This window comes from Antechinus flavipes, chromosome 5, assembly GCF_016432865.1.
Source record: "Antechinus flavipes isolate AdamAnt ecotype Samford, QLD, Australia chromosome 5, AdamAnt_v2, whole genome shotgun sequence".
Classification (NCBI taxonomy): domain Eukaryota; kingdom Metazoa; phylum Chordata; class Mammalia; order Dasyuromorphia; family Dasyuridae; genus Antechinus; species Antechinus flavipes.
In genome coordinates, this window is record NC_067402.1 from 164,133,864 (window position 1) to 164,205,952 (window position 72,089).

Here is a 72,089-nt window from a genome sequence, read left to right on the forward strand (position 1 = left end):
CGAGCCACGGAAAACGCACGCGGCAAAGAGGCTCGGGTTTTGGATCCCCGCCAAGAAAACCCCGGGACAGTGTCGGTGAGCTGTGGGTCGTGAACAACAGCAACGCATGTCGTGACGATGCAGAACAGAAATCCAGCCCCCCAAACACAAAAGCAGCTTCTGGCTCCCTGGGAACTCTAGTCTTGCATCACCCACTCCCGCGGGGCGTTTCGAACTGCGCGTCCCGTTGGCATCTCAAACTTCGTGCGCTCAAAGCAGAACTCCTCAATTTCTCCCCGAACCTGCCCTCCTCCTGGTTTCCCAATTTCTGTCCAAGGCAATGCATCCTGCCAGTCTCCTAAGTACTCGCTCTGGGGCTTATGTTTGACTTCCCTCTCCCCTTTAGATCACATATTCAACCAGTTGTCCTTTCTTATCTTTCCTTTCTCCAAAATTTCTCTCCTCTCAGACCCTTCTAACTGCTTGTGTAGCCATTGCCTTAGTTCAGGCTCCCATCTGGGATTGTTGCAATGGTGTGCTCATTAGTCTTCCCTTCTCAGCTGCCTTAAACCTGCCAAAGCAATCTATCTCAAGCGGTGTCTGGCTGTATCATGCTCTTACTCCATAACCTCAAGTGGCTCCCTATTGCCTCTAGAATAAAAACTAAGCCCTTCAGCAAGCTGACTTCAACCTACCTTTCCATCCTTATTAAACATGATCCTCTTTCTCATTTGATGTCCAATCAAATTCACCTCCTTGCTGTTCCTCATACACATAGCATTGTTTTCTGTCCCTTTGCCTTGCTACTAGGCAGTTTCTCATGCTTGAAATATTTCCCTCCTTATCTACCTCTGGAAATCCTTTGTTCCCTTTAGGACTCAATTTAGGACTTATACATGAAGCCTTCCCTGATCTCTCTTGAAGTTGCTCTTCCTTCCAGAACCTATGTATGTATATCTGTTTGTGTGTATATGTATTTATATACACATATAAAACCATGCACATATTTTTGTTAACATGTCTATTATATATGTATAATCTGGATCTGTGGATCTGTGTATATTTCTATCCCATATATATGTGTGTGCATTTATATACAAGCTATTTCCCCTGATAAAATATCAGCTCCTTGATGATTTTATTTTTGTTTTTGTAGTCCTAGTATCTATCACAGTGCCTTGTATAGAGGAGGTGTATAATTAGTGTTTATTGAATAATTCATTGATATAAGTTAAATTGTTCATATCAGAAAAATACTAGTTCTGGACCAAAAGTAAAATTCCTAACATAGTATAGACACATGGACATATTTTCATTTGTTGATGATAATCCAAGAGTTTTCATTTTCTTCTAGAGAAATAGAACTAACTTGATGTTTGCTTAAATGTTCAAATGGATATGTGAACTTTGCAATCTGAATGTTCCTGTAGCATTAACAAGACACGAGAACTGTATGCCACAGCATAAAGTAGTGGGGGGATTATACTACATGATGGTATCTTTTTGGCCCCATTTCTCAGGTATCAGGATTTGAGCCAAGGAAGATACCACTAGCAGACCAAATCAAATTATTTATTAGGTGAAGGACCCAGGAAGAATACTAGGCAGGAATACATGTTTATTCAACATCAGCCATGTAGTCATTCTCCATACACACCCAGATTCCAGGTTGTAGGGTGTGCAGTTCCACAGATGTCAGCGTGGTATTTACCAACCTGGAAGCTGCCAAGCATAGATTTGGGATAGACTCTCCAGGCTAAAGAGATCCAATGGGAGTGATTAGGAATGCAGACAGATAGTTTCAAACAACATGAATCTGTGAAAAAATCACAAATATTGTAAGAATCAGTTCCAGACCTAAGAATGGTCCAATTGGGAATAAACTTACATCATGACCAACCGGGGATAAAAATTACAGCTAAACCAATCCCATCAAGGGAATTGGGCAAATTGGGAAAGTGGTTTTGGAAAACACAGAGAGGGTAGAATGTCCAAGAAGAGGTCAAGTGCCAAAAGCTTGCATAAAGGTCAGGAAAAGCAAATAATGACAAAAGGCCATTGGATTTAGTAATCAGGAGATCATTTGGTTACTATGAAATTAGCTGTTTTAATCTAGTGGTAGAGTCAGAAATCAGATTTCAAGATGTTGAGATGTGAGTAGGATAAGAAGTGGATTGTTGATCATTTTTCTCTCCCCTCTCCCCACTTCCATCTCAGATATATGAGGAGGGAGATATCGGAGAAGGCTTGAATGGAATCCAGGCTCAAGTCATGATTTTTTAAGGATGAACAAGATCTTTGTTAAGACTGCAGATAGCGGAGGGGGCCAAAAAAAGAATGAAGATTAAAAAGAAGTAGGAAGTGATTGAAGAGGTAACCTTTGAGAGAAGATGGGTGTAAGGGGAAGAAAACAAGGACACAAACAGAGGGATTACTATTTGCAAGCAGAAGAGCCACTTCACCTTCATAAACTGGAATAAAGGAAGAGCGAATGGAGGACGATGTTGAAGATATCTAAGTTGTGTAATTGGGGAGACGAGGGAGCTCATGACAGGTGCTTTGTTTCTAAAGTATGAGGACAGGTTCTCGGATGATGCTGGAGGGCTAGTGGTATAGGAGCCTTTAGGAGAAAAAGCATTTCTAATATATGATGAAGAGAGGGGGAAAGAGAGTCACTCTGAAGAAGATATTAACATGCACCCATGAAGACCCAGTTGAGATGAAATAATATAAATTTGTAGTAGTTTCAATCTTCTTGGTTATGAGATTTTGTACATCAACAATCAGCAATAACAAATTATGGAGAAAGTGAATGGTGGGAAGTAATCCAGTGCTGGAGAATAGAAAGGGAGTAGCTCTGAGAAGACAAAGGGGAAAGAGATTCAAGGGCAGAAGACATCATAAAATTGAACTGTTTAACTATAGTGCCAAGGTTGTAAAGGAAGGTTCATGAGGAGTGATAAATTGAAAAAGCCTAGATTAGAGTCACAGGAACTTGCAGTGAGGATGAAGAAGAGATTTAGAAGGACTGAGGCATATGGAGGGAAGAAGGATAAGAGATTATGAAGAGAGAAATTTCAGAGTTCTGGATTGTAGAAATCATGGAGGTGAATGATGAGACCATCAAGGCTATGACCATCTTGGCAGTGGCTGAAGTATGTTGAAGGTACAAGTCATGGGAATTGAGAAGGCTGATGATCCAGGAAGCTAGAAAATTTGAGAGCATATCAAAAAGTATATTGAACTCCTTAAGTGTAAGGATAGGGGTTGGTAAGGAGAGAATGTCTATGAGTCAGGTACTGAGAATGATCTCAGGGATAAGAGATAACTACCCTAGATCTGGATGAGGTGATAATTGACCTGAATTGAGTGAACTTCAGAGAATGATGAATTACTGAATGTTGGTGGCAGGGGGATGTTCTGGAATAGGTTACAGTGTGTACATTGCCATTGGAAAAGGTGTATCCAGTATAGCAGAGGGGGCCTAGAAATGCCATTTTTAGTGTGGGGAGCTAGGTTACTATGGTCGCAGGAAGATGAAAAGAGTATGAGAGGAAGAAATCGAATATACAAGGTCATTTTTCAAAAGTGGAATGGAATTTCAGAAGGAAGAGGAAAAAAAAAACATTTCTTACATATCTACTAATTGTCAGGCACTGTGTTAACTGCTTTACAATTATCTCATTTGATCTTTACAACAACCTTTGGAGCTAGGTGTCATTACTTATTTTATGATTGAGGAAATTGGGGTATACAGAAGGTAAATGACTTGCCTAAATGTCTGAGACTGTGTTTGAGGGAGCATGAGTATTGGCCCTGGAGTCAAAAGGACCAGAATTAAAATCTGGCCTCAGATACTTACTAGTTGTGTGACCCTAAACAAGCCACTTAATCCTATTTGCCTCAGTTTCCTCACCTGTAAAATGAATTGGAGAAGGAAATGACAAGCCACTTTAGTGTCTTTGTCAAGAAAACCCCAAGGGGTCATGAAGAGTTGTACACAACTCAACAACTCTGATTCCAAAACCAGTGCTCTATGTACTGCATCTCTTAGATGCCTTGAAAGCAGAGCAGACTTGAAATCCAGAAGAGAGAGGACAAAACTGGCTACTGATAAGAAATACAAAGTGGTAACAGAGGAGTTTCTTCTTGGGCAGACTCCAGATTGATTAGTCATTGCACATGTCTCAATAAGCCTATCCAGAAAGCTCTCAGCTAAAAGCCTTGTCCTGCCCTTCTCTAAAGTATTGAGCTTTACACAGAGTATTTAATAGTCTATGCATATCTTGATACAACTGTGACTGGTTATAAATAATTTATTATTTTTCCCACTTAATAATTTTTTTCCCAATTACATGTAAAAGTTTTCAACATTCTTTTTTTTAAGTTTTTGAGTTCAAATTTTTTCTTCTTCCCCCCTTTCCTCCTCCCCAAGACAGCAAGTAATCTGATATAGCTTACACAAGTACAATCATATTAAACATTTCTACATTAGTCATGTTGTGAAAGAAAAATCAGAACAAAAGAGAAAAACTACAAGAAAGAAAAAATTATGAAAATAATATGCTCTGCATCTAGTCTCCATAATTCTTTCTCAGAATGTGGATAGCATTTTCCATCCCCAGTCTCCTGGAATTGTCTTGGATCACTCTTACTGAGAAGAGCTAAGTCTATCATAGTTGATCATGACATCATAATTGTCATATAGACAATTGATGATGGACTGTGTTTAGTTTTAGAATCATATATTCTTAGTTTTAGATCTGGAAGAAATCTTAGGAAGCTCATAGTATGATCCTCTCATTTTACAGATGAGAAAATTGAGATTCGGAAAACTCCAAATCACACAGTAGTAAACGAGAGAACAGATTTGAAGCCAGTTCCTTTGCCTTCAAATCCAGGGATTTTCCCACTGTATCTCAATGCATGCTTTGTAGTATCTGAGTCATCACAGAATGTACTTGGAATGGATTTTTTGGTTTAATGGAGAACTATCTAGTTAATATACATAGATGATTCACCTAGTTATTGATTGAGAGGGGCAGTCCCACTTGTCACACATCCTGGCTGTGTGACTCTGGGTCAGTCACTTAAACTGTCAGGGCCAAAGGCAACTCTAACACAATAAAGTGCAGAGCCAGTGCTGAGTTGCTTTGGGGAGACAGTCTCCTCTCTGGCACTTCCCCATACTATGAAATCCATTAAAAATGGATGTTCAAGGGGCAACTAGATAGTATAGTGGATAGAGCACTGGTCTTGAAGTAAGGAGATCTGAGTTCAAATCTGGCCTCAGACACTTAACACTTCCTAGTTGGGCAAGTAACTTAACCCCAATCATGAAGGAAAGAAGGGATAACTTACTTTAGCTGTGGGACCCTGGACAAGTCATTTAATCCCAATTTCCTCACACACAAAAATGGATGTTCAAACAAAGGATATAGTAAAGCCACATATCATTCTATGACAAAGCCCTCCTGTTCTGATCCAACATATTAGGGCCACTCAGTTGCTGATCTACTCTGTCAGACTGCCCTGAATAACTCTTACATTTCTGAGCTCATAGGAGGTTAAAGGAAACTAGAGCCTTAGACAAATGTAATCCTGAATAAGTGGGTCCCAAATATCTGGAAAAAGACCAATCACGAACGGATGCCTGCAAGGGGTGATGCATTTTGTATTTACACTTTTAATTTGATCAGTCATTCTCGTTGTAAGGGTGTAAGGGAAGTAACTTAGTATGACCAGGAAATAGGATTGAGTCTCTTGACAGTTACTAGTATACAGTAGCTATAGATATAGTAAAACTGGAGCATAAAACTAGACACTCATTCTACTATTCCATAATGCCTCTCAATGATGACTACTAGTTATGGCCCAAATATGAACTGACTCCCTCAAATGAGATCAGGAAAAACATATTTGTTAACATAAGAAAAAAATCATTACTTAAAATACTGTTAAATCTATGCACAATTAATGTATTAAGTTGTAAGCTCCTTGACAGTAGGGATTTTTTTTGGGGGGAGGGAAGGAGGTGATACTTTCTTTGTATCAGCAATGTCTAATTCATCATAGGTTACATCATAAATGCTAGTTGACTGACTTCAATAGACTTTTTCTGTTTTTTTCAATTAAAATAGAAAAAATTTAATGATTTTTAAAATCATCTCTATACAAAATAAAACTAAGAGCATGATCATAAGGTATATACTTAGTTTTGGGAGAGCAAGATGTGTTTGTTTTGCCTATTTAGGTTGTATGTCCACATGGCTCTGTTTAGATATGGCTCACAGGTAGCTAAGAATAGATATTCTCTAGTCTTTTCTCTCTACCTTTCTCCAAGAGAGATTTTAACACCAGTAAGGGAAGCAGGAGCTGGCCTCTTGCTCTCTTCAGAGTATGGGGCTAGGATTATATCTATCTGTTCCTTTAAAAATTATAGCCTAGGGGAATTAAATTTTAGATTTGAGGTTGAATTTCTGATAATTTCCTAATGAAAAAAGAGATTCCCAAATTATATATCCATTGCATGGATATATAGATGCCAGAATACATAGCACAAACATTGAGTAAACTAATTTATCAAAACAAATAGCAAATAGAAATGAGAGAAATCATATAGAGGAGAATATATGTCATATAAGAAAGTTTCACTGAATTCTCCCACGGGGAATGAGATGACTTAATGATAGAAAGAAATATACAGAAAGACAGACAGACAAACAGAGAGAGACATAGAGATACAGAGAGAAAAAGAGAGAGACAGAAAGAGACAAAGACAGAGAGAGAGAGTTGGAGAAAGAGAGAAAAAAAAGAGAGACAGGGGCAGAGAGAGAGATGGAGAGAGACAGAGACAGAGTTGGAGAAACAGAGACAGAGAGATCTAATCAAAGGGAAACCCCCTGAAAGCTCTGGTGTAATACACTGGGGATGGAGACATGAGAATGATTCCCAACTCATCTATATATCAGTGTCTTTCCAGTCTTTATCTCCTTTCAGGGAGATGAAGAGAGAATGAAATAGCACATCTTCTCTCTCAAAAACGAAAACCAGAAGACTCTGTTTTATTTTGTCTCTTAACCAGCTCCACCTCTCACACAGATAAGAGTTCTGAGAATTCAATCTCTACCAATGAAAATCATCTTACGCCTTTTGAACCAAGAGTTAAGTTTTAAATATGTCAGATAGTGGGGATAGTGGGAATGTCTGATCTATATTTCGCAGGGTGATCGATTTAGAATTGAAAAAAATCTTAGATATCAAGTCCAACTCCTTCACTGTATATCTCAAGGAACTAAATGGAACTCAAGTTTTCTTGGTTTCAAATCCAAGGCTTCATCCACTACACCATGCTGCTCTCCATAGAGCAGTTTATAGTTGGCAGGATTTGAACCAATTCTCATTGAGAACCATCCCTTTTCCATTTTGTTCTTCTTTCCATTTTTCCATTTTGAACTTCTTTCTATTGACTCTGCTGGGAGGTTTTCATAAGGGTATATCATAGGAAAACAATAAAATCCTTGTGGATCTTAGCAATAAAGTTTGACTCAGCAAAACATAACTCCATTAATACATTCTATAAGTCATTTATTCAAATATTAGTCTTCTCTCACTTAATGTATGTGCTCCTTTTAAATCTTTAATTTTTATCTTTCAGCATAAAGCAGGAGGAGAAAAATATCAACCTTGAGCTTAATCTTAAAAGCTCAGTGGAAAAAAGCTCAATAAGTTTCCTCTCAATGCCTTTCCTAGATCCTAATTGTTTTAAGATGGTAGATTTAGAGTAGGAAACAAACAGTCCATTAAGGAGGCCTTATACCTTAATTTCTGGCTTGTCATCCCAAGCCTTCTTCATGCTAGACTTATCATTCTTATATATTATCTGTCCTCAAAAAGCAAGCCCTAGTGATTATTTCACCAAGTTCTCTATAACTGATTTAAAAAAAAAAAGAATTGAAACCAAAATCTATTTATAAGAGAATGACAGAGATGGGATACAGAAAGATGAGCTATTCATTAAAGAGCAACCATTTGTCTAAATTCTGTGTTAGTGCTCCAAGGCAGCTGTCAGCATGTTAGGGGGAGTATTTAAGCAGGATTATTGAACTTTATGCAGCTGTAGAGATGGATAGTCTCTATGTAGAATCTCTCCTATTTGCAGTGACCAAATGTGATACTGAATAAAATAATGGTCAGAAAGAACATCACCGGGCTCCTAATGAGAAGTTGTTGACAGAAAAATTGCTCTCACATTCATCAAAAAGGCAATAAATGTCAAGAAAGGGACAGACTGGAGATACAGTAGCTCATAAATCCCTTCTTTCAGACTGCCCTAGGAGAATTTAAGGACAATATACCTGCCATATTCTTCTCATAAATGGAGAACTTTCAGAAATCCTAGGAAAATTAGACAGAGAAAAAGTCACTTATTCATTTGTGAAGCATTTTTCGAGCACCTACTATGTGCAAATGCTAGGTTCAAGTCTCACTCATGACACATATTGGTTGTATGACTTAACCTGTGATGTGGTCCAGGCAATTCTCTGCAATTACAAGTTGCAGAGCAGATGGACACTGGTAGAGAGTTTCCTTGACGGGAGGTTCTTTTAACCAGTGAGATCACAGATCTGGATCAAAAAAATTTTGCTAAATTTCTGGAGATATAAAAACAGAACAAGAAAAGTCCCTCTCCTATAGAAGGCTATTACATAATATAATTTGAAGAAAGAAAGAGTAATAACAAGAAGGAATAATCAGGAAAATCCCCTTCCCCATTCCCATGTGAATTGAGGACTGAAGGAATTTAAGGCTTTTGGGGTGGTGTGGGGGTGGGGGAGCTTATTGATTAGGATTAAGCAACTTGGCAAGAGTCACACAGCTAGTGAATGTCAAATGTCTGAGGCTCTATTTGACCTGAGATTCTTATAACTCCAGGGCTGGTAGGCTATCTGTGCCACCTTGTGCCTCTTTGGAATCTAAGGCTTTTAAGAAAAATTGTATTTGACATCCAAAGACTTAGAGGAGGCAGATGAAGAACCAAGCTTGGGAAACAATCGCTTGCCTAGAACCTAGAGTCTGAAGGGGGATAATGTGAACTGTCTGGAAAGAGAGGCTGTAGTTAGTTTGAAGGGCTTATGTCCCAATGAGTTTTTAAAGGCAATAGGGAATGTGACAAACCCCTAAAGCAGGGCCTCTGTCAGCATAATTTCAACCTGGAGTTGGCTGTGGGACCTATGTCAAAGGCTTATGAGTCAGAATTCCATACTGACTGGATCTGTATTTTAAAAAATGACTTGTCATACACTTTAGAGTACAGCATATCCATAGCATGTTATCATTTGTCAGTGAACTAAAAGCTTTGATCCTAAAAAGTCATTTTTTTCTTTTTGATTTTTTTTTTGAGAGGCAATTGGAATTAAGTGACTTGCCCAGCATCATACAGCTAGTAAGTGTTAAGAGTCTGAGGTTGGATCTGAACTCAGGTAATGGTCATTTCTAATCAAGGAATATGAGGGTTATGTAACATCTTATAAAGTCAAACTAAAATCATTGAAAAAAAATCTGCTTATCTTTTCCTTCTCTGAACTTTAAACTCTTGTGCCAATTTATTGTCATCAATTAATTATATATTATAGATCATCAATCATGTATATATTATTAATATATGATTAATTATAAGTAGGTATGAAAGTTCTATTTTTGCCTAGAATTGTGACATCCATCTTACATTATTTACTATCAAATGAGATAGTACATGTAAAATGTTTTACAAACCTTAAAGTACTATATAAAATGTCAAACATTTTTGGTTTGTTTGCCAAACTTGCTTGCAAACACTTTGAAGGCAAAATTGTCTTTATATGTCTTCATTCCTATCCTATTCTTCTCAGCTTATGTTACCTTGCACATAAGGTTTGTTTGCTGGGGGTCTAATACCTGGGTCAGAAAAGGGAAGCTATTATTGAAGAAGAGAGAGTGTAATGGAAGAGTGTTGGGGAATTAGAGAAGGTATGGTTGTATTGGAGATAAGTTCCCAAGTGATGAGCATCATAGGATTGAAAGAGCATAGACTTAAGAACTGACAAGAAACAACAAAATCCTACTCTCTCATTTTACAGAAAAGAAAACTGAGGCTGAGAGAAATGAAATGACTTGCCCGGTATCTTTGTAATTCGAGAAAGAATTTGAAGTCATATCTTTCCACCTTCAAGCCCAACACTAGCTATTATGCTGTCAAGAGATCTAAGATGTAATCCCTTTTCAAATTCTTCAAATGATTAGTCACACTGTTTGGCTTTATCCCATGGTCACCTTTTCACTTTTTAACTATTATGTCATATCCTCAATTTTGGAAATCATTGATGAGGGGTAGTGGTTAGAGCTCTGATCCTGGAGTCAGGAAGATCTTAATTTAAACCTGAACTCAGACACTTGCTAGCTGTGTGACCTCAGGCAAGTCACTTAACCCTGTTTGTCCCCCCCCCCCCTTCCCCCATGATGGAAACCATTGGTGTAGACAATTTTTCATCTTTTAGATTTTTTTTCCTATGGAAGGATGTGTAAGTAAGTAAAATTGCAAGTCATAAGGGTTAAAGATTGAGTCAATATGATATAAAGGTGAAGTCTTATTCCCTTATAGGAATTCAGAGACTTTGAGATCAATTATAAATGAAAAGACAAACAGAGACTCATGAATTTGTCCCCCAAATAGAGATTGTCTTGAAGGTACAATTATCCATTGGTCTGAATGAAAAGAAAAATCATTCAGTTCATTCACTGGAGATTTGGGATTGAATTCCAAATATTCTCAGTATAATCATAAGATGCTCAACTGCAAATCGCTTTTATTTTCACTTTCATCAACTCCAAGGCTTTCTGGTGCCTCAGTGGCTCTACTCAGGTACTTTGATATTCTCAGATATGACACAAGATATAAAGATAAAATGATTGGACTCGATGCCACTGTAATGGAGCAGTGACTTCTGGGCACTGATGAAATGAAATCCTGAATATTATTTTAGACCTAGAGAAACTAAAGAATTGATTCTTGAGGCAAGCAGGCAAAAGGTTCTAGTAAGAGATCAGTTTAGCTCCATGGTCCCTTTGGGGGAGGTGGTCCAGTCTGAAATCCAAGACCTCTGTGGAGGTTTCGAGTGGTCTCACTTTGTCATGCCCTGTCAGTAATTCCAGTTGTGACCCTGAGGTTAAATTTCCCCTATAAAACCTACTTGGGGCCATCCCATGGCTGCTACCTTGCTATGGGTCAGCCAGCCATGGGACTCTGCATTGTGGTGTCTTTTCCCTTCCCCCAGGCCATGTTGTATCTCCCCTAATTCCACTATTCTTCTCAACCCCAGTTTTCCTCCTTACAGTTAGCTAACTTTTTTAGGGTGCTAAGTCCCTTTCAGGACACCAGCTAAGGGCTTGCCCCAGCCTCATGGGGTACTCCCTTTCTGCTGGGTAACTGTGAGTTCCACTGAGGAACTTGTCTTCCATGTGCTCCCCCAATTCTATTTCATATTTACCATTTCCAGTGTCTCTTGCATCCCTTCATTTTGTCTGTAACCTATTCCCCTAAATAAATTTACCTTTTGCCAAAGAGAATGGCCATTGTGAATTCTTCACGACTGAACCCCACCTTTTGGTGACTATCATTTGGTGGTAAACCTCTTACCATAGATCACATCAGGAACTATATAGTCTATCAATCTGGTTCTTTACACACATGATACATTTACTTACTTTGCTGGAGGAATCAAGAAAAACTTTCACTTTATTAATTTTTCTTCTTTAGCTATATGACCTCTACAGAAATGATTTGGGGGGAAATTATAAAACTGTGAGCTGAGGGAATTTTAACATTTATATGAGATATAATTTGTGTGAAGGGAATTCCACATATACAAGAAAACCGATCATCCAAGCCTCATTAATTCAATAGTGGTAAGAGTTGTCCTGATTTAGTGCCGGAAAGCAGGGAGGGGTGGTTAGGATAGTGTTTCATTCATATTACCAGCCTTACTATTCCTACTTCTCTTTTGTTCAATCATTTTTGGCCATTTGGGGTTTTCTTGGCAAAGCAATTGGTGTCATTTTCTATCTCCTTTTTTGAACTCATTTTACTGATGAGGAAGTAAGGCCACAAGGATTAAGTGCCTTGCCTAGGGTCACATAGCTGAGTGTCTGAAGTTACATTTGAATTTAGGTTATCCTGTCTCCAAGCTCTATCCATCTGCCACCTACTTGCCCCCCTTTTTTTAAATAGGTAGTCCTGATTAATACTATATATGCTAGGAGGTACCTAGCCTCAGGTGAACAGGACTGGCCCTTTAAAGAGACAGAAGGGGCGTTTCTGCCATTTGAAGTACAAAAAGCTTAGCTTAGGGGATTTTGTGTTAGAAATTCCAGTCCTGGATCCCTAACCATTGAGGACATCCTTTCTCTATTTTTTGCTATAGGATCTTAGGAAAGGAACATCTTACATTTTTTTTTAATTTTAAAGAAATCTTGTTATTTTTATTAGTAAAGTTGATTTTTGTTGGATTTTAAAGCTCAAGTGCCTGTTGCATTTTAAATCTGAGAGATGGGAGAGATATACTGGGAGAAAAGGGAAAGATCAAGTCTTGTTCTCAATGGAATAAAAGAAACTTTCAGAATAAAGATTTCCAGTACCTCTGGTATTTTATCTCAGGGACACTGTCAACCTGTTTCATTTTATTTCATATCTAAAGATGACTAGTCAACTCAATCTTATATAATTACAACAGGACTGTGCATCTTTCTTTAAAAAAAAAAAAAGACTTTCATCCTTTCCTTAGATTATTGCCTTTCTTTGCTCATCCAAATTCCTTTGAACTATATCAAATACCATACTTTGCAGAAGAACTAGCAGGTATTCAATAACCTTTCATCACATTTTGCTATTCCGAATAATATTTCACTTTTATTATCTCTTTGTATGTTGTATCTTGTGGAATTAGAATCTTTAAGATGAAATAAATTGAAGTCAGGCTAATTTCAACTTGGAAATTTCAAATTTCACCTTTTTCCAATAAGGTCCTTGATCTCCTAAGACAATGAATGAATCTTTGTGCTTGGGGACTTGAGGCAGATGTGGGGTGGGGAAGGCAGGAACTTCACAGTGAAACTTCTACAGCTCCAGCTCTAAAATCAAACCCATAAGCTTATATACAAGGCACTGCAGATAATGAGAAAAAAATTTCCCCACAAAGCTATCATTATGGAATCATTTAGAGAGGTTTGGGCTTTGCTGGGCTGGCTTTGTTTCTTCTGGACACCTCTAACCTAAGAGTGTGACCATACAGGTTTGCGCTTCTGGATAAAGGCTGCGATTCCCTCTTTTCCATCCTGAGTGGCCAAATTGTCCACCATGGCTTGGGATGTGAGATGGTAGGCAATCTTCAGGTCTTGCGTCAGCTGCCTGTAGAAGGTAGCCTTGCCCATTGCCACAACAGACCTGCTCATTGTACAGATCTTTTGGGCTATTTTCATGGTCTCCTCCTCCAGTTTCTCTTCTGGAACCACTTTGCTGAGTAGCCCATGAAGTAACGCTTCCTGGGCTGTGATGGGCTCTCCAGTAAACAGCATTTCTAAGGCAACCTAAGGAGGAAATCAAGTCAGGTTATTAAGGCACTTGGAAGTCTCATGCTTCAGTCACCAAGCTTTCTGTTATGGACCTGTACTAGAAGAGTTTTTTCATTCTAATTCCTTCTGCCAGTAAAATCCCTGCTCTATTTCCTGTCTCTATTACTACCCTCACTGTTCATTTTTTCAGTTGTATCAGATTCTTCATGACCCCATTTTGAGGTTATCTTGATAGATACTTGGTAGATGGTAGTCTGCCATTTCCTTCTTTAGGTTATTTTACATATGAGGAAACTGAGGAAATAGGGTTAAGTGATTTGCCCAGAGTCAAAGTGTCTGAGGCCAGATTTAACAATGGGGTGTTCCTGACTCTAAGGCCAGCACTCTATCCACTGAATCACCCAGCTATCCTTGTCACAATATCACTAACTCCAAGCCAGGGCAGGCCAGGTCTTTTCAAGAGAAATGAAAACTCACAATAGTTCTTTTTTTTTTTTTTAATAATAACTTTTTATTGACAGAACCCATGCCTGGGTAATTTTTTTACAACATTATCCCTTGCACTCGCTTCTATTCCGATTTTTTTCCCCTCCTTCCCTCCACTCCCTCCCCTAGATGGCAAGCAGTCCTATATATGTTAGATATGTTGCAATAGATCCTAGATACAATGTATGTGTGCAGAACCCAACAGTTCTCTTATTGCACAGGGAGAATTGGATTCAGAAGGTAAAAATAACTCGGGAAGAAAAACAAAAATGCAAATAGTTCACATTCATTTCCCAGTGTTCTTTCTCTGGGTGTAGCTGCTTCTGTCCATCATTTATCAATTGAAACTGAAACTCACAATAGTTCAAGAAAATCATCCTATTCTCTTAGTTTCTTTCACTTTCTCAACTTTTTCCTACTGAAAATAGATCTGATCTGCTAAGCTCATGTCTTTAGCCATATCTGATTGGATAAACCCCCTAAATTGTAGCCGAGAAACCAATTACCACACACTTGTGTACTAGACATTTTCTACAGAAAAAAATGTTCATTTCTCTTGACATCAAAACTCGTATCACACCCTGATATCACACTCATTCAACCCAGTTCATATGTAGATAGATAGACAGATAGATATATAGATATAGATAGTATATAATGTATATACCCACCTGAATAGTGGGTATGGTAAGCAGAGAGAAACTAAAAACTGATAAAAATTACTCCCTGGCAGGAAGAAGGAGCCACTGTTGGTAATCCAGTAAGAAATCCAAGTTATGTCACGTTCTTGAGACTAAATTCTCCCTATAAGACAACATATAGCCCATATTATAATTACTGTCCTCCTTTGGGTCTGTCCATCATCGCACTCTGCCTTGTGGTGTCTTTCCCATTTCCTTTCCCCCATGCCATGTGGTATCTCCCCCTAACTCCACTATGCTTCCCAACCCCATTTCTCCTTCTTATATCTAACTCTTTTAGGGTTCTAAGTCCCTTTCAGAACACCAGCTAAGGGTGTGCCCCAGCCTCATGGGGTGCTTCCTTTCTGCTGGATAATTGTGAGTTCTACTGAGGAACTTGTCTTTCCCACGCTTTCCCACTCTATTTCATATTCTATTGTCTATTGTATCCTTTCATTTCGTCTGTAGCCTATCCCCTAAATCTACCTTTTGCAAAGAGAATGACTACTGAATTCTTCACATGACTGAACCCCAGCTTTTGGTGTCTGCCATCATTGGGTGCCAAACCCCACATCATAGATCACATCAGTTTTGTGTTCCATTCCATTTCTACCTAAAGAATATGAAATTTCTAAAACCTTCAGGGATGATACTAAGTAGAGGCAACATAACAGAATAAAAGTCCATTGAATTTGGGAATTAGGAGATGTGGGTTCCAATCCTTTTTCTTCCATTATTTAGCCATATGACCTTAGCTTAGTCACACCCCTGTGTAGGTCTTAATTTCTTTATCAATAACATGAAGGATTAGAATAATTGACTTCTAAGAACTTTTCCTGCTCTACAATGAGACCCTGTAAAAGGAAAACCACATCTCCTGTGGAACACTTTAGTGAATTCATAAATAGGTCTCTTGTTCTTGTGGAGCTCATGATTCTCACTGATTAATAACAGAGAGGCAGGTCATATGGCACCGCAGATAGAGCTGACCTTGGAGCCAGATGCTTCAAGTGCCATCTCTGATATATCTGTGTCTATATTAGAGCATTCTTCTTACCTGCCCCAGGGAATAATTTTTATCAGTTTTTAGTTTCTCTCTTTCTACCACATCCACCATTCAGGACCTCAGCACATAAATACACACACACACACACATACACACACACACGTATATAAATATATCTTCATCTACTCAAGGAAACTTTTTTTTCTCTTTTTTCCCTGAGGCAATTGGGGTTAAGTGACTTTCCCAGGGTCATACAGCCAGGAAATGCTAAGTGACTGAATCAGATTTGAACTCGGGTTCTCCTGACTTCAGGGCTGGTGCCCTATCCACTGAGCCATTTAGCAGCCCCCAAAGAAAATTTTTTTTTAAATTTCTTCCTCCAAGCCTGTTAGAACTGGGCTCCTCTCTGATATGTCTGTGTGACCTTGAGCAAATCAGTTAACTTCTCAGTTCCTAGGAAGCTCTCCAAGATTATCAATTCCAGAGAAAATGCAAAACCTCTTTGGTAGAGGTCCAATCCCTATTCCCTAATGACAAACAGAAATGAGAAACAGCACTTCTCTAAGCATAATAGGCAGAGAACTAGTGTGCAGCTAGGGTAACCTGGGTTCAGATTCTACTTCTGACAAGTATTGTTGCTGTACACCTCTGAGCAAGCTTGTATGCACTCGGTCTCTGCCAGACAGATGCCTAACATTTGAAACGGCACTGAAGATTCTGATTCATGTTGACAGAGAGAGTTTTCTCACTGGCGATTTGAATTCACAGGTCCAGAGAGTCCAAAAATAACAAAAGGACCAGAGAAGAATTTCTGGACAGATGGACCATATTCAAAATGTGAGGATCCACCCAAATCAGAAACCAAAATGAAAAAAATAAAAGGTATTCTTTATGATGCCATATGCCAGTGTTATCCTATTAATACATATGATTCTCAAGAGAATTAGGAGGATTATACCAACATGAAATTGCCAATTCTGAGAAATATGATTCAAAATGAAAATGCTAAGTGGAAAGTGCTCTCTCTTTTATAGTTCTGAATGACAAAAGGCCCAAATATGTTACATTGGAGGAAAGATGCCAAAGTCCTAGGAGGAATAGGCAGATATTAAAATCCTAAGTAAGGGCTCATTTCAGGGCTTCTTCCAACGGATAAAAGAAATTGTTTATTCCCATGTTGTAGTAGGTAGCTGCAGGTTGGTCTCATGATTTTTCCATAAGTACATTTCCCTTTTATCAAATACCTTCTTTCTGCCTCACACTCAGCTTTCTGACTTTCCTTTTTATGTCTCTCTCTCTCTTCCTCCCCTGTGTCTCTTTGTCTGTGTTCTCCCTTTTTATAGTCCCCATTATAGATTTATAAAGAGCTCCCCTGCTTGTCTCTTTAGGCATTATAGTTGCATCAGATCCCAGATGCCACAAGTAGCTTTCAACAAGAGCCCTTTAGGTTTTAAAGCTGCAGTATCCCATAGCAGGCAGAGCTTGAGACAGACACAGGGGCTGTGGATTCTATTCCAGTCTCTGCCACTGATTCAGTGACCCCTGAACACGTTATTAGGCTTTTTCAGTTTCTTCATGTATAAGACCGACTTCCTCCCAGGATTCTGGGAGAGATAAGTAACCCATGACCAGAAAGCAGTTAGTCCACATAAAGTTTGATGGAAAGGTTAAAAAATGGCACATTTCAGAAAGATATAAACTGGCAGAGACCATTTTGATTGTTTTGTCTTGAGAAGTGAAAATCTGAAGACTCAATAATAATAATCTTCAATCTTAACAATCTTAAGTTTATCAAAGGTAATGACCAGACAGATGTTCTCTCTCACCACTAAAAAGAAAACATGAGAATTGGCCTCAAAGTGTATGAGGAAAGCTTCAAATTAGACAATAACAGCATACCAACCCAGAGGATTTATACCATGTCTTTCTTCTGAAGAGCCCTGAAGAACTTCCTGAGATTCCATATTACTAAATGATAGAAATCTGATAATGTTTATGCTAGGACAGAAACATAACTTTCTAAGTGATTCTCCCTAAAGGGGGGAGAGGTAAATATTTAATAATGGGCTCTCTGAAAAAACATAACTTGTTTTTAAGTTTAACATGCATGATTAACATCAATCTTCATTACTTTCTTAAGTCAAGAAAGTTAACAAAGCAATATATGAAGCCCTGATTGGTAGCTTGTGTGAATTTCCAAGGTGTAAATGCTCCCACATAAACATTCACTAATTAGTTGTCTCCCATCGGTAAGGGCTGCCTACAGCTGGTAAGAGCTGGCTCCAGCACCTCTCGGTGTGGTGTACCTCTTAGTGGGAACACTTCCGCACTACTAAATGTTTCAGAGGAACAGATCTTCTGGCCTAGGCAGAAGTAAATAAAAGAGGAGCAGTGGGTTTAATAGCTGGTAGAAAAGCCTCATAAAAGCTGCTGTAGGGGTATAGAAGTTGGTTTCCTTGATTCCTTAATCTAGATTTTGGTTTCATTGGCATGTACATCAGCGAGGAGATTGAGAGTGGGGTCCATATCATTGTTTGTGGGTTAGGACTTCATCCTGGCCAGAGCAATTGCATCCCAATATATCAAGTGCTCAACAAAAGTCTCTGACTGAATGCTAACCTGTTAACTCGATCCCAATGCAGAGTTTAGAGTAGTAGTCTCAAAGTCTGCTTTAGGTCCCTGAGGCTCCTGGGTCTCTGAGACATTTGTAAAGGTTTTTTGAGTCAAAATAGTCAAAACTATTTTCATACTAACAAGAAGACATTTAATTTCTACTAAATGTATATCCATAATAGTAATATCCAATAAATAAAAAAAATAAATATCCATAGATATAAGCCACATAAACAAAAGCTCTTTTGAATCCTCAATAATATTTAAGGATGTAAAGAGGTCCTGAGATCAAACAGTCTGGGAATCACTGGTTTAGAGGCTAGAACCTAGCCCACAGGAATTCAGTTAAATAAGAAATTCAGGTCATGAACAAACTTTGACACCTTTGCCCTTTATTCAAAGTCTAACCATCTGAGCAGGAAAAGTTTTTCAGAAACAGAAGAACTGGCCCCCTATCTCTATTAGAAGACGCCTAAAGTCAGCCAGAGGATAAATTAGATTCTCTTCTCTCCCTCCTTTTCTCACTTCTCTGCCCCATCAAAGTTCCCGAATCCCAAAGCAGAGATCTGGCAGGGAAGGAAATAAGCAGTTATTAAGCAGCCACTATGTGCCAGGCTCTGTGATAAGTGTTTTACAAATATCATCTCATTCAATCCTCACAACAACAATCTTGGCAGAGATCATTTTAATTATTTTTGCCTTGAGAGGTGAAGGTCAGGAGACCTAATAATAATCTTCAAGTTTATTAAAGATACCGATCAGGTGTTCTCTCTCATCATTGAAGAGAAAATTGCATAGGGAAAGCTTCAAGTTAGATATACCATATCTTTCCTTTTGAAGAGCCCCAAGGAACTTCCTGAGACACTACATTACTAAGTGATGGAATCATGTAGAGATACTGTTTTAATTCCCATTTTCCAAAAGAAAAAAACTGAGGCAGAGATTAAATGTTTTGCCTAGCATCACACAGCTTTTAAGTGCCTGAAGCTGGTTTTGAACTTGAGCTTTCCTGATTCCAGAGCCAGCACTCAATTCACTTGCCTACGTATAAGAAAGTCTAAGTGACAGGTGACACATTGCTTCTCTACCAATCACTACCATAGAAACTCTGAAAATGAAACATCCTAAACATATGTCAGAAATGGATCTTGTACTGTTCAGTGACAGAAAGCTAGGAAGTTTGAAGGACCCCATCATGTCTCTAGCTCTCCTTAGAAACAAGGATTGGGACTGGACCTATGATTTCATTCACATGGGAACCTTCAGGGAAGGAAAATCTCAGCACCAAAGCAGACTAGTGCCTTTTCTGCAAATTAGGGTCTTAGACAGTCGTCCTAAAGCCTGAGAAGTTCTCGTACTGGGATGTATCTGTATGGATCAGTATTTATCAGTGTATACAGCCAGGATGTATCACTTGAACCCAGATCTTCTTGGCTTTGCCATATCCTTTAATAAAATCTTGGTAAGAGACATAAATCTTGTGAGTGGATTTTTCTCATTTTCTCTTCCCAAGTTCAAGAAGTTGATTTGATGATTGTTGTTGTTCAATTGTTCCCATTAGGAGTTTTCTTGTCATTGATACTGGAGCGGGTTTGCCATTTCCTTCTCCTTCTCTTCTTTAAATAATAATAAGTAGGATTTATTTAGCAAATAGATGGCACACTGGATGAATCTGGAATCAACAAAACTTGAGTTCGAATTTGACCTGAGGCACTTCATAGGTGTTCTTGGATAAGCCACTTCACCCATTTGTCTCAGTTTCCTCAACTCGAAAATGGGCATCATAATAGCCACAGAGTTGTCATGGGATCAGCTGAGATAATGTCTATAAAGTGCTTAGCCCCTTGCTTGGCCCTATATAAAATCCTATCTGCGGCTATCATTATTCTAATCACTTTAAGGTTTGCAAATTTTCAATCCTACGAATGTAGGAACTGAAATGGGTAGGAGAAGCTGACCCAGTCTTTTATTTAAAATCCACACAAAAAGCCCTCTTTCAAATGAGTGCAGTGAGGAGCTCTAGCTCACTCAGTCACCATGCAATTCCTATGGTGTTTTTCCAACAGCTTCCCCACAGTAGATTCACGATCAGGGGTATCATGGGAGTTATAAAGAAACACCTTTACCTTCAGTTACATAATGTATGAGGCTACAGCTTCTGAATCAGGATTAGCCGCAGTTAAAAGGATAAGCTTGGGGCAGCCAGGTGGCAGAGTGAATATTAGACTCCGGAGTCAGGAGGATCCGAGTTCAAATCCAGCTTCACACACTTGACACTAACTGGATGAACCCAAGCAATCACTTAAGCCTGATTACTCCCACTCTCCCCCAATAAAAACAAGAACGGCCTTAGCTTGAGGCATCCTGCTGGCTTCTGCGGACTGCCCGGATGGAGGAGGCGGCTGAGCCCTCAGCTTCAAAACTTTATTATCATCAGGGAGAGATTTTCAGCTATTGCATCCTAGCCCCAAGAAGCGGAAGATCCAAAGAGAGGATGTGAGGAAGAACACATGCGTGACACGCAGCTCTCTGACAGCACCGACAATCCGCGGCCACTTCAGAGGTGTGGGTTATCCCAGCATTGCCGGGGCCCCGGCCGCCGGGACCCTGTGTGTATCCTCCCAGAACGTGTCCGAGCCCCAGAGGCTCTGGTGGGTGCATCCTCTGTGTCACGGGTGTTTTCGGCCTCACTTGCCCTGCCTTGCTGGGGAGGTACCTGTGGCAGAATGTTGCCTACTTGCAGAAGGAGAGGAAGGCGAGGAGGAATCTTTTATTACCACTTTAATTGCTGTCCTTAAGTGATTTCTGATTTGATTTTTTTTTTTTTTCACTTAGCTGGTGAAAGGTTGGGTGCTGACTCATGGAGTAACTGAGACCTGTAGTAGGTTTTTTTTTTTTTTTTTTCAGGCCCACATATGAAGAAATTCCCCAAGTAATAAGATCAGATAGACTAGACCTGTAATTTCCTTAATACCTGGAACTCCTGGATGAGGTTACTCTCTTTGCCAATCTAGGCTGCCACCTCTGCAATTTAGTTGTAGTTGCTTAGAGTCCTGAGAGGTTTGTGGTTTACCTAGTATGTATGAGTCAGAAGGGATCCAAATCCAGATAGGTGTTTCTGGTTCTGAGGTCAGCTCTCTACCCATTACTCCATCCTGTTTCTAAATAAAAGATCTCTGGATGGGAGGCAACTAGGTGGGCATAGTCTCTTAGACCTGCAAAATTTATATACTGCCTCAGACTTATTAACTGTGTGACCCTGGGCAAGTACCTAATCATTTCCTTCCTAACTGCTCCCCTGAAACTTCATGATGTCCAAAAATTCATTATTCTGAAAAATGAAATCAACTCTAAAACTCTTACCTCCTCGGCACTCCCTGCCCCTGGCATTCCTCCATCCCTCTGACTGGAGTGAATGGAAGGTGAATATTAAAGATCCCCCTGATCCTTCACCCTATAAGGAAGGTTCTCTGACATTCACCCCTCAATTCCCACCTACCTGCTTTCCTGGACTTCATGATCTCCAGAAATACATACTTCTGTAAGATGAAATTAAGTCTGAAATTCTTACTCCTCTTTATCCCCCTCACCCCCCCCCCACCACCATGTCCCCTGCCCCTAATCATCTCCCTCTCTGGCTACAGGATTTCATCATGCCTTTTTAATACTTTTTATGTGGTGCCTTTCCCCTTAGATTGTGAGATCCTTGAGGGCAGTGCTTTTCTTTGAATCCACATTTCTTAGGACTGTTCCTGACAGAAAATAGTGGGCACTTAATAAACATTTGTTGATTCTGATTCTATGTCAACCTGTTTCTTCAAATGAAAAACTGGGACCACAATAGGAACTACTTCATCAAGTTATGAAGATCAGAGAAGGTGATATTTATAAAGTGCTTAGCACAGTATCTGGCACATAGTAGCTGGTACCTAACAAATAATAAATGCTTCCTACACATCTCTTTCCTTCTCTTCTTCCTCCCTCAGAATAAGAGACAATGGGATTAACTACTGAGTGATGAATTTGGATTGGACAGAAGCAAAATTTCCTAATGACAAGGGCTGAATAACATTATCACAGGACCATAGGATCATAGTTCTAGAACTGGAAGGAAGCTTAGAAGCCATCTGGTTCAAGCCTTTGCGTCTATCAATTCCCTTTGAAGGCTATATGCTCCAATCTTGTGACTTTCTAAATCAAAACTTCCTTCCTTAGCTGCCAATGCCCTTATATGCTATGTCTCTTCCATTGCCAAGCAGGTTTCTTAAGGACAGAGGAGGTTTTTGCCCCATTTTCATTCATACTTAGTGCCTCACACTTAGCAATTGCTTATTAAATGCTTATTGAGTCATTGATTGATTTATGTTTAGCTACCAGATTTTATTGGCTCCCCTTTTTGTAATCTGTCTATATGTACCCTTGGGTATTTCAAAAATCAACATATCGAAAGGACCACCAATTTAAAAAAAAAAAAACAGGAACTAGTTAGGGAGGGAAAAGTAAGGGAGAAGCTAAGACAGGAAAAAGCTGGTTGAATGGTTTCCTTATTAGCAACTAATGAGCACATTTTAATCAATAGCAGTCCCAGAATAGGTTTATCGGGGGAATTGTGGCCATATCCCCGTGTTAGAAAGTCAGTTTATATATGTTCTCTGCCAAATTGGAAAAAAAAAAATGGACAGACTGGAGAGAGCTGAGCTGTACACAGTTCCTTCTATCCTGGCACATCTCCATCTCCCCTTCAGGCTGGAAGACTAAGAAAAGTTCTCTAATGGGATTAACAGTTTTTAATCTGAGGCTGAGAAGTAGCATTGACTAAGCCTGGACTCAGTTCCGAAGGCTGCCTCCGCCTTTCAGTATTTCTGTCTCTAAATCTCTAGATCTTCCTTTCTTCAACTAGCATCATATCTAATTAGCACAATACTTTGCATATGTTGTTTGTTGTTTAGCTTTTTCAGTCATGCCCCCATTTGGAGTTTTCTTGTCAAAGATACTGGAATGGTTTGCTATTTTCTTCTTAAGCTCATCTTTCAAACAAGAAAATTAGACAAACAGGGTAAAGGGACTTGTCCAGTATTATACAGCCAGTAAATGTAAGGCCAGATTTGAACTCGGGAAGATGAATCTTCTTAACTCCATGTATATGGTACTCTATCTACTTCACCACCCAGCTTCCCACTTAAGAGATGTGACTAAGGCAAAAATGACAGGTGTTGGCAAAAATAATTAGATATGGGGGGTGAGAGAGAGAATAAGGAATGGAAGGTAATACCTATGCTGTTCATTTTGCATTTAGTAAATTTAAAAAATACTTTATTCATTCATTCATCATCTAAATAGGTTAAGTAGAGAATGGCAGTCCACCCCAGAACACTAGAACCCATAAATACCTAGAGGTAATGTTACTTATAATCAAGGTTGTCCTTAACCACTGTTTAAGTTATCAGTTACTTATCACCTTAAAAATCAGAATTTAAGAAAAAAAGGGGAGAGATTTACCCACTTCATTCTGTCCTATAAGATCAAGTTTAAATTAAATTTATATTTTGCTTCTCTTTGGTATCATGAGAAACTTAGCAAACTGACCTGAAGCTCAGTTGACCTTGACTTGTCTATTCTTGATATACTTTCTTTTGCTTCCTCTTCCTTCCCTCCACTAAAGGCACTATTATGAAATTCAATAATATGGCCATTGACTCATCAATCACAAGTAGTATCAATATTGAAGAATGAATAGACTAGGAAGAACAGTTATGGGTGGAGTCAAGATGGCTTGAGTATAGCTAAACTCTCTCTTAATGTTTCCCTCCAAACAACTTTTTAAAAATGCCTCAAATCAAATTTTGGATTGGCAGAGCCAAGAAAAGATCAGAGGGAGACATTTGTCCAGCCTGAAACAATTTAGGAGGTCAGCAGGAGAGGTCTGTAACACCAGGCAGGAGCAGCAGGAGTGTTTGGGGAGTATGTTCTGATAACTTCCAAAATGAAATTCAAATAGGGAAATTCCTAGGAATAGCATAGTCAAAATCCAGAGCTTCTCTTTCAAAGAAAAAAAATACCGAAAGCATTCAAAAAGGAGGAGTTCAAGTATCAAGGAACCATAGTCAGAATTACCTAAATTCTGGCAGCTTCCATTATAATCAAGAACTCCTCTTAGGATACAGTATTCCAAAAGGCAAAATATAAAGGTTTACAATCTGAATAATTTATCCTGGAAAGCTAAATATAATTTTACATTAAAAAAATGAATTTTCAACGGAATAGAGGACTTTCAAGTATTTTTCATGACAAATCTCAGAGATGAATAGGAACTTGAGAAATTGAAAGTAACTGTATGAAGATTAAGGGCTAACATTCTAATAGGGAGAGAAGAATCAAATGTTCCTTCATATTCTTCTTGTTTGATTATATGAGACTCTTGAGGACCCCTTTTGAGGTTTTCTTGGCAAAGATTCTGGAAAGGGCTTGCAATTTCCTTCTCCAGCTCATTTTACAAAAGAGGAAACTTAGAGTCAAGTGACTTGCCCAGGGTCACACAGCTAATAAGTGTCTGAGGCCAGAGTTGAACTCAAGAAAATGAGTCTTCCTGATTCCAGGATAGGTACTTTATTCCCATATCACTTTATACCCCAGAAGCATAATGTCTTCAAAAGGTATCAAGGAATTTAAATCAGAAAAATAGAAGACCTAGAGAGTAGATTAGTTCTGTTCTGTGGGTTTTAAGAGGGAAGAGAGAAAGGAGAGTAAAAATAATGTAATAATACAAAAAGGAAGTGAAAGGGAGTAGAACTTGCTATTTTTATTACTAGGATATGTCAAAAGGAATATATAATTATGGGAGAAGGAGTGGAAGAGAGTTGAATACACACATACACACACACAGTTTGATATAAAAATATATTAAACTTAATAGGAAAACAAGACACTATAGGAAAATACCCAGAAGGGAAGATTTTTGTTTTGAAAGCAAAACAAAATTTTTGATCCTAGAGAGAGGATTAAAAAGGAAGGGGGAAAAATAAAAAACAAAGTGTTGGAATTTGAATCTATTATGGAATGATCAAAACAAATTTTGGTATATGAATGCAATCTTCACTTTATAACTGCTGTTCTGCCTGGTATTTATTCCTTAGAATAAGGTACCTTACCCAGGATAAACTTACCACTTCTAATTGCATCAGCATGCTGCTAACTCAAGCCTTGACAGACATTATCTCTTTCAGCCTCTTTTCCCCCTCAGATTGGAGGGCTAAAGGATAAAGTAGTAAATTCCTTTAAATGTCTTCCTTTCTAGAAGGCAGTTCACTTTATTCTGCACTTGCTGCTCTTTCAGGTTTCAATTCCACAGAACAAGGTAGTCTGCTTTTTTACTGCCCCTTTCTGGTCTCCTTTTATGTTATCTTCTCCCATCAGATTGCAAACTTCTTGAGGGTAGAGACTATCCTTTTTATTAATTGTATTCTCAGTGCTTATCCCAGTTCTTGTCATATTGTAGATGTTTAGTAAATGTTTGCTAGATTAGATTGGATTTATTGGACGTTATTATTGAATAATACAAAATGAGACAGAATAAAGTGAATAGAAACAGATCACTTAATACAAGGACAACAACACTATAAAGAAACATAACTTTGAAAGATTCAGGAACTGATCACATAATGACCAATCATGTCTCAAGAGGAAGCATGTTATCTACCTTCTGACAAAGAGTTGATGGAATTGGGGTATAGACAGAAATGCGTTTTGGAATATGGCCACTATAAGGATTTGTTTTGTTTGTGCTTGTTTGTTAAAATTCAGAATTTTAAAAATATAAAAAAACAAATAGAATATATTCTAAGGCCAGGTCTTGTGCTGTAATGCCTGGGGGACTCTTCATTGTTTTGTGTTTTTTGATATATGGAGTGTCCACATCAATGAGAAAACTAGCTAATGCCAGTTTTGATGGAACCTATGAGTAAGACAATTATAGTTTAGAAGCTTGGGATTTAGGTAGGAGGTATAAGTTCCTTCTTTTATGATATTGTCTATATTTCCCCCCTCATTATTCTTGCTTTTTTTTTCCTTTTGCTAACTCTTGTATTAGCTCTAATAAGTCCAAGGGCTGACTGTACAAAGCTAGTGGAGTCAGGAAAAATGAACTCATTTTTCAGACTGTTATTTGATGCTTGTCATGTCTAGCGTCTCCCAATTCTTTTATTAAATAAAGTGTTCACCACATAAAAAAGTGTGAGACTTCTGTTTAACCCACAAGTTTACATCTACCATTTAAACAAGACAACCAAAAATGGGAAATGGACAATAGAAATGACCTTGACACTGATTATGATAATTTTATCTAGAAGTTTAACCAATGTAAATTAATTACCACAAACAAGGATACTTTCTTCCCAGAAAGTGCCTTAGTCAATAAAATGTTTGATTTACTTGCCAAACAGAGAGGGATGGCTGCCAAAGGCAACACTGGGTTAGAATATAAACTTGTTTGTAAAATCTTGTGAAGAATGATGGATGATTATGAGCAGCATTGTCTCCCAAAGCTGAGAGAAACAGTGGACAGTAAAATAAGTTTAAAGAAAGCTTGGCAAGCAGATCTAAGTTAGCAAAGTCATCCCAAGGGCATTTAAGGATGAAAATGGCAGGAAGATAACAGAAGAAAAATGGAAAATCTTTTATAAAACTCATTATAATGGATTTTTCTCTATCAAGAACAGAGGAACAACTACCCTTGGACCCTAACATCATAGTACCGGATGTGCTTATAGAGGGGATAGAAATTGTGCTATAGAGAATAAATAGAAGAAAAAGCATACCAAGGACATATAGAGGAGATTCTTGTGAGAGGAAGAATAATTGTGAGGGGTCAAAAGACTGAAATATAAGATATCAAGAGCATGGAGAGGGAAATACTTAAGGAATTTGGCCTAACTACTCCCACAGAAAAAGAACAAGTACATAATTAATGTCTTTTGCCAAGACTACATTGTATGCTTGGATGGACAATGTATATAGCTTTTCCAATAGGGTATTATCTCTATCCACACATATGTCTGGGACAGATGGTATAGATTCCCAGTCAATAAGTATTTATTAAGTGCTAAGTACTGTACTAAGTGCTAGAGATACCAAAACAAACAAACAAAAAAAAAGACAAAAAGACAGTCTCTTCTCTCAAAGAGCTCACAATCCATTGTGGGAAAGAATATGCAAACAAATTTTGTACAAACAAGATATATACAGGATAGATTGGAGATAATCAACTGAGGGAAGATGGTAGTACTAGAGAAAAGGGAAAGGATTAAATATTTATTAAGAACATACTATGTGCCAGACAGGGTGCTAACTTCTATAAAAATATTATTTCACTTGATTATCCAGCATTAGCTGGGTCTAGAGTTGAATAGGACTCAGTTCTCTTCAAGAAACTGCAAAATTGTATTCATGTAAAGGTCCATCTTGTAATGATGTTCCTATATAACAAAAAAAAAAAAAACATGAAATATACCATCCTTTGAAGAATTAAAAATGAGTATCACTCAAAAACTCATGATAGGTTATAATATATAATCAAGGAGAAACTCTGGAAAAGAGAAGGAATAAAAGATCTCATCGAGGAATTATAATATAGAAAGATAAGATGGACTATTAACATGAGGACAAGAAATGACCAAGTCTTCCCTTGGTACCCCCTTTATATTAGAAGTAAGGAAGCCGTAGACCCCCAAGGTAAAATGTTAAGAAATGGATAATATTCCCACAGGTTAAGAAGTTATGGATGGATTGAAATCTGTACCAATGAAGGGACCCTCTTAAATAATAAAATCTGATCCATTTAAGCTATTGAGAATGACTCTGGCACATTAAAAGTATGAGAAACAGCAAGGCAGAGTAGATAGAGAGCTGGCCTTGGAGCCAGGAAAACTTGACTTCAAGTATTTCCTCTGATACACACTGGCTATGTGACTCCGGGCAAATCATTTAGCCTGGAGCTGATAGGAAGCTACCAAATGTTTTGGAATGGAGGAATGATGTGTGCCTTAGGAAGGTCATTGTGACAGCAGGTTGCTAGTGGTATGGTATGGCCTAGAGTCAGGATAGACTAGAATTTAAATATAACAGTAGACATTTATTAGCTGTTTGACCCTGATGATGAACAAGTCACTTAACCTCTGTTTGCCTCAGTTTCCTCAACTAGGAAGTGGAAATAATAATAGTACCCACCTTTCAGGGTTGTTATATTTATCAAATGAGATAATATTTATATGTGTATAACACAGTGCCTGGCACATTGTAGGCATTTAACAAATGCATGTTTCCTTCCCTCCCAAAACCCCAGGCTACTATAAAACTATTACAGAAACAGTAACTAGTATATATTTATATGTGGAGCTATCTCTCTGAAATTTTTTTGCAATTTCAAAGAAATCAAAGGCAGGTAGGTGATACAGTGGATAGAAAGACCTGGAGTCAGAAACATTTTTAAGAAATTCTTTTTTAAAAAATTAGTGTTATTTTTCCTCAATTGCCTGTAAAAACAATTTTCAACATTTATTTTTAAAACTGAGTTCCAAATTGTCATTCTCCATCTAGGGATGGAGATGGTGGTAGGCCACCCTCATTGAGAAGGCAAGTAATTTGAAGTAGTTATACATGTGTAGTCATGCAAAACATTTCCATATTAGTCATACTGTAAAAGAAAAGGAAGACCAAATAAAACTCTAAGGAAAATAAAGTTTAAAAAAAAAAAACAAACATGCTTCAATTTGTATTCAAACTCTGGGCATGGATAGCATTTTTCATCATAAATCCTTCAAAGTTGTCTTGGCTCATTGTATTGCTGAGAGTAGCAAAGTCATTCACAGTTGATCATCTTACAATATTATTGTTATTGTGGACAATGTTCTACTTATTTCACTTTTCATCAGTCTTTGCTGGTTTTTCTAAGAGTATCTAGTTTATCATTTCTTAAAACACAACAGTATTCCATCAAAACCATATATCATAAATTGTCCAACCATTTCCCAATTAATAGACAGCCTCTCACTTTCTAGTTCTTTGCCACTAGGTAAATATTTGAGCATAGTTCCAAATTGTTCTACATAATAGTTGAATCAGTTCACAACTCTACCAACAGTGCTTTAGTTTTTCAATTTTCTCACTTTCCCTACAACATTTGTCATTAGGAATACATCTTGAGTTCAAATCTGGCCTCAGATACTTATCAACTGTGTGATCCTAGGTAAGTAACTTATATACAGTTTCTTCATCTGAAAAATGATCTGGAGAAGGAAATGACAACTACTCTGGGACCTTGCCAGGAAAACTCCAAATGGAGTCATGAAGAATAGCCACATTACTTAAAATGACTAAAACAAAATAGAAGAACTGGACCTAAAAAAATTAATTTTGACAATTTTGAAGATTTAAATTATTTAAAATCACATTATGTTGGCAGTTAGATGGTATAGTAATCAGAATATCAGATTTGAAAACAGGAAGAACTAAATAGGGAAAGTACTCTTAATTGTCTTAGCCTCAGTTTCTTCATCTGTGAAATGGAGATGATAATAGCACCTACCTAACAGGGTGGATGTGAGGATCAATGAGATAAGATTAAATTGTAAATCTTAAAGTACTCTATAGATGTTAGTTATTATTTTTATTTTTTCAAATATGTATTTATTTATTTTAAAGCTTTTTTATTTTCAAAACATATGCATGGATAATTTTTTAACATTGACCCTTACATAGCCTTATGTTTCAGATTTTCTCCTTCCCCCCACCCTCTCCCCAGAGGGCAAATAATCCAATATATGTTATACATGTTAAACTATATGTATAAATATGTGAAGACATATTTATACAATTTTCTTATTGTACTAGAAAGATCAGACAAAAAAGGAAAGAAAACGAGTAAAAAAACAAAATGCAAGGAAACAGCATCAAAAAGAGTGAGAGAATGTTATGTTTAAATACTATATGATTTTAAAGAAACAGGCCTTACAGATAAAAAGTTCAGAAAGATGGAAGAAAATAACTTTTGTCCCCGCTCAATGAATGGCTTGAGAAAGGAGATTCTGCAATATTCTCACTGTTTTTTCTGCTGCCAATTTAGGCCCAAGCAGGGATCAGGTCTGAAGGGGAGATCCAAAAGGCTTTCTCTCATTCCTTGAACAAAGGAATTAACTGCTAACGACTCACCCCTATTTTTGTGTGGGTTATAGTTGAGGCCAGCATGGTCACTTTATCCAAAAAGCTATAAAAATGAATTACTGAACAAAATAAAAAATAAAAATAAACACTTTGTAAATGCTTAATATCACCAAGAAGGATCAGTCTGAACTTGAACTTGAATGCCAGCTGTCTAAGCTTCCAGCATTTAAACTACATCCCTGTACAGCTCAGTGGGTTTGTCTTTCTGGGCAGCAGAGGGCACTGGTGACTTGCTTATGTTGTACTGAACACAATGAAGGAAGCAGCAAGCTTCCAGTGCTGAGTATTGATGAATGTTGGGTGTGTGTTCCCCTGAAGAATAAATACTGAGAGATGTTTTCTGATCGGTTATGATTTTTTGGTAGATCCATTTGATGGAAAAAGTGGACTGTGGGAAAATGAATCCAGCTGACAGACAGACAGATAATTCAGAAAAAGGGGAAAGAGACCTTACATTCTAATATTCTTTGTTTCAATCAATTAATCAATAAACACCCACTATTAAGTACCCACTATGTGAGTGGCACTGTGCTAAACTATGGGGATACAAGAAGAGGCACAAGACCTTCCTTCCCTCAAAGAGCTCACAATCTAATGGAAGAGACAACATGTAAACAAACATATATGAAGCAAGCTATATCTGAGATAACTAGGAAATAACAGAGAAGACACTACAGTTAAGAGGGTCATTGAGAAAGGCCTTTACTCTATTTCCTTTAATCAATATCTTTATTTTGGCTCTTTTATATTGACCCATTATTGTGAGTTAAGCTTTCTATTCCTGGTAGAAAAGAAAGCAATGCAGAATTAAATGCTCAATGAAATCACTCTACTTTCACTTTGAAATACTGTTTAGATCAGAGGTATCTCACAGCTTAGGCAAGATATGACCCTACACTACCTCTGAGTGTGACCCAAATCAGATTAAAATGTCATTGGAAGGGCAGCTAGATGTGAATAGAGCATCAGCCCTGAAGTCAGGAGGACCTGAGTTCAAATTTGGCCTCAGACACTTAACACTTCCTAGCTCTGTGACCCGGGGCAAGTCACTTAACCCCAATTACCTCAGCCAAAAAATAAAAAAATAAATATATACACACACACACACACACACACACATATATATACATATACATATACATATATATATATATATATATATATATATATATATATATATATATAATTGGGAAATACTTAAAAACAACAAGAAATACAATAAAACATAGATAATGCTAATTTGTGATTTTGAAAAGTCAATATGAAGCCTAATAGTTTGATATCACAGGTCTGGACCATTGATTAGAATATACATATAATTTTATATATATATATAAAATATTGTAGTTACCCTAATAAAATATTGTAGTTACCCTAAATGGCATGAGGACCTAGAAAGAGTCAGATCATTATTGACACATGTAGGACTTTGTGAAAGGCAATATAATTATTACCCTTGTCCTAAATTCCATTTTAAGAAACAACTGGACAAAGTGAGTACAATAAAGGCTCCTGTTATATCCCTTTTATTTTATGGTCTCACTGCAAAATAATGCAGAGCGAATGTGGGTGGGTTTGTTGTTTAAAGCTTCAGATCTGCTGGCTTCTTTGGAATGAGAAGCCTATTTTATTTTTTCACATTGAGGTTTGTTATTTTTTTCTCATTTCTGTTTTCTTTTCCTTTCAAGAAACAATTTATAAGTTAACAAAGGTAAAGCAGTTCTCAAGTGTCTGACAGATATTTCAGTAAAAGAAGTTTTGATTTCAAATTTTAGCACAAAGAATGGAACAAAAAAATAAAAATTGTGGGAGGTATTTTAGTAAGGATTTAAAGTGAATGATCTTGATACTACTTTCAGGGACAGAGACTATGGGATTAATAACCAACTCCTAAATGGATTGTATTATATATGTCTTTTATTGTATGTAGGTGTCATGATTTTATCCTCAGCCTAAGTAAGAATGAATAATATTTTATACTCAACTTCTGATGCATTTTAATATATACTTCATAGCAAACTAAATGTACAGAGTATAGAATATCTAATTTATTCTTGCAGACAGAATTCATTCAATATACATTTGTTAAACATCAATTAATATAAGGACCAATAGAAATATTAAGGCAAAATTAAAATTGTCCCTGATCTCAAGGAATTTCCATTTTAAAGATTAAAAAAAGTTTGAATCTGTTTTTATCAAGCTGCTTAATTCTCACTGGCTTTATTCATTCCAACTCTCAAATTCTATGAATCTTTATAATGGATCACCATTATGTCATCATTTCTGGCACAACAGTCACATTGTCATTGTCCACTTGCAGTTATTTCTCTGCAAATATGTGTGCTTCCATCTAGGTTCTCCCACAAACTTACATTCCTAATGAAGCCTAGTAAGACAATGTAAAAAGAGAGGCAGGCCTTACAAAATTACTCAGTCTGGCTGGCTTCATTTCCCTTGGGTCTCATTTTTTCTGTGCCCCAGGCACATGTGCAACTTTTTAATATATTCTAGATAGTTGATTTTCCCTCAAAGTTATTGTATATGACATTTCTCTAACTTAACAACATGGTTTCTTAGCCTTTTTTTAGTGGGCAATCTGATGGAACCTGTGGACCCCTTCTCAAAGCAGTATTTTTAGATGCATAAAATAAAATAAATGGAATCGCAAAGGAAACTAATTATATTGAAATGTTGTATCTGTCCATCTGATTATCTAGCTTCTCTATCTGTCTATCTATACACCCACACCTATACCTCTTTCTTCTTCATAATTCCCCCTTCCCCCCAAACAAATTCATGGAACTTAGGTTAGGAATTTCTGAAGTTTACAGGTTTCTAGAACAGAGTGAAGAAGTAGTAAGGGAACTCTTTATGTGGTGATATAATGCCTAGGTAGAGTACCGTATAATTAAAGAATGCTCAATAAATATGACTTAATGATGATAAAACTACAAAGTTTAATAGAGGAAATGGGAGAGCCTGTCTCTTATCAAGATGGAGGGAAAAAGGCAATTGAAGATGAAGTTTGTCATCATTCCTGATATGATAGGATGCTTTTATAGCATGGCTTCTTATTTCATAGAGTTGCCTCACCCATGAGTCAAAGCAAGTCCCCAGAAACAGAACTATACACTATAATAAGTCTAATCAAATGTGAGTACCAGCCCTGTTCCCAAACACTAACAATGAGCAAGGGTTCTACTGTCTGTGATAGCATGTATTAAGTTCTATGAAAGTAAAACCTATTATTTCATATAAAAGCTCCACCCCTTCAATGGGAAAAAAAAATCCCCCAATTCCCTTGTATACATGTGACTTTTCACAAATGTACCCTGTTATTTAGCAGCACCAGAGGATGTCATGGAGGAAGCAGCTGGACATTCTCTACTTCTTAGTAACTTTCCAAAAAAAGGCCATGTTCCCACATAATGTCCAGTCCTACCATGTTGTAGGCAAAACCACTCAAATATCAGCAATTTTCTGAGGATGGTGAAATGGATTCTAAAAATAATCTACCAAGAACACTAAAGGTAGAAAAGACTCAAGGAGATTGATTTACCTTTTTAGGAACTGCTCTTCCCAGGGCAACTGCTGGAGTGGAGCAGAAGAGTCCAATGTTCACACCAGGAGTTGCAAAATGAGATTTCTCACTTGCCAGGGCAATGTCACAACTTGCAACCAGCTGACAACCTGCAGCAGTGGCTAAACCATTCACTTTGGCAATGATGGGGACAGGATGTTTCTGGATTAGCATCATGACCTGAAAGAGCAAAGGAAATCAATTTCACTTCCACTCAGAAATTAGCTGCTATTAACAATTCTAAAAATAATGATACTTTGCATTTCTAAAGCAATTTATGGTTTTAAAAGTACTTTTAAAGAATAGCAAAATCATAAAATTTTAGAGTTTGAAGCAATCTCAGTAGCAAAATATTATCTCATTTAATCCTAGAAAAAAATTAATCTAGGCTCATTAGTTAAAAAAAAAAAAAAACTTTATTGTGATAGCTTCACTTCAGTGAAGAAAAAAGTTTATTATAGTGGTTAAGAGGGGTCCCTTCCTGTTAATATATTCTTTCCTTTGGTACATGATCTGTGAGATTTTGAAAGGCCAGAAGGGCAAAGAATTAGTCATGGAAGTCCATCTCAGAGCTTATAGGCAACTAAACTCAGTAAACCAATATATTTCTGAAGTTACTTCCTTTACCTAGCCCAGGAGTGAATCAACTTGGTGGCCTGAGATGCTATGCTGAATTTGGAAGTGAAATTGGTAGGGTTAACACTTTTAACCCTAAGGCTATTCTTTTTATGGGCTGAGTTAGTAGAGAGAACATGTCTCCTGGCTGGGGGGTGGGTGGGGGGTGTGTTTATATTCCTGTTGTTCTTATATCTTCTCTGCAAATATTCCCCGCAAAAAAGCTAATTGATGATATGCTGCTCAAAATGAAGTGCTAACTGCTTGTATTGATGATATTGAAAAGATATTAACTAGCACTGACAAATGACACTGATAATTGCTTGTGATTGATAGTGGGAACAACAATCCAGCAAGGGTGCTTGAGGTGAAAAGCATTAGAAAGAAGCCTATTCCACCTCAGAGATGTCCCTAAGACTTTGAAAGGAATATATAGCTAGAAGATATAACCCACAATAAAGGTATCCATTGATTCAAAGAAGTAGCTTGGAATTTCATTATATACCTTGGATTACCTTTTGATAATTATATCCCTTGAAAGTTGAAAAACCAAAAAAGGAGAAGTTTATTCTGGATATGACTCTTACCAATAGGAAGTAACTGTCTGTTTAGGAAGTGACAAATCCATCCTAGAGCGTGTAGAGGAAATATAACCACAGTCTTACATACATCCTAGATTCTGAGAGAGCAAATTTCTAAGATTCAGAGGAAGGAGAAGTAGAGTACTATGGACTACAACTCTATAAGGGAAATCAGTGCAAGAAGGGAAATTCTCAAGAAGGAAATTATGAAGACATAAAGGAAAACAATACTGATGAAAAGGAAAAATAGGAGTTATCTGAAGTGATTGATAAAACTTCACAGAGAATTCACCAACCAACTTAAAAATATATGGAATATATTTTTATGAATATGGAAATGAGGGTAGCTAATAGGATGAATTCAAAAGTATGGTATGATAGTTAAAGAATTACGTCCAGAGTGAGAAAGCTCAGAATGAACACCTTGCAAGGAAAGCTAAGGATGACAAAATTGAGTTTTTATTAAGTAAAAGAGGAAACTCAAAGAAGGACTGGGGGTGGTGTGGGGTGTGGGGTGTGGGGTGTGCAGTTTAGGATGGACAGGATGACAATTAACAGCAGAGAGAAGGGCTTAATTTTAATTTTGCTTCCATTATTTAATCAGTCAAGAAAAATGACCTTTAGGCTGGAAAGGACAGAATCAAAATGGCTAATAGGGGGTTGATATGTAAGATAATGAGATAGTAAAAGATTACTTAGCTGTCCTTGATAGATTCAAGCACTTGGCCCAGATGAACTACCTCTTCATTTACTGAAAGAATTAGCAGCTATGATTGCTAGGCCATGGAGAATGGAAAAGGTTCTGATGCAAAATGACTATATTCCCCTGTTAGGAAGAAGCACAAATCCTGTTCATATAGAATTATGTGAAGTCAGTCTATTGTTAATTCATACATTCTGTCTCCAATCCACTTAGCATCTTTAAAGACAGTCACAACAACCTTTGATGAGAACTTAGCTTTCCCAGATTGTCTTATTACTCTAAGTTAAGACAATCATAATGGAAACTATAAAACACAATTACATCCAGAAAGGAAGTTAGCTTTCACAGACTATCTTGCTTAGCATGGGACCTGGTCTGCCAGGTGCATTACATCTAGCTCTCTGACCTCCCTGTCCAGTTTGAGCCTGTGCACCTGGGAAACCCCAAGGCTATGTTTCCCCCATAAAAGATGTGGTTATGATGAAGATCTTTGTTAAGTCTTTTTCAGGACTAAGCCCACTATGAGGTTACTCTCCCTCCTTTCCTTCATAGTGACTGCTCTCTAATGGTGTCCTTCTCCCCACATAGCTACTTCTGGTCAGTCTGCTAAAATTCCCCATAGATCTAACCTGCCAATAGATAGCAAACTCAGGCCTCATGCCATATTTCTTTAGTGGATTCTTCCAAATTCCTTTCCGTTGTAACCTTATACCTCTCCCAACTCTATTTCATATTTGCCATTTCGGGTGCCAATTTTACTCCTTCATTTTGTCGGTAGCCTCTTCCCTTAAATAAATCAATGGCCCGTTGGGAATTTGTCACATGTTTATTTAGAACTAAGAATTGCTACCCTGACCTTACTAGTTCTTTTGTATTAGAGAATAACAAATATTCTGATTTTCAAAAAAAATAATGGAAGCAGCAAATTCTAGGCCAGTGAAGTTTGCTTAGATTCCTGGAAAATTCTAGAAGATATAATTAAAGATTACTAATAGTAGAGTGTTTGTTTGTTTGTTTTTGGTAGTTATCTAGTTTAAAAAAATTTTTTTGCTACCACTAAAAGAGTGGCTACAAATATTTTTGCACATGTGAATCCTTTCCCTCCTTTATGATTTCCTTGTGATACAGAACCATTACTGATGGATCAAAGAGTACACACAATTTTATAGCCCTTTGGGCACAATTCCAGATTGTTCTCCAGAATCATTGGATCATTTTACAACTCCACCAACAATTCATTAGTGTCCCAGTTTTCTAGAAAGATGGAGATTTGGTATGGGTTGGAATAGATGGCCTCTGATGTTGCTTTCACATCAGAGAATCTGTGATTCTGATTAATTTATACCTGAATAAGAAATCTCTTTACAATTTGCCCAGTAAATATGGATCATCCACTCCTTATTTGGGGATCTCCAGTAAAAGAGAACCCATAAAAGGTAGCCCATTAAATTTTCAATTGTTATGGAACTGTCAAATAAAACATGCCTCTCAGCAAAATCCACTCATTGCTCCTAATGCTAATCACTCTCCCATTTGATAGGTCTGCCTTAAATTCTTGAAGTGGAGTGGATTGTGGAAAGATGGTGAAGTAGGTCAGAAAATTCTAAGTTCTCCAGATTTCCCCCACAAACAAAAATTGTACCTCAGAGCTAACATAGACCAGTGAAAAATAAGTAAGACTTGGGACAGAACAGGAGTTCTCCAAGGAAGACAACAGGAGAAGTCCCAAATAAAGATCTCAGGACTGAGATTTAAGCAGTGTAAAATGTAAACACCTCCAGGCTAGCTCTAGGGAAATTGTAAGCAGAGAGCCCTAGGGTTAGCTGGATTTAGAGGGAGCCTCAAACAAAACTACAGGAGCTTTCACTTCCCAGAAAGAGTGCAGCATCTGGGTTTGGGAAAACTGAGTGAACCTCTGATGATAAGGAATCAGGCCCAGTTGTACTTCTGAGACATGGCCCTACGTGACAAGGAACCAGCACACCAGGTGAGTGCAGAAGTAGTGGGGCAGGAACTGTAGGCTGTGGGCATTTATAGGAGGGTGGAACTTTTGATTTGGGGTTCCAGGTCAAAGAGGAAAGCTGAAGTGAAGCCAGAAACATCATCCTCTCAAACCTAGGATTACAGGTGCTTATACTAACAAATTTTTACTTTAAAAAAAACAGCAAAAGAAAAAGAACCTAATCATAGCAACTTGCTATGAAAATAGAGAATACTGGGGTTCATCTTCAGAGGAGGACATTAAAGTAAAAAAAGCCTCCTCTACCCCAAAGAGTAATGTTAAATAAGCACTTGCCCAGAAGGAATTTATAGAAGAACTCAAAAAGGACTCTAAAAATCAAATGAGATTGAGGCAAAATGAAAACAAATAAATAAATTAGAACCATCCAAGAAAAAATAAGAAGATTCTGAAAGAAAGTTAAAAAACTAGAAAAGGAGATTTTTTTTTTTTTGGCTGAGGCAATTTTGGGTTAAGTGACTTGCCCAGCTATGAAGTGTTAGTTGTTAATTGTTTAAGGCCATATTTGAACTCAGGTGCTCCTGTCTTCAGGGCTGGTGCTCTATCCACTACAATATCTCATTGCCCCAAGATCTAGAGTCTTCAAGAAGAAAATGACTCTTTGAAAATTAAGATTGGGCAAGGGGAAATCACTGAAGTAACAAGAGACAAAAAAATAATAAAACAAAATATAAAGAATGAAAAAATAGAAGAGAATGTGAAATATAAGAAAAATCTGGATCTGAAGAAGAGATCAAGAAGAGTAAACATAGGAATAACATGACTATCTGAAAGATATGACTAAAAAAGAACCTGAAGTGATAGAACAAAAAGGGAAAAGAAGAAAAAGAAAAGATCTACCAATCACTATCTCAAAGAGCTAGTACAAAGAAAACATAGAAGTATCATTGCTAAATTTCAAAACCCCTAGATCAAAGAGAAAATTTTATAAGCAACAACAAAACTCAGTTCAAATATTCTGGAGCTACAATAAGAATTACACAGGATTTATTAGTAGCTACAATAAAAGTCCATAGGTCCTGGGATACCATATTATCAACAATCTAAAGAATTAGGGTTGTGGCTGAAAATGTTATATCCAACAAAAAAGGTTTAAGTATAATATTCAATGGGAAATAAAGGACATTCAATGAACTGTCAGATTTTTAGGATGTTGTCTCAAACAAACCTGAACTCAACAAAAAATTTAACATATAAATGCCAACATCAAAGACTAATTTCAAGGGACTCAGTAAAGACAAATTGTATATGTTTTATATATGGAAATGTAAACCATATATGTAAGAATAACTTTAGTAATTATATAGTCCAAAAGAAAGACTGAGGTAGAGCTGAATATAATATGACTAACAGCAAAATCATCTAGGAAAAGATAAAAATAGTAATTATACTATACAAATAAGGTACAATAACAAGAACTAACACAAAGGAATTAGATGGGGAAGGAGAGCTGGTAGTTCTGAAAAGCCACTCACATTGGGAATGAGTTAAAGAGGGAACCAAAACACACAAAGACACACATAAAAACACACACACACACACACACACACACCAAGAAGAGTATAGCACCCTCTATAAAGGATTTTATAAATCTATAAAGAAATTCTATAACTTTATAAAGAATTTAGGGGGGAAGGAAAAAGATAAGGTAGGGTATGGAAGGGTGTGTGAATCAATAGGAGTGGGATAAGGTGAGTAGATTAATGGAGAAGAAATAGAAAGGGAGAGAAATATGGGGGAGAGAAGATAAGGGAGGGATCCATGGGGAGAGGAGAGCCTGATGGGGGTAATAAGCAAGTTAACAGAAGTAAAATAGAAGTTAGCAAGGATAGGAAATAAGAGAGAAAAACAAATATAACAATGATTGGTGGTAGAATTCATTTTAAAAAAAAGTAGAGGTAGTAATCATTGATCTTAGATAGAATTAACTTTAAAAATTTCAATCAAGAGAAATCTATATTATATGTCAGTTACATTAATTTTATCTTAGATGTATGTGTATATGCATATATATGTGTGTGTTTGTACATGTGAGTGTGTATGTAAGAGAATGTATTGTGTATATACATGTGTGTATGTGCACATATATACATATATGTACACACATTTATTTATGTATGTGTACATAAATATATCCATGCTTAACTGAAGCCTGCTTGGGGGAGGTAAGAAGGGGACGAAAGGGCAGATAAAAGAATAAAGTAAAAAGTGCCCAGCAGAGAACAAAGGACAACCTACAAGGAAGCAAAGAAAAGATGGATAGTCATGAATATAATGTCTTCTATTGTTATGTATGCTTTGTTGAAATGACAATTTATTATTAAATATTTTGAGTCCTCCCCAATGTTCTGCTAGGCACTGACAATGTTTTGTGTTTGTTTTTTTCTTTTTCTTTCTTTTTTCTATTTACTTTTTTTCTTATTTCTCATTTAAGTTTTAAATAAGTATATTTTTAAAATACTTGAAGACAGCTATTTTCCCCTTTACATTTTGTTTTCTTCAGGATAAATATCTCCTGTTTCTTCAAGCAATCCTTATATAGTCTAACTTTGAGATTCTTCATGTCTGCATTTTTATTATAATCCTTCCTAACATGTTACTTTTTTATCAAACACAGTACTCTAGAGGTGGTGGTAATATATAGTGAATATATAGTGAGACTATCAGAGTAGTAGGTTTGTAAATATTTAACAACTGAACTGCTATGCACACGCACGCGCGCGCACACACACACACACATTCTCACAGAAGACTTTTAAATTTAATCTGAATTAACATTTTCTCCATAACTTTCTTAAGTCTAAACAATCAACAAAACAACAAATTAAGGTCTAACTAGCAGCAGTTGTCACTTATAAATAATATGTCACAGTGAAGAGTTAACAATTGGTTCTTATGAACTGGTAAGAATTAGCCTCAGTATCCCTGGTGATACTTCCCTTGTTATGTTACTCTTACTGAAACCCAAGATAGCATTAATTATATTTGATTGTTATATTTGTTATATATATTTTATTGAATTATATCTGATTGTTGATTCATATTGATCTTGCAGTCCACTAACGTACTAAGATTCCCCTCTCCCCCCCAGAAAAACAATTTATCTAGCCCTGCCTACCCATTTTAAACTTGGTATGTCAAATATTTCAATTCAAGTGTAAGTCAATCGAGATTGTTGAGACTATTATGACATTGTCATTCAATAGGTTAGCTATCCCTGTTAGTTTTATGGCATCTTCAAGTTGGGTAAATATGCCATTTAAGTCCTCACCCAAGTAATGAATAGGTGTGTTAAGTCATTTTTTAGTCATGGACAACTCTGTGACCTCATTTGGGGGTGACTTGCCCAGTTTCACATAGTAACTGTCCAAGGTTAGATTTGAACTCAGGAAGAGGAGTCTTCCTACTTCCAAACTTGGTATTCTATCTACTGCACCCATTTATTAGGTAATTAATAAAAATGTTTAAAAGCAAAGATTCCTGGCACTCTGCACTAGATACCTTTTCTGAAGTCAACACATTTTGGTTGATTTAGCTAATCACTCAGTTCTGAATCCATCTAACTATTGTCCAACTGTAATATCCCCCATTTCGTCCACTGGAATGATATGAGAGATTTTCTCAAGTCTTTTATGAAGATTTCGATAAACTAGATCTACAGCAATACCTATTGTAGTTTATTAACCCTGTCAAAAAAAAAAAAAAAAAAAAAAAAAAGGACAAACTTAGTTTGGCATGACCTGTTACTGATGGAAGTCTTTTAGCTCTTTGAATCCACTCTTTCCTTTTCTTGGTGTTTATTTATCATACCTTGAATTACATGGTTGAGGATTTTGGCAGGAATTGAAGTACAATTCTTTAGCTCATAATATGCCAATTCTTTTTTAAAAACAAACAAACAAACAATTGAGATATTTGCCCTTCTGAAATCTGGCAACCCCTCTCATTCTCCAGGATCTTTCAGAGATCACTGACATGGGCTTAGCAATTATATCTGCCAGTTGTTTCAATATTTTGACATTTAATTCACCTGGGCCTTAATGAGTTGAAACCCCCAAAGATAGCTTAGTGCTTTCTTAGCCTGTTTCTTAAAACTGTTTTTCTTTGTGTTTTCAGGATGCCATTCTTGAGAGCTTCCCACTTCTTCTGAATCGACTTCCCTTCCTAGATTTTTAGTTCAAAGAATCCTACCTTTTTTTTTTTTAAACTCTGAATCCTCTAAAGTTGGCTTCCTAAATCTTATACTCTGCCTTACTTTTCTTCTTCCTTTTTTTTTTTTAAAGAAAAAGTTTTTATTGATGTATTTTCTTTTTCTATGTCACCAGTTTTCCTCAGTCTACCTCTTCCTCCTATAGAAATACCTCATATAACAAGTAGTATTTTTAAAGTCAAAAAAAGAAAAAGAAAAAAGTAGCATAATTAATAGGAAAAGTCTGAAAACATCTCCAATGTCCATTTGTAAACCTCCCAGCTCTATAAAGGGGAGGGGTTAATCCTTTTAAAAAACAGGTTCTAAAATGGAATGGTCACTTCCTATTAAGATTCCCATTATTATCACCCCAGCAACTAGTTCCTCCTTTTATGTGAGAATCACATTTAGAATAGAATTTCCTTTTGCTGTTTCTTCCACTTTTTGAAAATTATTAAGATGAGTTAAGAAACTATTAGCATATTATACCAACATTATATACTTTTGGCAAAGAGAGATCAAATGTTTAAGCAATGAAAGGCTGCTATCATTACTATGTATTTCTCAGCAGCAGATTTATGATCTGTTTCCCGCATGCCTTGCCTACTTCCTGTCAGCCAGGTGGTCTGCTGGATATTCTGATGACAAACTTGTTTCTCAATTGAATTTTGTCCAATGCTTTCCAGCATGCTTTCACTCCTCTGGATTCTGGATTTCCTCATATGAGCATATATGTATATGGCAGCAATGTGGTATGGCGAATAGAGGTTGGAGTCAGAAAAAGTTAAGTTAAAATCTTGCCTTAGACAGCTGCTGTGTGCTCTGGATAACTTTTGCCTCAGTTCCCTCATCTATAAAATGAGGATAATAATGAAACTTTTCAAGGTTATTGTGAGGCTAGAAGAGAAAATATTTGTAAAGTGCTTAAATTGCTATATAAATGTTATCTACTGTTAACATTATTATCATTATTGTATCTTAATACATAGTGCTACTCTGTTTCCTCTCCATTTTAACTAAAAGGCTCCTTTGGAATAGTTTTTGTTTCTGGAAGCAAACACAATTTAAATTATCTGCAACATTATAGATAGTGTTACTCTTATTACAGAATTATTTGTTAACAAATGTACATGATAATTTATTATTTTATAGACTTTAAGACTTAAATACTTGGAACAAAATTTGGATTTCTTTCTTATGAAAGGACAATTTGAAAAATAATATGTGAATATATTAAGAGATTGAAGGACTTCCACAGACAATCAATTTAGCCCAATCTCTTCCCTTTTTCAGATAAGGAAATCAAGGCCCAATGAGATTAGCTATCTTACTAAAGGTCAGAGAGAGAATATTTAGTAGAACTGGTATTTGAGCCCAGGTATTTTGACTGAAAATTCAACATACCATAAAATCTAGTCTTCATTTAATTTCAAGAGATTGCCTCAAATAATTTATTTTTTAAGGTCAATTTTCTTATTCATGGAAAATGTTACATTTGTTAGAATTTATTAAAAATAAGTATCTCATTTTCTAATAATCTAATTTAATTTCCTTCCACTAGACTCATGAGACTGTAATGTCACAATTATATCTGTTGATAGAGTCACAGAGCTGAGATAGTAAGGACCCAAGAGTATTACTGCTAGAATACTGGATGGGATAATATGAATAAGTGAAATTAATATATCATAAAAGAAATTTATCCTAATACTGAGCTTTAGTCTTTGAGAAAGCAAGTCACTACTAGGGCGACTGACTATTTAACATCCTATCTCTTCTCTGCATGCACATCATTTTTAGGGAAGCAAAGAAAAGGTGAAGCAATCAAAATTGGACAACCACAGGGAAAAGGAACAAGAGGCCTGGTTAATACACAAATGTAAACCCTTCATAATCCTACCCTAAGTCAACTGCCCTTTTGGTCATTTTCATCTTCAACACAGGTTTTTATCCTAGACCCAGTAAATCAGAAGTTGTATTTGAGGAGCTTAAGCTTAGAGGCTGCAGAAATAATCATAGCCTTATTTTATTTGTGGAGGGAAAGGAACAGGGTCTTACTTGGACCTCCATTTCACTTCTTAAACCTGAAAAGAAAGAAAGCACAAAAATAAAGAGCAGGCCTCTTTGGTAAAGGACCAAAGTGTGTAACAGCCTTATCAATTATTATTTCTGCTTTTCAAATGACCACACTTATCATTCTTGAATTAACTCAAGTTCTACTTCCCACCCTGTGCTGTAAATAATTATCTTAACTCTCATGCAACATTTGTTGTTTATCCCAAAGTTGCTATATTTGTTAGAGGCTGAGCAAATTCAGACACCTCCTATGTCTTCCTCTTGAAAATCAAATTTTCTCATGCATGAACTGAACAATGAAATATCTAACTCATTCTGTTCCAATCTGCCTGTTGATTACATTTGGAAATTGAAATCTTGCACAAGTTCATGGTGCACATATTCATCCAAGACAATTTGATTTCCTCAGAAATGGTATTAAAGGAATCAATATGTTCCTTCTCCCATTCTATTGCAATGGGTCCAGGTGTGTTTATGAACTACATCTTTTCTGTGAGGCAAGCACTCTCTGCTAAGCTGGGTATCAAATTATTAGTAACTTGCCTACCTAGCGGTCAGAAGTGTATTGTAATGTGGACTTTAACCCTCTAAAGGACAGTAAATGATTTTATTCCTCTTCTTTGGGAGGTTTTTTTAGACCTCAGCTTATATAGGTCATGGAGTCATGGATTTAAAGCCAAAGGCTTAGAGGTCATTAAGTCTAACCTCCTCATTTTGCAGAATAGAAAACAGAGAGACATTAAGTGACTTGTCCAGAAATCAAAGAGTTAGTGTCCAAGATGATATTTGAATCCTGATTCTAACTTTTTCTACTATCAAGAGTTCTTAACCTGAGGCCTGTGAACTTAAAAAAAATTTTTTTTGATAACTGAATTTCAATAAAATTGGTGTCCTTTGTAAACCTGTATATTTTATTTATACATTTAAAATATTATTCTGAGAAGAAATTTTTCATTCATCATTTTTATTTATTGTGAAAGGGACCTGTCTTCTACATGCCATATAGTACAGTATCCTATATACTGTACTATATACTTCTTTGGGAAGAGATCATTGTTTTATAATAAAAAACAAAAATCTCTTAGTGTTGGTTTCCAAAGTAAGTGTGTGTGTGTGTGTGTGTGTGTGTGTGTGTGTGTGTGTGTGTATGTTTTAGCCAACTTGCCCTCTTAAATAAACAGTTTACAGAATATACATCAGGCAAATCAGGTTTAGAATAAATATTAGGTACTTCTACTCCAGAGCAGATTAGGGAAAATAGTTTGGGAGAGAAGAGGTTGGGAGAAAGGAGTTGTTCAAGGCAGAGGTGTCAAACTCACAGCCTGCAGCTGGCAAAACTCTTCAATGAAGCTTGAATCAGATTAAAATGTAATTGGAACATGCGTAACAAAATAAATAAAAGTAGGAATCTGATTTTCAATTGAGTTTGACACCAATGGTCCAGGGCATAGTTTCAATGGTTGGTCCTATTATTTCAAGTCTAAGTCATAGGGACTTCTGAGTCTTCATTCTTGCCCTTGAGCAGGAGCTATACTTCACAAAGAACAAACAGGAAGAAGTCCCACACATACAATTTCTTGGAAGTCAAAGCAACAACAAGGACTTGACCTTCCTTTCCTACAGAAGCTTCCAGTGGTTTTCCATGCTAGTCATGCAAACTGAGACAGCCTCAAGATTAGACCAAAAAAGTAGTGTGTGACCTACAGTATTCATTTGGAATACAAAGAAAGAGCTGGATTTTCCATCTGGCTTTGCTTCCATCTTGCCATACAACTCCAAGAAAATCATCTGTCCTCTCAATTTCTTTGGGGAAAAAAATTAGTTTCCCTATCATTAGTAGTCCTTTGTGGGGAAAAAAAAATTTACATCTCCTGTCAGTACAAACATTCTATGGTCCCTAGAAGCAAAGAGTTACAGTCATATATTTTTTTCTTTCTTACTTTCTTCTCCTCTCCCCCGCCCCCAACTTTTACTGAGGCATTTGGGGTTAAGTGACTTGCCCAGGATCACATAGCTAGGAAGTGTTAAGTGTCTGAGGTCATATTTGAACTCAGATCTTCCTGATTCCAGGGCCGGTGCTCTATTCACTGTGCCACCTAGCTGCCACCCTAGTCATATATTTTCAGAGCTGGAAGAAAGTGCAGAATCATTGTCTAACACAATGAATTACACAGATGAGTGAACTAAGATCCAGACAAATTCTCCAGGATAATAAAGAAAATTAGTGGCAATGAGAACCTCCTGACTTCAGTCAACTAATCAATCACTAGAAAATGCTTACTATGTTCCAGGCACTGTGCTAGGCTTTGGAGAAACAAAAATAAAAAGGAAAATGTCCCTTACTTCAAGTAGATTATATTCCATCAAGAAGACAATATGTACATGCATTATTTTACGGAAAATAAATACTAAGTGAATACAAGACAATCTTAGGGGAGAAGCACTGGGAGTTGGAGAAGAGGGGATCCAGTTCAGTGCCCTTTCCATGATATCAACCTGAATACAGAAGATCTAATTCTCTCTCCTCTTCATTCTATATGACTAACTGCCATTAGCTTTTTATTTTATGGAATGAGGAAAGCCCTATTAACCCTCTACTCACATGGATGTCAGGATGAGTATCAACATGTTTGTGAAATGTCATAAGCCACCAGAGAGAAAGACAAGATTTGGATGAATACAATTAAGCTAGAAGGTAAATTGCCATGATTATTTCCAAGATTATAATCCTGGTTACCTCACCTCAGCACACGTCTGAAATACTTCAGCATGATAATCCTGGCCTTGCTGTTCAGTTAATTCCTTTAAATCATGGCCAGAGGAAAACACAGGCCCTTCAGCTGGGAAAAAAAAAAAAGTCCAAAAGAGAGAGAAAAAAAGAGAAATATAAAAACCAGTCCTAGGAAATTCAGTCTATTTTTACCCTTTGATATTAACCTAAAGATTTCATTGAGTCTTGGGACTTGATTCATTCTGACATCTGCTGGATTGAACAGTTATATATAATGTTATATTATGATAATTGAAGGAGGCAGTTACATGGTTAAGTGGCTAGAGCACCAGGCCTGGAATCAGAAAGATCTGAGTTCAAATGTGACCTTAAAAATTTACTAGCTATATGACTCCAGGCAAGTCATTTAACCTCTATTCATGGCAAAAGAAAATGGTAAACTACACCAGTATTTTTACCAAGAAAACTCCATAGATAATATGGTCCATAGGGTCACAAAGAAAAAGACACAAACTGAACAAAACCAAAATGATATCTAAAAGGTTATATAGCATCTTACACAAAATTAGAATGGAAAACTGATAAAAGTATACAATTATATATTTTTTAATCAAACCCCATTCATTTAATAAAGAGTCTGAAACATGACAAAGATTCATGACCAAGTTTTAAAAAGGGAAAACTAAAATTCATTTTCCAAGACTAAAAGAACCTTTCCTAGACCTGTAACTCAACTCTTTTACAACTAAACTCTTAGGCACAGATGGATTTATAAAGAGAAATGCCAACAAAAACTGCTGTGCCTTTAACAGGACTGCTGTTTGGGCACTCTATTATAAGCAGACAAATGGTCATCAACAAAGGTGACCAGTGACGGAGAGTAGAATGAACATAAAATTAAGAGAAGATCTACAGAGTTTACTTATTAGCTACATGAGCTATATGGGTCTGGTTTTTCATCTGTAAAATGGAGATTAGAAAAAAACCTGCTTTACTAACCTCACAGGATTGTAATGACAATAGAATGAAACAAGTACTTTATGCTTACAAAAGCATTATATAAATGTATTAATATAAATTGTTATCAATAAAGTTAGAAGCATAGAATGTTAAAGCTGAAAGACACATTAATGGTCATCTAAGCCAATTCTCTCATTTTTAAAGTTGAGGTACATGGCCTATGAATCATGACCATTTGACTGGTAACCATAACTAACATTTATATAGTGCTTTAACATTTTTATCAGGGTTTTTGAGTGAATTGCTCAAAGTAACAAAGTTAGGATGAGAGACCTAGTTCTAATGGCAAATTCTCTTTTCAACACTAATAACACCATGACACACAGCTTCCCTAGTTAACATTTTAAAAATAAAGATTGGTGGCTAACCCTATGATGTAAAACAAAACTTAGGGTATACAAAAAGTCATTTAAAAAAAAAGCATATATATATATATATATATATAATTTTTTTTTTTTTTGCAGGAGCAAGGTAGGAAATGAATGGAATTTTTGAGTGACCTACAAATCAATTACTGAAATTTGAGATCATTATTAATGAAACTGCCAATGTACACCATCCAATAGCAAGAAGGAAAAGAAATGTTTTTATTGATCAGTGCTGTAATTTACATCTCAGATAGCACTTTTGCCAATCTCAATCATATTACCATTTTACACATCTAGAAATTAGCATTTAAAAATTCTCCCTCTACATATGAGGGAATTGTCAGATTAACCTTCAAACTGAGGTAAGTATTTCCTGAAACCATTAGAACACTGGGATAGATAAATATACTCTCAAGACCAAACCCTTATTATTAAGAAAATACCTGAAATGATAATGACTCTTAGATCTTTGCTTTCAGCATCATGGAGAATGTCATTTTGGAGAGATTTCAGCATACGCAATGACAGAGCATTTCTTTTCTTTGGATTATTCAAGATAATGGTCCTGTGAAGAACATTTTATAATTACTAGGTCATGTATCCTTCAAAACAAGTTAGAACCCTCCAATTTCTTTTCTAATTTTGGAACTATATATATAAAAAAAAAACAAAAGGGAAAAAACTGATCTGTTATAGTTTAGTTTTTGCAATTTAGAATAGCTGTCAACTTGCTGGAGCCACAACTCCCGTCAAAACAAGGAAAAGAATACTTGAAAGGTGGGGTTGGGTTTATTCTGCCTCTCTTGATTTGTTTCTTTTTTCTCTGGGCTTCCTGTCAAAAACACTGCTGTCACCTCCATGGAAAAGACAAGGCACAATAGTTTCAAAATCATTGTCCTCGGCTGAAAAGCTCCAAGTTTTGTATGACAGTGGCAGGAGCCAGAAAGAATCTGACAAAACTGCAGCTACTTCACCTGATTCCTTGCAGCTGTTTTTCAGAATTAGGTTAGGCAAAGAGTCAAATATGACCGCAACTCCTCCTCTCCCTCCCCTGAGCTCCTATCACCCATTCTGAGGAAAAACAGAAACTGGCACATTTGTCAGGATGCCTCGGTGACAGCATTTCTCATCTCCCTTTTTTGATGTCGTATAATTTGGCAGAATTCTGCTAATGTGTGAAGAGAGAACAAAAGGACAAAATTTATAGTGGGAAAGGCCCTCTTGATAAAAACATCTAACATGCCTTTACATATGCAAATTTGCCTGATCACTGTGCCACGATACCCCATGCACTGACTCTAATCACCTTGATCATCATCCTGTTGGCTATATGCAGAAATAGATTATTATTACTGTTGTATAAAAAAACCAGAACAGAAATCAGCAACGAGTCAAATGTAATTTCACTGTTTCATATTTGACATCAGCCTCCTGCCACTCTCCACCTAGATTTTTTTTATTTTTTATTATTACTTTTTCCTTTCATATTCCTCACTGCAATGTAGGGCAATTTGGTCCCTCCATAAATAACATCCCTTGCTACAGTCCCCATTGGTGACTGAATTAGTCCCAGTGCAATCAGAATAATAATGATTCTTGGGTAGTTCCAGGATGTCATTTCAATTTTGTGGTTCTCTTCAAATGGATATGATGTTCATCCTCTTGTTTCCCTATAAACATTATTTAATTATATGTATAAAAGTTGCTGCACCTATTAAACTAGTTCAGCTCAAATTTCCATTTGGAAGTGCCAAGGGAACTGCCATAGGATCACAAGCTTAGAATAGTTAGGGATCTCATAAGTCATCAAGTAAAATTCCCTTATTTTAAAGATGAGGAAAGCAAGATTTAGAGAGCTTTTTTTTGGGGGAGGGGGTAGGGGGATTTCAAGTAAATGGAAGATATTGGATTTGACCTACAAATACAGTATTTTCTCCCAATGTGTTATGATGCTGCTTGCTGCTTAAAAACATTTCTACTGGAGGAAAAGTATTCTTGTGTCAGGAAACTTCAAAAAGGTTATCACTCTGTTAATGTTAACTTAAAGCAAATTTCAGGGCCAAAAGTCAAAATTTTGGAAAGAATTTAAGGTTCCCCAAAACTCTTGCAATAGGTACTTCTCCCTACTTCCCCTTCCCATTCAGGAGATTACTAACACTCCAAGAACCTAACTGGATAGTAACTATGACTTTATGTCTTATTAGCACTTTGGTTGGTGAATTTTAACTCAGCCTGTTCTGGCCTAGAATGTGAAACTTTTTTTTTTTTTTTTTTTTTAAAGAGTAAGGCATGCAAATTCATTGTGTAGTATTTAGCAGATAATCAATATAGAAGTAATTTCCATGGTTCTGTTCCAAGTAAGCCTCTAAGATGATTTATTACCAGGAACTAGGAAAGGGAAAAGGTTTATCTATCTCAGTAACTTCTGGAGAAAACCTGTTCAATATAGAAGAAAACTTTGCTTTCTGTTAGTTGCCACCTCCACCTGAATTCTGAAAGCCATGGCAGAAAAAAAATTATTTTAGATAACCAATTATAGTATACAAAGTTTGATTGCTCTTGGTTAATTATAATTCTCAGTTTTCTTAGATTTATGTTGAAGTTAAAAATCTTGTAAAGTTGAAGTAGGGTAGATATTTCTATCCTACAAAAGAAAAGGAAATCAACAAACAGTGGTTTACTATTTTGTCTAAAAATCACACAGAGCTTAGCAGTCAATATTGACAATATTGTAGGTACTTAAGGAATACTTAGGGTGGCTCTGTGGATAGAGTGTGGACTTGGAGTTGAGGTCCATCTTCTTGAGTTCAAGTCTGACCTCACACATTGATTAAGTGTTGACCTTGACTAACTCACTTAACCCTGCTTGCCTCAGGTTTTTCTATAAAATGAGCTGGACAGGAAAATGGCAAACCACTCTGTCAAGAAAACCTCAGATGGGGTCACAAAAAGTCATACCACTGAAAAAAATGACCAAACAACAAGGAATATTTGTTGGCTTGGGAAATAACAAATAAGTATTTTTGACAACTTAATTTTTTAAATTTTAAGTTATTTCAAAAATAGAGATTTTATTTTATTTTAATGGTTTATAGCATCATAGAGCTTAGAGCTGGACTAGACTTCAGAAATCAACTAGTACAATCTTCCTTACCAACATGCCTTTAAATTTCAAAAAAAAAAAAATCTTAAAATCAGAAAGTTCAAGTGTTGTATTGGCTGGAAGCTTAACAGATATAATGGCTGCCTCTTCTTTAGTTCCTGATCAACTCTTCATTCTTTCAAAAATATTCAGTGAAGAAAGTGTTTATTCCTTATACTTTTTTTTTATTTTTAGCATATTGCTTATTTTATTTATTACTGGCTGTGTGGTCAATAGTTTCCAAAAATTAAGAGAAAATAAGCAAAACATAATATGAAAAAAAACAGCTGCTAATAATGTTTTTAAAAGGTGACACATTTCAGATTTTTTGTCTTTCAAAATAAATGGAATCTGATGTACCCACTATATTAACCATCATCATCGCTATTATTTTTGTTTTTTTAGTTATGTCCAACTTTTTCTGAATCCATTTGGGGTTCTCTTGGCAAAGATACTGGAAGGGTTTGCCATTTCCTTCTCCACCTCACTTTACAGATGAGGAAACAAATAGGTTAAGTGTCTTATACAGGGTCACAAAGCTAGTAAATGAGGCCAGATTTGAACTCAGGAAGCTGAGCCTCCCTGTCTCTAGATCCAGCACTCTATGTCCTGTTACATCTATCTGCCCATTATTATTAGAGATAACACAAATTTTTATAATCAATCAATAAGCATTTACAATGTGCTGTGTGCCAGATCTTGTGCTTTAAGTTTTTGCAAAATGCTTTCCTTATATTATTCTCCTTTAATTTTCATGAAAACCTAGGAAGGAAGTGATATATTAGTGCCCTTTTACAAATGTAATCACTGAGGATAAGGGGTTAAATGAATTGTCTTTGTTCACATAACTAACAGATCTTTCTTGGACTCTAAAATCAGAGTCAGTCAGTCTATCAGTCATTATCATTTATTAAGCACATACTTATGTGCTAACTATTAGGGGAACAAAGGAAGGCAAAAACACAATCCTTGGTCTAATGGAACTCATATTATAATTAGAGAAGACAACATAAAAACAACTATATATCTACATAGAGTACCTACGTAATTATCTACCTACAAAATGTATACAGTATAATTGGGAGGTGATCTCAGAAAAAAAGCACTGAGAATAGAGAGTGTAAGGGGTGGGGAAAACCGGGAAAGTTCTCCTTTTATACTTCCTATAGCTTTCTTATAAATGAAAATGACTATGGTCTTCATTTTTTTATTATGCAACTTTTCCTTCTTCAAAAAATGTAGTCAAAAGTGCTTGACAATCTTAAAGCCACAGTCAATAAATTGTAGTCCAGTATACTAGTAGAAAACTGTGAAATTCATGAAAATGCTTACATGAATTCCCAAAATGCCTAGTCTGCTGATATGTAGTTGCCAAAATGAGTACATATGTAGGGTTACTGGAATACAGGGCATGGGACTGGCTGCTAGGAACAGACACAATATAGTGATATGATGGGGACACAATTTCTAAAAAGGAAACTAGATTTACAAAAAAAAAAAAAAAAAAAAAAAAGATGATGTGCAAGTTGTATAACGGAAGAGAAAAATGTTCCAGTTCATTTGTGGTATCCCTAGGTTAGAGCCTTTAACCCAATCATTTTGTCACCACCCAGATGCCATGCCAGGAATTAAGCTTATGATCTTTTGTAAGTACAGCAGGGATCCAAGCTAATGAATACACAGAGGGAGTAGAGATATTCTGCGTGGAGGAGTTAATATGCCTTCCCTTTTACATTAGTTTATTAGCTCCTTGGTTTTTGTGCTTTTTAAGAGAACCATATGCAACTATTTCTATTCATATAAATGTATTGGTAGTGAACTATACCTCATGTCCCCAATAGTGGAATGTAGGGGGACTATAACTAGTTGTGCAAAGGGTATATTTGGGAGGGAGGATTTCCTTCAAGAGTCTAAAATCCCACCTTCAAGAAGCTTTTTCCGATCTCATGAATGCCTTTTCCCTGAGATAACCTCCAATTTATTCTGTAATTATCTTCTTTGTACATAGTTGTTTGTGTGTTGTCTTCCTGTGTTGTCTTCCCTATTACATTGTGAGCTCCTTGAGAATTGTTTTCAGTTGTGTCTAATTCTTCATGACCTCATTTAGAGGTTTTCTTGGCAAAAATACTGGAGTGATTTGCCATTTCCTTCTTCAGGTCATTTTACAGATGAGGAAACTGAGGCAAACAGGGTTAAGTAACTTGCCCAGGGTCACACAGTTAGTGACTGTCAGAGGGCACATTTGAACTCACAGTTTAATGACTCCAAGCCTGGTGCTCTATCCAGCATCCCACTCAGCTCCTCAGGAGCAGGGACTGGTTTCTCTGCAAACTCCCTTCCCCTCCCCCCATCCTCAGTGCTTAACATAATGCTTGACATTTGGTAAATGCTTAATAAATGCTTGCTGGAAAACTGAGTGGTGCAACTCTGTGTGTGCAGCTGTGTACTTGTAAGCTCCTTAAATGAAGAGTTTTTTAAAAGGATATAGGGGTTGGATGGGAAAGGTGGGGGGCGGGAGGCAGAGAAGAATGTACTATGTATATATTTTATCCTGTTAATTACCCCACAGGCAATGAATCCTTGGTAAAGGGCACAAACCCCATAGTACAGAGCAAGCCCGAGAGTTGATCTGTTGATACTAGTGAACATACTGTACTAAGCCGTGCAAGGTAACATTGTTTTGAAGGACTTCCTGAAAATCACAGGCCTTCCTCTTCCACTTCCACGGTTGTTCAACTTGGCCAGGAAGTACCTACTACTGAGGTCTGGGTTTTGTTTGTTTTGTTTTGTAGTGTTTTCTTTTATTTTTCTTTTTTAAAAAATCTGACCATAGATAGGAGAGGTATTTGCTATTGACTAAACACCCTCCCTTAAATACCTCTAGCATGTAACAGAAAATTCAGGGCCTACCCAAGCCGCAGCGGGCAGTGAATGGCCTAAAACGGTCTCCTTACACGTCTTTTCCACAGCTCTCCCAGATTATAACTACTTTCCAAAGCAGTTACACACATCAGCCTGGCGGATGCCTTAAACTGGCAGCCCCCTGGATCTATTGGTTGGGGGCAAATAATAATCACAATAGCTAACATTTATATATTTTCTTTCTTGAGATTTACAAATCTCTTTATACACTTGCTCCATCTCCATTCCTGAAGAGGAGTGAATTGAAGGAGGAAACCTGCACTGAAACCGGAACAAGCCATTCGGAAAAAGCTCGCTTCTTTTTATGCCTGCCCCTCCCCCCTTACTTATTCCACGCCTGCTCCTGGGCCCACTCAGACTTCTATTGTAGGGGGCAAAGATCTCCCGGAGGCCACCACCCAAGCAAGGACGGAAACTCCCGGCGCCCAGTGGCAGCTGCTCCCTGCGTCCGCCTTTGCCCCAGAAAACGCCGGAGAGCTAGGAGCTGTTTGGGGGGAGGCTCTGCGCCGGCCCCGCGGAGCCTGACCTGATGCCATCCTGCTGCCGGCAGACGGTGAACTGCTGATCGGGCGGAGGCTGCCCGGCCCCGGCGGCTCCCCGCCTGCAGACACCGGAGGCGAGCAGAGCCCGCTGGCAGCGCAGGAGGCGGCCGGGCCCTCGGGCCCAGGGGGCCAGCAGGCTCATAGCGCCGGCCGTTGAACGCGGGAGCACAGCGGCGGGAGAGGGACGTAGACGAGCCGGGCTCGCTGCTGACGCGGAGGCGCTCAGACTTGTTCGGCAGCTCGGCCAGGCGGCAGGGCCAGTTCCCTTACCCTGGCAGAGGACTGACCTCAGCGAGCAAGGCCAGGGGAGGCCCGAACGGGCAGAGCTCTCTCCGCCCAAGGCTCAGATGGGGCGGGGAGGGGGCGGGGCGCAGTTACAAGCATTCCCCCGCGACCCTCCAGCTTAGGAAAAGAAAGCACAGTTGCCTGTTGTTTCTCGACCCTTCCCTTAGACAAAGGAGAGCGAGGTGGGGGGGAAAAGGAACCAGATCTTAAGTCCGGGTACTTTCTGCCTGATTTGTGGTCGCAGTTTGGTTTGCCTTCGATTGTTTGGGGTGGGGGGATGGGGTGCATGTTGCCTGCATCTCCCTCCCACCCCGCCCCCTCTTCTTCCGGCATGAGCAAGGGATTGCTTTAGGATTGCAGTTCCAGCCAGCCAAGCACTTATCTTCGAGAGAGAGAGAAGGGGAGGACAAAGACAGGGACAGCGAGAGGGAGGGAGAAAGAGAGGGAAGTCATCAGTGAGTAAGTGGAAGCGAGGTATGGACATCCACCTGGCCCCACAAATTGTTCTCTTCTCGCCCACTGCAAAATCTACCGTGCGTAGCCCCAAGGTCGTCTGCACGTGAAAATGTAACACAAACAGAGCAACATTTTATTTTTCTCACTTTCACTCAGCTTAAAAGCCTCGTAGGTGCCCACAGGGAAGCTTGTTTTGTTACGGGCATACTGCAGAAGCCTGGTAGAGATTTATCTTTATTTATTCTGAACGCTCTTGGGCCCAAGGTCACTGTCCGATATAGAACGCAGTGTACGTGTGTCTTTAGTCTTAAAGAGCTTAAATTCTAAAGAGGATTTATCGTTCCCAAGACGGTTTTAATATTGTTGAATGAACGAAGGAAAAAATGCCTGGATGGGCGGATCAATGAATGACATTTAAACTTTTACCACAATGAAATTTGAAAAAATTTTCTTGATATTTTAATTTCTGAAAGTGATGCCTTCTTCTTTAGCTGAAAAACGAACCCTTGTAAGGAAGAACTTTAAAAGGGGAAGCTGGGAAGTAGCTCAGCAAAACTAATCAGCCCATCATTCTGATCTGACAGTATATTCAGTTTTCTACAGCCATAGTCCTCTTCCTCTAAGAAGGGAAGGAAGGTATATTTCCACATTTATTTCACGGTCAAGCTTGTCTTTAAGATTATATAGTAAAGGCTTGGAGTCAGGAAAACTGAAGTTCAGACACTTGCTAGCTGTGTGACCCTGAGTAAGTCACATAACAGTCTCATCAATAGAATCCTATAATTTTTAAGGGATTTTTGAGGCCACTGGCATTTTTGAACAATTCATTGAAATGTGTGTAGTCTCCTTGGTATTAGAAAGATTGGCAGTACACTAGGAAACTTATTGAAAATATTAATTGAAATTCATTAGAATGTGAGGTGCTGAAAGCATTAGTGATTGATTAATGTTGGTATCCTATACTCAGTGTTTAGCAGAGTAGCTAGCATATAAATGATTATTGTATATTTAGTGATTTGAGAAATTTTTAATGGGTAATAACTAGGGAAAGAAAATATCTAAGAAAGGACAAAATCTGAATGTAGCTTAATATTACCATACTTTATTTCTTCTTTCTCATTTAAGAAATTTTTCTTGGGGCAGCTAACTAACAAAGTAGATAGAGTACTGGTTCTGGAGTCAGGAGAATCTGAGTTCAAGTCTGGACTTAAATACATGACCCTTACTAAATATGAGACCCCAGAGAAAGCCACTGAACTCCAATTACTTTGTCTCACTTCCTCCTTTCCCCTCCAAAAATTTCTTATCTTTTTTTTTTCCTGGTTATAGCTTTGTGTGGCTCAGAATGGTAAGTGGTTACCATTTAATAAAAATCTGGAGAGATCTCTAGGAGCAAATCAAAAGTTTATTGTACTTTTGAGAATGTGGGGAGGGGGGCTTCCAGTTGAGCAAGCAATAGAAAGGAGGAGGCACCTTTTGGGACAGCTTTTACACTTTAAATAATCCTTCCCACACTGACCATCATCTTCATTAGCTGAAGGTCTTACATTCTAAATTCAGGAACTACCCAAGAAATTGAACTTGGCCAGTAAGTACGTAGTTGCCTATATTTGATTGAAATAGAGAGAAAATGATATCATGGTGAAGAAGGGACCTTGAAACTCTAAAAATCCTTGAAGGAGAAAATCTCCTTCAACTCTGCCTCAGTGAGGGACCCTGCCAAGGGAAAGCAAACAAGACAATTTCATTCTGTTATCTAGCAAAAGGAATTCCAATCCTATTGAATTGAAGAAACTCATAGAGTTCTATTCAAATTCGAGCTCAAACTGAAACCCATTGAGTAGATGAGCCAATTTGGGACTCCACCCAGGAGCTCCCTTTAACTTGTAGCCCAAGCTCCTATTATAAAAGAGCCAAATTAAAATCTTCTCTTTGCAGAAGTTCCAAACATGCCATGCTATGCCAAAGAGTCTCTGCCCACTGGATAATATTCTTTTCCAGTGCTACCCTCTCTTTATTCTCATCTATTTCCCTAACTAGACTTTATGCCTCTCTGTCAGGATTTCTAACCTTACTTCTCAATTATTATAATAAATCTCTTTTATCAAGCTAAGTTTTTGGATCTGTAAATTCCTTTACAGAGAATCTCTGTGCTGCCAGAAGGGAGTTCCCTAAAACTTGCGCTGAATCCCAAGAGGGTGTAGGGGAACCAAACCAGAACCCCAAACCTGCCGCTAGACCTTATCATTTAACTCCCTATTAGAAATCCTAGTCTCATTTTGGTTCCCTAAATCTAGACTTTTATCATTTGGTTCCCTACTAAAGGAAACCCTCAAACCTAAACCTCATCAATGGGAGAATAGCAGGAAGGGGACTTAGGTATGCCCTTGAGTCAGTGCTCAAGGACCTTCAGGTTTATTCCAACTCTGAAGTAGATGAAGCCTTACTCGATTTTCACAACTGTCTTGAGAGATCTCACCTCATCTCATTCATCTTTATAATTATTAATAATCATTTATTGTACAAAGTACAACAGAATATGATGAATGATTCAGGTATGATCAAATAATTATACGGATAAAAGTTTTAGAGACAAGGACATTTTTAACTAAGCACACCCAGGTAAAGCAATGTGGCTACAGTGATGCAACTGAAAGTACTTCAGCACCATAGAATAATAGAGCTGGAGGTCATTGAATCCAACTCCCTCATTTTACAAATGAGGAAATTGAAGCTAGAAAGAGATTGTTACTTGCCCTGTGTCACGGGCATAAAAAGTGGCAAAGTCAGAATTTGAGTCAGATCTTGTGACTCTTGAGTTCAATGCTCTTTCCATTGGGCAATCAGATGTCTCTCAGTTCAAAACAACAAGCATATTAATCTATTTACTTTAGCAAATATTTATTAAACATTCATCCATCTTCAAATTATATTGCTACAGCAAGATAATTGCATACATATGTATGCCTATGTTGGATTTAACATATATTTTTATCATGGTTAATTTATATCGGATTATATGCCATGGGGGGAGAAGGGGAGAAGAAGGAGGGGGAAATGGGAACACAAGGTTTTTCAAGGGTCAATGTTAAACAATTATCCTTGTATATGTTTTGAAAATAAAAAACTTCAATAAAAAATTATTCTGCTAACAAAGATGCACTACGGCCTTCCTATACTGACGAAGCTGTTTGCTACTGATACGGAGACACTAAGGTTCATCAGCACCTGTCCCTATCATCTTGGGACTCAACAGGCTGTGATACATGTGTTCCATTTTAGACTTTTCTTTGAACTTGGATTTCATTTTTTTAATGGCATTATGGTAATGTTTTGTTGTTTACTTGTGTCTCACTTTTTGTGACCCTACGGATTGCAGGTTGCCAATACTGCCTATGGAGTTTTCTTGACAAAGATGCTGGACTGGCCTGCCTTTTCTTTCTCCAGGATATCAGGGCAAATGGAGGGTTCATGCAACTAGTAGTCTCTGAGGCCAAATTTCTGACTCCAGGCCCAGTGCCCTAATTACTAAACCATCTAGCTGCCTCTGTAGCAGCATTAGTAAGTATTAATTAAGCATTAGCTTACCATCATTATATGTTTGGGGAGCATTTGCTGCTAAATGTTGGATAATAAGCAGACACATCACCTTTCCAACCTCTGAAACTGGCTCTTTGAACATACTAAAGCTTCTTGCCCCATTTCTTTTGGGTTTTGTTTTACCCCACAGAAAGTGACTTGGATAGAAAAAAGATACTTGGGATAGTGAGTATTCCATTATTCACACAAACGTCAATATAGCTTGTTATGATGCTAGTCTAGCCCAAAGCAATGCCTGGCCCTTTTCATTCCAGGTATTTTTGGAAGTCTCTTCTACCTCTCATTAATTCTTGTTGAGGCTTCTTGTCATTCCGCTCACCCATCCATTGTCCTATTAATTTATTTTTTTTTCCCTGCACAAACCTTCTCTTTGACACAATTTGATTTCCGGGTTGCTGGCAGGCTTCCACTTGGCTTTGATTTATCTTCTCCTTCTTTTCACCACCTGCATGCCTTTGCCTTACGGATGTGTCTTTGCTACCTTTTTGCTTTTCCTTTTAAGACATGCCGATTGTTGGCAAAACGCTGCAAAAATAATCTGGAATAAAAGACAGTTCTGTGGATCCTGGTGTCTTGGGCTTGATGCAAGAGAAGTCCACAGGGTACAGAAAAAAGAATTGGAAGACAGATTTGTAGATTCACACAATATATTGTTTGAACTTTCTTTTATTGATTTCTAGGCCCCTACAAGACAAGCATATAATGAGATGATTAAGAGGTGTTATGTTAGGACTGGAAACAGTTTTAATGCAGAATCTTTTGGCTCTTGGCTTTCTGATTTTCCAAGTTCTGGTTGCAACTCCTACCCTCCCCACAAATAGAAGGAGGGTGGCAACTGCACTAAACTCCAATGGGCTGATATTTATTCTATGATAGAGTAGAAAGGGACATGGTGGAAAGATGCATAGATTTAGTCAAGAGACGTAGGTCACATTCTGACTTTCCTGTCTTACTATAACTGTGACCAGTGACAAGTCACTTAATGAGTTATAACTTCTCTCTGACTTGTTTTCATCATTTTTAACATGGGAATAATAATGTCTTATTTCAGGATTGTTAAAATAAAAGTGTTTCTTTTAACAGGTTTTAACTATATACAGGAAAAGCCTATAAGGTATTGTCAAGGCGTCTCTTTTTTTATTATTTTCATTTAACAAAACTGAAAAAAGCATTAAAACATTAGTTTTCTTATTTGAGTTCACTAGTCACTATCCAAATGTCTATGGAGTGTTTAACTTTTTGGTAATCTTTGTGGCATTTATTGGGTAAGAAGCACTTTAGTAACATAATGAGTTTGGGAGCAAGGATCATCATGTCTTATCTTTCATTCTTCCTCTTCCCCAGTTCCTAGCATAGTTTGGTGCACATGATTGGTGCTTAATAAGTGGTTATTAAAGGGAATGCTGCCTATTTTGTCTACCCTGGCTGTTTCACAAGCAGTAGAGAATTGATCAATACTTTGTTGCATCTAAGTTACAGAGGCTGCATTGAGTGCACAGTCACCTGCAAAGAAAAAAATCAAGCACCAACACTCCCCCCATTTTAGTTTTGGCTTGTAGTCTTTTCAAGTTGAAGAATTTACCCTCAACTTGAATCTTTTCAATAATGAGATGATCCAGGCTAATTCCAATGTGATGGAGAAAGCCATCTGCATCCAGAGAGAGGACTATGGTCACTAAATGTGAATCACAACATAATATTTTCACTTTTTTTTATTGTTGTTGTTTGCATATCTGTTTTTTCTCTTTTTTTCCCTTTTTGATCTGATTTTTCTTGTGCAGCATGATAAATGTGGAAATATTTTTAGATTTGCTCATGTTTAACCTATATTAAATTACTTTCTGTCTAGAGGAGGAGGAATGGAGAGAAGGAAGGAGGGAGAAAAATATGGAAAACAAGGTTTTGCAAGGGTAATATAGGTTGAAAGCTATCCTTGCATGTATTTTGAAAAATAAGTATTAAATAATAATTTACCACTAGTGCAGTAGTTGATTTTGTTTCCATGTTTGTCCTCATTGAAAGCTTTTGACAACATGACTAAAAACATCATGCTAAAAAACCATGGGAGCAAGCACACAGACAGCCTTGTTTTACTCCACTGGTGACTGGGAAAGCTCAAGAGCATTGTCCAGAATCCAGGCAAGCATGCCATCATAAAACTGCCGTACTGTACTGATGAACTTCTGTGGGCAGCCATAATTTGCCATAAGCCCTCGTGACTGAAAGTATCAGAATCGCTTACATTTGAGTTGTCTTAGGAAGATTTTGAAGGTCATTTGGCAGGATAAGATATCAGACTCTGAGCTTCTTTCTCAAACTACACTGCCAAGCATTCCACCCCTACTGCAGAGAGCACAACTCCACTGGGCTGACCACTTGTTCGAATGCCAAATGTATGCTTGCTAAAAAGATTATTTTATGGAGAACTCACAGAGGACAAGTGCTTACAAGATGGCCAGAAAAAGTGATACTAGGACACTCTCAAGGCCTCTCTTAAGAACTTTAAAATTGACTGCATGATTTGTGAGACACTGTCACAGGACTATCCAGCATGACATGCTCTTATCAGAGAAGGTGCTGTGCACTATGAGCAAAGTAGAGTTGAGTTCACTCAGAAGAAATGTGAGATGTGCAGAACACCTTAAATGTTCATAGGGACTATTTGTATCCAACTTGTGGCAGAGCATTCAGAGCTCATACTGTCTCATCAGCCACAGTCAGATGCATTGTAGCTCAGCTCTAACAGTGATGTTGTTTTAGTCTTTGAGAAGAAAGTACAACAATCAACCAATTAACCCTAATCAATGGCACAATTGATGCCTGCCTACTAATACTCTCCAAGAAGTATATGCAGATGACAGATGATATAAAGTATGTACCTTTTGGCTGATATACAGCAGATCCTGAATTGATGACTAAGTAATGTTTTCTAGATTTCTGTCCATAATCACCATGGAAGCAGCTCACTATGGCTGACGACAGGATAAAGGGAGATTTTTAAAAGAAGTCACCCAGTTGGTTTTGAGGTGAAAGTTGGAGGGGAGAAGGTCTATGATTGTACTTGAGCCCAAAGACTTAGATTGCAGAAAGTAGTTTTCTTTTCCTGTAAATTTTTTTGGGGGAGGGGTGTAGTGGAGTTGTTGATTGGATATGACAATAATTAATACCAAAAAACTGTGGCCATTTGATCCTATATTTCAGGAATGTTTAGACTATCAGAATGACCTTATATTCAAAAGTAGCCAGGGGAAATAACAGAATAAATCATTTTTTGATAATAAAGAAGTAGCTCCTGAATAATCAGCAGCAAACTGGATTTATTTATTATAACATGTCCCAGAGAGCCTGGATCTGTATAAAGAAAAGTTCAAATCATATACTGTGTAAATCTGCAAATCCACCCTCAGCCCCAACACATACAATCCTTTTTCTATATCCTGAAGATGTCCAGGTTCCACATCAAAGCCAGCAAGGAAACAGAGGAGTGGAAGTCTAGAGATTTTATTTTTATTTTATTTTATTCTTTGCCCAGAACACAAAAGGAGTACTCTGTTGTTCAGTGCTTTAAAAAGGACATCCTTTTTGTACACAAGTTGTGAAGTGACAGAGATAGGAAAGGGAATAAATGAAGAAAGTTGTGGAGATCAACAACAATGGTTATAAGGATTAGAAACAATGATGACAGGTGCCAGGCAGGAGATGCTACAACAATAGCAACTGTGGAGATGAGGAGACAGAAGATTGACAGCTCTGGAATCTTAGTAATAGAAATGTAGGAAACAAGCAAGCATGAATAAGTGCCCACTGTGTGCCAGATACTGTATTGAGTACTTTACAAATATCTCATTTGATCTTTACAACAACTCTGGGGCAGTAGGGGCTGTTACTCTTTTTCTAGTTGAGAAAGCTGCAGTAATTAGAGGTAAAGTGATTTGCCCAGTTTGTGTAGTTAAGAAGTGTCTGAGGACTGAATTTGAACTCAGGTCTTCTTGACTCCAGAACCACTTAGTTGAGGAAAGAGCAAATGCAGAATCATAGGATAAAGTGTAAGGGAAGTTAAACATTAGAACATCTCTTCTGTGAGTGGAAGAAGTAAATAGTTATTTGTGCAGTACCTCATTTATCCTGGAAGACATTATTCCATTATGAAAGTCAGCTAATTAATATGTTTCATTAGCTGGGTGAGGAGGTAGAAAAGGGAAAATTCCCTATATATTGCAACATAATGAAAAATTAAGTCAAGATATAGAATGACGATCATTTAGCTTTATAGTAGTAGTTGTTCAGTCATGTCCAATTCTCTGTGACCTCATTTGGGATTTTCTCCACAAAGATAATGGAGTGATTTGCCATGTCTTCTCCAGCTCATTTAACAGATGAGGAAACCAATGCAAACAGGTAAATGACTTGCCCAGGGTCATACACCTTCTAAGTGTCTGAGGCCAGATTTGAACTCAAGAATCCAGGCCTGGCATTCTGCCCCTCATAGCAGTCACTGGTTGTTAATTTGAAGTAGTATATAAATGTCATCTCTCCCAGATGGATTTATATATGAATTCTACCAAACGTTTAAAAGAACAATTAATTCCAATATTATGCAAATAGGGGAAGAAGAAGTTCTATCAAATTCCTTTTATGACATAAATATGGTGTTGATACCTAGACCAGATTGGGCCAAAATAGAGAAAGAAAATTATAGACCAATTTCCCTAGTGAATATTGATGCAAAAATCTTAAATAAAATATTAGCAAAAATAATATAGTAAGTTATTCCCAGGATAATATACCATGATCAAGTAGGATTCTACCAGAAATGCAGGGCTGATTCAATATTAGGAAAACTATTAGCATAATTGACTATATCAATAACCAAAATAACAGAAATCATATTATCTCAGTAGATACTGAAAAAGCATTTGACAAAATCCAATACCCAGTCCTAGAAAAACACTAAAGAGTATAAGAATTAATGGAGTTTTCCTTAAAATGATCAGTAGCATCTACTTAAAACCATCAGCAAGTGTCATATGTAATGGGGATAAATTAGAAACATTCCCAATAACATCAGGGGTGAAACAAGGTTGGCCACTATCACCACTATTCAATAATATATTAGAAATGTTAGACTTAGCAAAAAGAGAAGAAAAGGAAATTAAAGGACTTAGAGTGGGTAATGAGGAAACCAAATGATCACTGTAGATGATATGATGGTTTAGTTAGAGAATCCTAGAGAATCAACTAAAAAACTACTAGACAACAATTCACAACTTTAACAAAATTGCAGAATATAAAAATAAATAAATCCTCAGCATTTCTATATATTACCAACAAAATCCAGTAGCAAAGAGATACAAAAAGAAATTCATGGAAAATAACTGTTAATATAAAGTTTTTGGGAGTCTACCTGCCAAGACAAAGTCAGGAACTTTATGAACACAATTACAAAACACTTTCCATACAAATAAAGTCAGATCTATTTAATTAGAAGAATAACAAGTGCTCATGAGTAGAGCTAATATAATAAAAATGACAATTCTATCCAAATTAATCTACTACAGTGTCATACCAATCAAACTCCCAAGAAATTATTTTACAGAACTAGAAAAAATTATTTCATCTAGAAGAACAAAAGGTCAAAAATTTCAAGGGAATTAACGAAAAAAATGCAAATGAAGGTGGCCTAGCTGTACCAGATCTAAAGCTATATTATAAAGGAGCAGTTATCAAAACCATTTGGTACTGGCTAAGAAATAGGCTAGTTGATCAATGGAATAGGTTAGGTTCATAAGACACAATAGTCAATGACTATAGTAATCTAATGTTTGATAAACCCAAAGACCCCAGCTTCTGGGATAAGAACTCACTATTTGACAAAAATTGCTGGGAAAATTGGAAATTAGTATGGCATAAACTAGGCACTGATGCACACCTAACACCCTATAGTAAGATAAGGGTTCATGATTTCAAAATAAGTTCATGATTTAGACATAAAGAATGACACTATAAACAAATTAGAAGAACAAAGGATAATCCATTTCTCAGATCTGTGGAGAAGAAAGGAATTTGTGACCAAAGAAGAACTAGAATACATTATGGAATGCAAAGTGGACAATTTTGATTATATTAAGTTTAAAAGTTTTTGTCCAAACAAAATCAATGCAGACAAGATTAGAAGGGAAGCAGTAAACTGGGAACATTTTTTCTATCCAAGGTTCTGATAAAGACCTCATTTCTAAAATTTATAGAGAATTGACTCAAAGTTATAAGAATACAAGCTATTCTCCCATTGATAATTGGTCAAAGAATATGAACAGATAATTTTCAGATGAAGAAATTAAAACCATTTCTAGTCATGTGAAAAAATGTTCTAAATTACTATTGATCAGAGAAATGCAAATTAAGACAACTCTTAAGTACCTCTACACATCTTTCAGATTGGCTAAGATGACAGGAAAAGATAATGATGAATGTTGGAGGGAATATGAGTAAACTAGGAAACTAATACATTGTTGGTAGAGTTGTGAACTGATTCAACCATTCTAGAGAACAATATGGAACTATGCCCAAAGGACTATCAAATTGTGCATATCCTTTGATCCAGCAGTGAAGAACATAAAAGAGAGCATAAAAGGGAAAAGGGCCTATGTGTGCAAAAATATTTGTAGCAGCCCTTTATGTAGTGCCAAGAAATTGGAAACTGAGTGGATGAGCATCAATTGGGAGAATGGCTGAATAAATTATGATATATGAATGATATGGAATATTATTGTTCTAGAAGAAATGATCAGCAAGATGATTTCAAAGAGTCCTGGAGAGACTTATATGAACTGATGCCAAGTAAAGTGAATAGAACCAGAAGAATATTGTACATGGCAACAAGTTTATATGATGATCAGTTCTGATGGATGTGGCTCTTTTTAACAGTGCAGTAATTCAGCCAGTTCCAATGGTCTTGTGCTTGGCTCTCTTGTGCCATCTGTACCCAGAGAGAGGGCTGTGAATCACAATATAGTATTTTCACCTTTTTTGTTGTTTGCTTGCATTTTCTTTTCTTTCTCATTTTTCCCCCTTTGATCTGATTTTTCTTGTGCAGCATGATAATTGTGAAAATATGTGTAGAAGAATTGCACATGTTTAATATATATTAGATTACTTGCTATTTGCGGTGGGGAGGGAGGCAAGAAAAAAATTTGAAACACAAGGTTTTGCAAGGCTGAGTGCTGAAAATGATATATGCATGTGTTTTAAAAATAAAAAGCTTTACAAAAAATGTCAGCTATCCCAAAAAAGCATTGTTACAATTTTTGTTGCATAGGTTCAAAACATCACTTTTTGTGGTAATAAAGAACCCATATGCCCATTCATTGGGGGAATGGCTAAACAAATTGTGATATGTAAATGTAATGGTATATTATTATAAGAGACAATGGACAATGGGGTACTGGTCAGTAAACCCAGCATATCTCAGCTGATGGCAAAGATTGAAGGGCTTGTTTCCTGGTGAGTTATGATGTAATACTCTATAATACAAATATCTTGAAGATACTTTGGGGCATGTGTAGACATTCTGTAACTGCTTCAGGTAAGCATGTATCAGAATACAGCTTCTTTGATTACCTACAATTGTCAACCTGGAAGTGAGGACAAATTTAATATGCCTTTGACTTCTCATTCTCTATCTTTCCATTTCTGCCTGTCTCACTCTCTGTCTCTCTGTTTGTCTCTTTCTTTGATTACTTCTTGCTAGATGATGTATAGTAACAGACAGCACAATAAAAGGAGAAGCTTCAGACTTTCTCCCCTTCTAAGGTCAAATATGGACCTGTAAATACAGGTCTATTTTTATCAGACTTGATATTTATTCTTTTGTTTTATGAGAAGGGGATAGAAACTATGACTTTGTGAGTTTTGAAAGTTTAAGAAAAAAAGCCATCCAGAAGTCTGAGATTGTGGGCCTCCAAGGGTCCAGCTGAGTATCCAGTTAAGTAGCCAGGTGAGCATCAGGTGGCCCAGTGAATAAAATACTGGATCTGGAGTCAGGAATACTTAAGTTTAAATCCAGCTTCTGATACTACTATCTGTGTGATTTTAGGCAAGTTACAACCTGTGTTTGCTTTATTTTTTTTTCATCTATAAAATGGGGATAACAATAGTATTTACATCCCAGAGTTTATGAGGATCAAATGAGATAAAAATTGTAAAACGTAGCACAGGACCTCAAATATAATAGATACTAAATATATGTGAGTTGCTGTTGATATTATTATCAATGTTCCATCCCACCTCCTTTAAATCCTCATCCCATCCCACAGTGAGGATTAACCTTTGGCATCTAACTAGTGGTAGCTGAGATTAGGATTCACCTGGTCCAAATGTTCATTTGGACATAAATTTATTAGGCAAATGCTCTGTAGAAACCGTGCTGAGAATTAGCCTACTTTCACCAGGGACAGAGGAGAGTATGAGGGAAAATGTTCCCCCAAAGTATTGGGGGGAAACAGTTATATTTCTATTCATATTGCATCATTAAAATATATTCCTGTTGATCAAAACTAGTTGATCAACTGGTTAGAGGCAACTGGGGTATGACTTACCAGTAGCAACAAAAGAAGAAATGCACCTAGAATAGGGGCTTAAATTAATGTCATTTGAGAAGAGACAGAGATTGAGATGGAAAAGATGCCATTGCACCAAATCATAAGGTCCATAAACTTAAAGAAAACATTTTAAATAACTATATTACAATAAAATTAGCTTTCTTTATAATCTAGGCATTTTATTTTTTTATATGCCATATTTTGAGAGGGGCCTCTAGGCTTCACCAACCTGCCCAAGGGATTTATGATCTAGAATAACTTTTAATATTGTCATACTTTTAACTATCACTTACAAACCATAGACCAATATTGGACTAGACAAAGAATGTTCCCCGCCCCCCCCTTTTGGTTTTATCATCTTTTTGGATTTTAGTGAGAGATCACTTCAAAATTAAAGACATTTCCATCAATATATGGAACAAACTGTTTCTAGGATTCAGTTCTCCTGGGTGACAAATTCACTTGCCCTTAAAAGTAAGAATCAAGAAAAGATAGATGTCTAGATCCTAAAGCCCTGCTAAGTGCCCGCTAGCACAAAACAAAATAGTTCCCTGCCCTTAAGGAACTTATATTTGACAAGGAATCAAAATGTACACTTCTAAGTAAATACAAAGTAATTTCAGGGGGTGGGAAGGTAGTGTAATTAATAACTGGAGAATCTGGAAAGACCTCATGTTGAAGGAGATCATTGAGATGACCTTTAAAGGACATTAGGAATTCTAAAGTTAAGGAATGAGGAAGGAATACATTCAAGGCATGGGGGACAGATAGGTCATAGGCAGAGAGATAGTCACAAACAAGAAACAGCAAGTAAAGCAGATTGGTTGGGACATAGAGTACATGAAAGGGAATAATGTGTAATTAACCTGGAAAGGTAGTCTGTAGACAGATTATGAAGGGCTTTACATGCCACACAGAGGAGATAAATAGCTGAGGATTATAAAGCTATTCTATTGCTAGATTATTATAGAGCTTATCTAAAGGAAATGGAATTAGTATCTGGTAATATTTTTATCATCTTCCTGGACTGGGGTGCTATTCAGAATAGGAAATATTACCACAGTGGATTTCATGAAAGAGTCAGTTCATCATTCAGGCCTTAATTACATAGGATGTTCTATTTCATTATTACATTGAAGATGGAATTTTTGATATTGTTTTGTTTTTGCCTGAGATTCTATGCAAAGTCAATCATAAAGGAAGATGACAACAAAAATGTGGTCTGGTGTCATGCCTGTAGAAGTTTCATATTCTTTTGTTGAATAACCTACCACTCTAACACCATTACATAAATATCACAGCACACTTTCATATCCATCCATCAAACAATGCAATGAGATAGAATGCATGATGATGATGATGAGGTGCTTTGTTAAGATTCTTATAAGGTGCGAGTGCAAGGGATAATGTTGTAAAAAATTACCCTGGCATGGATTCTGTCAATACAAAGTTATTATTAAATAAAATAAAATTTAAAAAAAAAAAGATTCTTATAAGGTACTAAGACAGTGGAATTGATAAGAGACAATAATTATCTAATTTAGCATAGCTCAGTATGATTGATCTGATCTTACAAGGAGATGTTATGGGCCAGAACTTGAAATAAATTACTAAGTGGAATTGAGGAGACAATGTTCAAATCTATTTTAGCATTGATTTATTCCTACAATAAATAATGGTTTCCCAGTGATATAATGATTGGAGTATATTCAGAGTACAGCATACAAGCAAGAAGCTCTCTGGGCCAGACACAGAAGCCCACTAGAAGCTCTGGGAGCCTCAGCCAGGATTCAGTCGGGGAGATTCAGAAGCCAGACTCAAGTTCTTGGAACCAAGGAGAGAGATAGGTCTCTAAGAAAGCTAACTGGGCCCAAGGAAGGAGATAAGATTTGGAAAGAGACAATAAAAGATTTGGAGTTTAACTCCTGGCTGCATTTGGGATGATCACTGAATTGAAACTGCCTCCAGAAGCCCCCCAAAAAACCTGCTCCCAGACAACAATATATTTTAGAGAAAAATATTACAGTGCTTAATATACTTCTAAAGAAAAATGGCATTAGTAGATAGTGAAGAAGAAAATGATATTCTAGGGTTCAAGAAAACCACTTGGGAAAAGACTTATTTAGTTTGAACTCTGAGATTGGAGCCAAGTTCTAGCTCTGAAATTTGCTGTATCATGGGTAACTTATTTAACCTCTCTGCATCTCAATTTCCTCATTTGTAAAGTGAAGATAATGATACATGTTTTGCTTCCTTTATGGGAATGTGGTGAAGAAAATGTTTCATATATTGTAAATCACTATATAGAAGTATTATTATTATTGTTGATTTGCTAATTGATTTTACAGAAAATAAACCATGTTACACTTAACTTTTCAGGAGGTCAAGATACAGATATTGGCATAAGCACCCATTTAGCTCTATGTCTCTAAAATCATATCTCTTCTTTTCTTTTTTGAATGAGTAAAAAAATCATTTACTAAATAAATGCAAAATGTCATAAGTGCTGAGAATACAAACAAAAAAGGCAAATAATTTCTGCTCTTTTGGAGCTCATATTTGGGAAGTTTCACCTTCAAGTTATATCTAAATGCTCAGTGGACCTCAGAATACAGGGGCATTCCCTCAGGACACCTAGATCCCAATTAGTATCAGAGGAAAAGTAATGTGATTAAAGGAATTTATATCCTCTCTCCTCCAATGGATATTGGCACATTATCCTAATGAATCTCTTATGTAGAATTTAGGGCAGATCTCTCTGTCTTTTAAATTATACCATTCAACGTATTTAACAGTTCTGAGAGGGAGGATAGAGAAAGGAAGGTCTTAGTCCTTTTCTTTTTTCAAGGGATAAGAGGTAATAACTTCTTCATTTCCTCTCTCTGCCCAACCTCATCAGTTTATAGGCTGGAGCCAAAGGATTAGGATCCCCATGTCTTCAAAAATAGAGATGAAATTTGTATGGGTAATTTACCCTAAGTCAAATAGGGCCTTAGGATCTCAACTTCTATCTTTCCCTGATTCTTACTAATTAAGGGCAGGTAGATCTGTCACCCAGGGGAACTGGATCCTAGACACACCTTGTTCCATGGGAATCACTGCTGGAGCAATAGGGAGGCAAAGCCATCAATATCATGGTTTACTAATCTCAAGCCCTTCCTGCTTGTTCATTCCTGTTATTTTTTAAATTTTCCTTCTTTCTATCTCTAAATATTCAGAGAAGAAAGAGAGCAATCATGTAGAGTTAGGTTTTTGGTCCCCTGAGAATCTTTAATATTTCCACATATGTCTAGGAAAAGATTAAATGATACTGCTTCAGGAGATATGTTTTATTACTACAGTCTTTTTAAATGGAAGAGCAGATTCAGTTATCCTTTACTTAAATTAACTTTCACTTAAAATGGTTAATTCTTATGGACAAGTAGGCAAAAGAGGGGGTATCAATCCACAGTCACAAGGCTCCAAATATGAAAATATTGTGATGTGATTGTATTGTTCTTATGATTTAAAACATGATAATTTTAGAAGATGTAAATTATTATTATAGAAACATATGAAGGTGCCCTAACCTTCCAGTAATACATTTGATATAATATATGAATTAAATCTAAAGTTAACAAAAAAAAGCAAAATAAGACAAAGGGGTAAAACAAGACATAGGTGGGGGAACAGGGTGAAATATAATCATGATTTTAAAACAAAAGGCACCAAATAAATCAATTTAAAAGTGCTTGGCACAAATTTTAAAAATAACACAAAACATGATAAGTTGCGAATTCTGAGTCCTACTACTAGTCACGTTGGCCACCAGCAGATTAGAAAATAGAGCTTTACAAAATGACTTGTTGGATACTATTAAAGCTTTATTGAGCAAAATTCAAGTGTAGTTTCTGTCCAGAAATAGAAGACAAGAAGAGATTGTGTTGATCATCATGTTTCCAGTCATAATAGCTGCTTTCTCAGAATGAGGCAGCTTGGGGATTACAGACTGTGGCTGTAATGCCAATATCAATGTCTCTCCACATGGAGAAGAGAGAGGAAAATCCTGTCAAGCTTTTTTTCGCCTCTTCACAGCGA

General features: G+C 37.0%; 1 protein-coding gene across 3 annotated transcripts; it reads right to left on the bottom strand.

Moving 5' to 3' along the window:
• Window positions 1-1,465: 1,465 nt before the first annotated feature.
• Window positions 1,466-58,960, bottom strand: ECHDC3 (enoyl-CoA hydratase domain containing 3). 3 transcript variants are annotated; one of them, XM_051963647.1, is made up of 5 exons: window positions 55,059-58,960; window positions 48,912-49,033; window positions 47,092-47,189; window positions 34,145-34,345; window positions 1,466-1,795 (listed from the first exon to the last, which is right to left on the bottom strand). In XM_051963647.1, exons 1-5 carry the CDS (start codon window positions 55,214-55,216, stop codon window positions 1,781-1,783), a joined length of 594 nt encoding a protein of 197 aa, XP_051819607.1. In that variant the 5' UTR covers window positions 55,217-58,960; the 3' UTR covers window positions 1,466-1,780. The 3 variants fall into 3 exon arrangements, with proteins under 3 accessions (XP_051819607.1, XP_051819605.1, XP_051819606.1); XM_051963645.1 differs by lacking the exon at window positions 1,466-1,795 and adding an exon at window positions 10,799-13,599 and having other exon boundaries at window positions 55,059-56,049; XM_051963646.1 differs by lacking the exon at window positions 1,466-1,795 and adding an exon at window positions 24,960-27,839.
• Window positions 58,961-72,089: the final 13,129 nt, after the last annotated feature.

Coding starts and splice junctions, on each gene's coding strand:
- ECHDC3 (XM_051963645.1), bottom strand. CDS start 55,216: ATGAGCCTGCTGGCCCCCTGGGCCCGAGGGCCCGGCCGCCTCCTGCGC. Junction 47,190..48,911: donor AAGAGTCATTATCATTTCAG/GTATTTTCTTAA, acceptor TTTTTTTCCCAG/CTGAAGGGCCTGTGTTTTCC. Junction 34,346..47,091: donor TATTTCAGACGTGTGCTGAG/GTGAGGTAACCA, acceptor TTGCTCTTTCAG/GTCATGATGCTAATCCAGAA.